This window comes from Phyllostomus hastatus, unplaced genomic scaffold (assembly GCF_019186645.2).
Source record: "Phyllostomus hastatus isolate PE091 unplaced genomic scaffold, TTU_PhHast_1.1 phas_contig_64, whole genome shotgun sequence".
In the NCBI taxonomy this organism is placed as follows: Eukaryota; Metazoa; Chordata; class Mammalia; order Chiroptera; family Phyllostomidae; genus Phyllostomus; species Phyllostomus hastatus.
In genome coordinates, this window is record NW_025333928.1 from 3447458 (window position 1) to 3519546 (window position 72089).

Sequence of the window (72089 nt, forward strand, 5' to 3'; positions counted from 1 at the left end):
TCTCGGAATCCTATGGCAGGCGCCAGGCCAAGGGGGCCAAAGGCCTAGGATACTGTACAGATCCCAGGGACCTTACTGTTCCAGCACAATTTCCTCACTGTCAGTTTTTCAATGTCCTCTGCAATTTTTGGCCTCCAAACTTCATATAAGCTGGGATTCCACTGGCTGTTCACTCTGTTCCTCAGAAGATCCGCTAAATGTTCCAGCTGGGCACAGGGAGAACTGGGCTCTGCTCCCGCCTACCTCAACATCTTCTCACAATCTCTATGTAAACCAAATTTGGTGTATTTGCTGAAGGATCTCCAACTTCCATCACAGGTTTGGCCTGCATCCAGCCAAAAGGGGAAGTGACTTCAAAGGGACAAACTGAAAGTAAGAGAGTTCAAACACAAAGGTATCTACAACCCCTACGGTGTTCTGAGAAAACTCTGCTCTGACTACCTTGCTCTTCTAGTCTTCATTTCCTCTGTAACAGTAGAGAAAAACTGTTTGTACTTCTTAATCCTCGCAGCTCTTCAGCCATTCCCTAACACCCCTCTCCTGTCTGGAAACCATCAAAATGCTCTTTGTATCCATGATTCTGATCTGGTCTTGTCTGCTTTGTTTTTCAAATTCAGTTGTTGATAGATATGTTTTATTGTCATTTCATTGTTTATAGTTTTGATCTGCTTTTTCTCAAATAAGAACCTTTAACATTACATGTAATGATGGTTTGGTAATGGTGAACTCTTTTAGCTTTTCCTTGTTTGGAAGCACTTTCTCTGCCCTTTGCATCTAAATGATAGTTTTTCTGGGTAGAATAATTTTGGCTGTATGTTCTCACTTTTCATGATTTTGGATATTTCTTGCCAGTCCCTTCTAGCATGTGCAGTTTCTATTGAGAAATCAGCTGACAGTCTTATGGGAATTCCCCTGTAGTTTGCTTTTCACTTGCTGCTCTTAAGATTCTCTTATCTTTAACCTTTGGCATTGTAATTATGATTTGTCTTAGAGAGGGCCTCTTTGTAGCCATCTTGTTTGGGATTCTGTGCTTGCTGGATTTGCATGTCTATTTCCTTCACCAAATTAGGGAAGTTTTCTTTCATTATTTTTTCAACTAGATTTCCAATTTATTGCTCTTTCTCTTCTCCTTCTGGCACCCCAGTGAGGTGAAGCCAAACTGTGAGCCTAGGCTAGTTGTTGCCAGTGCCAGGCTTGGGGCCACTCAGCAAGAAGAAGGGGTACTGGGGGCTAATTGATGCTGGCTGTTGCTTGTTTGAGAGGATTTAGAAAGTTATGAATCATGAGCCAAGGCCAGCCATTCTTAGGGAAAAACTACTGTTAATAGATTGGATAGGCCCATAAGTTGGATGTGATGGAGCCTCAAGGGGATCACCATCACAGGGCAAACAGTGTTAGGCAGGTTCAAGATATGGCACCAGCATGCCAGCTCTGTGGCTCTGTGGGGGGAAAGTCAGAAAAAGGACAATGACCTCTGCCCACTTTTTTGTCTGGGAGAATGCTATCCCCCAGCTCTCACCTTGATGTCAGACACTTCACTTCCTCACTCTATGTCACTGGTGCCTTTCAAGCTGCTACCCTAGTGCTGGATCTCAGAGGGAGTGAGTCTGAGGAAGTCTGTGTGGGGGTTATTTAAGAGCAACTGCTTGTAACTCCACAAGCTTCTTCCATTGACTCAATCCCTGTTGGTTTTTGCAGCTAGAAGTAATGGGGACTTACTTTCCTGGCACAGGAACCCTGGGCTGGTTGGCCTGGTATGGGGCTGAAACTCCTCACTCCTGAGTTATTACTCTCAATTTTTTTATCCACCACATGTGGATGTGGGACAAGCCTGTTCCGTATTTCTGCCCTTCCTCCCAGCCTAGATGGATGTGATTCCTTTAATTCCATGATTGTCAGACTTCCATTCAACTTGATTTCTGATAGCTCTGAGTGATGGTTGTTCTAGTTTAGTTGTAATTTTGATGTGGTTGTGCTAGGCAGTCTGTGTACCTATACCTCCATTTTGACTGGAAGTCTAAAACAATCTTTTTGAAATTTCTTTTATTAAAATTTTTAAATTTTTAATAGGGTTTATTTATTTTTAGAGAGAGAGAAATGGTTGAAGAGAGGGAAACATCAATGTGTGGTTGTCTCTCATGCACCCCCCACTGGGGACCTAGGTATGTGCCCTGACTGGGAATAAAACTGGCAACCCTTTGGTATGCCAGCCGGCACTCAATAAATCCACTGAGCCACAGCAGCAGGGTTAAATTTCTTTTTTTAAAAAAGATTGTATTTACTTATATTGAGAGAAAGGAGAAGGGAGAAAGGGAGGGAAACATTGACAGTAGCCTCTCTCCCATGTACCCTGACTGGAGACTGACCCACACCCTAGGCAGGTGCCCTGACCAGGAATGAAACCAGGGACCTTTTGCTTTGCAGAATGATGCCCAACCAACTGAGCTACTGTAGTCTGGTGAAAAACAATCTGGAAAAAGAAAAACAAAACTGGAGGACTCACATTCTTTTTTAAAAAACATATTACAAAGCTACAATAACAAAAACACTGATATTGGCATACAGACCAATGGAATAGTATAGGGAGGCCATATATAAGCCCTTACATATATTGCCAAATGATTTTTGACAAGGTTCCCAAGACCATTCAATGGGGGAAATAACAGTCTTTTCAACAAATGATGGTGGGAAAACTGGATATCCACATAGTAAAGAATGAAGTTGGACCCTTACTTAACATCATATAAAAAAACTAACTCAAAGTGGATCAAGGACCTCAATATAAGACCTAAAACAAGGAAACTCTTATAATTAAAAAAGTTTATTCATGAAAAAGACACTATCAACAGAGTAAAAAGGCAACCCACAGAATGGAGGAAAATATTTACCAATCATATTATCTGATAATGGATTAATATCCAGACTACATAGAGAACTAAAACTCAACAAGAAAACAACCTGATTCAAAAATGGGTAAAGGATTTGAACAGACATTTATCCAAAGACAACATACAAATTGCCAATAAGTACATGAAAATATGTTCAACAGCACTAATCATTAGGGAAATGAAAATCAAAACTACAATGAAATACCATCTCATACCCATTACAATGGCTACTATCAAAAAAACCCAGAAAATGTGTTGGCAAAGATGTGGTGAAATGAGAATCCTTGTGCACTGTTGGTGGGAATGTCAGGTGGTGCAGCCACTGTGGAAAACATCATGGAGATTTCTTTTTTTTTTTTTAAGATTTTATTTATTTATTTTTAGAGAGGGAAGGGAGGTAGATAGAGAGGGAGAGAGAAACATCAATGTGCAGTTGCTGGGGGTTATGGCCTGCAACCCAGGCATGTACCCTGGCTGGGAATCGAACCTGGGACACTTTGGTTCGCAGCCCACGCTCAATCCACTGAGCTACGCCAGCCAGGGCGAGATTTCTAAAAAAAATTAAAAATAGAACTACCATATAAACCCACAATTCCACTTCTGGGTATGTACTAAAAAATACTGATAGCAGGTTCTTGAAGAAATATTTGGACACATGTTAACAATAGCATCACAACAGCTAAAACATGGAAGCAACTCAAGTATCTGCCGATGGATGAATAAACAATACATAGTATATACATACAATGGAATATTATTCAGCCTTAAAAGAAAATTCTGCAACATGCTACAACATGGGTGAAACACAAGGTCATTATGCTAAGTGAAATAAAACAATCACAAAAAGACAAAAACTGTTTTATTCCACTTCTATGAGGTACTTAGAATAGCCAAATTTATAAAGACAGAAAGTACAATGGTGGTTGCCATGCAGTGGGTGAAGCGGAAAGTGGGAAGTTACTGTTTAATGGGGGAAGAATTTCAATTTTAAAGATGAAGAGAATTATGGGGATGGATGGTGGTAATGGTTGCACAAAAATGTGAATGTATTTACTACCAATGAACTGTACACTTAAAGATAATTAATTTGGCCTTGGCTGGTGTGGCTCAGTGGATTGAGTGACGACCTGTGAACCAAAGCATTGCCAGTTTGACTGCCAGTCAGGGCACATGCCTACATTGTGGGCCAGGTCCCCAGTAGGGGGCACGTGAGAGGCAACCACACACAGATGTTTCTTGCCCTCGCTTTCCCCTCTAAAAATAAATAAAATATTTAAAAAGATCATTAAGATTGTTATACTATGTATATTTTTACCATGAGAAATACAAGAAATGAATTCAGATGGATCAAAGAATTGTCAAGACAAAAAGGAACAAAGATTGTATTTTGTTAGATTCTTTTCATAGTAGCAAAGACTAGACACAATCAACCCACCAAGGAGTATGTGTGTGTGTGCATACTGGAATACTATCCAGCTATCATAAAGAATGTAGATGGTCAGATAAATACATATGATTTCAAAGATACACAGTTTAGTAAAAATGGCAGATGCAGCAGAGTGCTGATAGTATACTCTTCTTTGTTTAAACTATGGGTCATATAAACATACTTGTGTAGTAATGTATACATAGAATATTTGGGAATATATAAGAAACATAACTAGTTGATTTTGGGGAGGAGATGGGTTGGGAGGTCAGGGAAGATAACTAACTTTACAAACTCCTTGAAAAATACCTTAACCCACATTTTTAAAACTTAATCCAAAAGCAAACTAATTTCGATTCAATGGTCATTTAATGTTTGAATATTGAAAGGTTTCTTTCCTATAATAGAATGAGCAAGTGTTTTGAGAATCAACTAGTCAGATGCTATTAATTCAAAATCAAGTCTGATACTCCTAAAATAGTGAAAAATTAGAGTATATAAATTCAAAAATGTTTTAAAATCATATAGTAATGTTAACCAACACTTATCCACCTGAGAATTGGTGCTATTACACAATCCCAAGAACCTATTTAAACAAAATGGAAAAAAGAACCACTACCAAATCTTCCTAAAGATATTGTTGAGAGAAAAAAGAGTGGATAATTGGTTATAACAGTGAAATGGCTTAAGCTTAAATTAATAAGCAATAGATCCATTTGTTCATTTTCACAGGCAGCTTTATTTGGTTTTTAGAAAAATATATACAATTACTGGATCCTCAGCTCTCTTAAATAGTTTTAAATTAACATATGCAAGTATGCAAGTTCAAGGAAACTATTTCCACAGTTGGAATGCCAATACTGTTCAATGAAGCAGTAGACAGGAATTCTGGCAGTCAAGTCCAACCACTAATGGGAGCAGCAGGAACTGAGCAGGTCATTTGGGTCAGATAGCACAGGAGAGGTTGGTCCCCTTTGTTTGAATTTTAAGAAAAGAAAAGATGTGTGTATTTAGCTATCCTAACCACTGTACTTTGTGTGTAGATGTTTGGATGTAGGGTGGAGGCCGCTGGAGCCCACAGGCTAACTCTGTTCAAGCAGAGCTCACCTTTCAGGGGGGTATTCAGTGGGTTTAGATCTGTTAGGATTACCTGTCACAGTCAACTGGTAGCAATCAAAACTCAAAGTTGTGGAATGTTTGTTAATACTGTTTCTTTGGATCAGACCTTTACTGTCTCCTGAATGTTCTTGTTAATGAATTCAAAGTATCCAACACTGTTTGTGAAGACTGTTCAAGTGGCAGCTGACTTCCACAGTTTTAAGAAGTTAAACACAAAGGCAGCAGGGAGTGCCTCAGCTTAGTTTCAACCTCACTTTTTCCAGGATATACTATGCACTGCATATAAATAATTGCATCCTATGGAAACTCCAGGCCTACCTGTCTAGGAGCACAATTCGGCCCCCACTGCTTCTGGGGCTTCTCATGAAATGGCAGCATAATCAGCGCGCCAGCCAGAGGCCAGTTTGTCATACTACTTCCCGAGGGGCTTAAAGGGAACTGGGTTAGGGAACTGATACCAGGAGCCATCATCCTCTCCTTGCTGTACACACACACTTGCTAAGTAGGCAAAGTGAGCTGAGCAGCTTCAGCTTTGGGCTCTACAAACACATGTCTGATTGGGGGAGGGGTAATGGGAGCCAGGAAATGAGCAGGGGAGCTGGAAGCCCATTAAGAAGGAGAGGGGAGAGTGCGAAATTTCGTTCTCTGCTCCTGGATCTCCTGCTTAGTCTTTTGGATGCAGTTGAATATCTCCTTAAAAAGCGCTTTATATTCAGGAGGCGGTGTGCTGCTGGGGGAACAGGCAAGCTCAGGGGTGCCAGTGATGGTCAGATCCCTGGCAGCTGAGTCCCTGGCTGGAGCCCTGGCAGTCTGCACAGCTTTGTGGGACAGTGAGTCCCCCTCCTGCTGGCATTTCCGCAGCAGCTCCTCATACTTGGCCTTCAGGGCACTATACTGAGTGTCCACTTCATGCAGCAGGGACACACCCCTCTGCTTCACAGCCTTGGCCCTTCGGATGCAGGTCTCCTCATGGCCCTTCACAATATCACCACCTGCCAAGCTACTGAGCACCGTTTCACTGCTGCTGCGCTTGAGGGGCCTACGCTGGGTCTCCGGCACAGTCAGCAGCATCTCCTCCAGAAGGCTCTGGTCAGGTTCCTTGAAAGGGACCAACAGGGAGTCTGGCACCAGCTTCTCAACCCCATTCATGAAGGGACGCTCCGACTGCAGCACCCTCCGCATTTCAGCCACCTCAGCCTCCAGCTCCAGCGCCCGGGCCCGGTAATCGCTGGCAGCCCCCAGCTGCTGCTGCAGCTCATCATTCTCCTTCAGCACGAGCTCATACTCCTCCTCCAGGCCTCCCCGCCTCTGCCGCTCCAGGCTCAGCTGTGTTTGCAGTGTCCTCACTGCATTCTTCAAGTGCTTGTTTTCCTCTTCCTCGGGGCTTGGATGACTTGGGAAGGAAGTGATCTTTTCTGCAAACACGTGGTCATACACGAAGTGTCTACAAAAAAATATGGGAAGAACATATTACACAGGTGACAGAGAACGAAGAGCAGAGGAGTAGTGACTTTTTTTCAACTAAATGTTTTCAAGGAGCTGTAACAGGGACTGAATTTTTGCCTATTCCTCACTACAGCAGTGGCTAAAATTGTGTGAGGTGGGCAAATAAAACATGTTTGAAACAAAAATTTTAAGACTAATTTTTCTTAAACATTGAAAGTGCTCCAGAACACCCACTCCCAAGACCCAGCAAACAGAGATAGTCAACTGCTATCTCTCCAAGGAGTGGGAGTAGCCCAGAGGTCCCCAACCTTGGTTAGATTAGACTCTTCAGGGTAGTCCTAAAAATTATTGACTCCTGGGTCCCCCCGCCCTTCGGACCTAGCTGATTTGCCACCTGGATTTGGGGGTTTCCCAAGCTCTCCATGTGGTTTATAACATGCAGCCAAGGCTGAGAACCATCGCTGCAGTGATTTTCAACCAGGAAAGCACATCAGAATCAACTAGCAGCTTTTTACCCACACCCAGAGATTCTGATGTAGGCCTGAAGGAATCCCTTGTATTGCAGTTGAAAAACTGCACAGGTGAGCTGAAGAACCAATAAACCCAAGGGTGAGACCCAGCAAACACAGGCCTCTCTCCTGTTCAGGGTCCTGTGTGACAATGTGCTCACCTGCCTCTCACAGGATGGAGAACCCCATGAGGGAGAGCAGGAACTGTCTGTTCTCCTCCCTACTTTTCATGTCCAGCACAGCACCTGACACACAGCAGGTGCTCAATGAATAGTACTTAAATAGAAATTCAATCTCATAACTAAATTATAAAGGCATTTTTGTAGGCATAAAAACCATTCACCAGGATTTTTGTTTTACTGCAATTTCAATTTTTTCTTTATTCTAATGTGAAATACAACCCCCAAATTTGTGGTCTATCAGAAGTGCTGCATTTTATTTTAAACAAATTTAAACACATTAAGAGCATAGAAATAAATGCTCCTAAGACTTTAGAAAATGAGTTTTTCATGGAATTACTAATACCCAAGAACTGTATAATTTGCATGTTTAAGTGGTTTTGCTCAAACCACTGGTGCTCTAATAGCCAAGTGGCATTTCTTAAATGTACTTTGAAGCTACAGGAATGCAGATGGCATGTGTGTGGAGACACCTCCACCAGGACATGCTACAGAAGGTGGGCTCTTACTGGCGCAGGTCATAGAGCTCTTTCAGACACGAGAAGCTGGGTGCTGACTTCTGGTCACATTTCCCCTGGCTCCTCTTCTCTTGGCTAGATGACTTCAACTCCTCCACTTGGCTCTGGAGGTGATCGATGTTGGCTTGCAGGCACTCGATTGTTTCAGTCAGACTGTGAGGGATGATAGACAGAGGCTGATTGCTACTTGTCATATGAAATTGAGGGCATTGCAGTGAGGAGAGATTAGTTCTCAGCCACTCAAACTGGGCTTTCTTAATTGGAAAAGATTGCTACCTAATCTCTATTCTTCATAAAGAATTAAATTAAACCTTACCCCATACTGACCCAAACCCGCAACAGCCATGATCTATTCTACTTTATACTCAATGACTCCTGCCCAGGGCCTCCTTGATGGATTGTAGAAAGTTTACCTCAGAATCTTCTGCTGTGAGGCCTTGCTGTCAGCAACAAGCTTTTGGTTTGTTTCTTCCAGTTCTCTTGCTGTGACATCTAACTGCTCATAAACTTTCGCATGCTGCTCATTCATCTGCCGCAGAAGCTCCACCTGCTTGGTCAGGTACTGTAAGAGAAGGTGGTTATGTATGACCAGTTACACACTAAACAGATGAGACACCTGCAGCCTTTCAGCACCACTGGGTGTCATTCAACGCAATTCTGACATGAACTTCCTGGCATTAGTGACCCCACAGATCATGAGGGTTCAGTCCCACAAAAATGCTCGCACTTTGGATGCCAGTTGCAAGTCCCAGGGGCTGCCTGTGCTTTCAGCTAACTGGCTATACTTTGGGGGTTCCCATGACCTCCCCTCAGGTTCAATAATTTGCTACAAGAACTCACAGAACTCAGGAAATTGCTTTACTTACATTTACTGGTTTATTTATAAAGGAATCAAGCCCTGGCTGGCATAGCTCAGTGGATTGAGTGCGGGCTGTGAACCAAAGTGTCGCAGGTTCGATTCCCAGTCAGGCCACACACCTGGGTTGCAGGCCACGGTCCCCAGCAACCACACATTGATGTTTTTCTCTCATTCTCCCTCCCTTCCCTCTCTAAAAATAAATAAAGTAAAATAAAGAAATATTAAAAAAAAAAAGGAATCAACTTAGGAACAACCAACTGGAAGAGATGTACTGGGCAAGATGTGGGGCTGGATGTGTGCAGAGCTTCCATGCCCTCTCCAGACGTACTACCCTCCCACACATCAGTGTGTTCACCAACCCAGAAACTCCCTCAGCCTCGTTTCAGTTTTATTGAAGCCTCCGTATAAAGGTATGACTGATTAAATAATCACCAGTCTCTAGTCCCTGTTCCCTTCCCAGAGGCTGGAGCTCGGTTGAGAGTTCTAGCTTTCTTCTGGCAACCAGTCCACATCCTATCCTATTTCAGGGGTTTTATGAGCTATGTGTCAGGAACTGGAGACAAAGAATAAATATGTAATTTTTATTATACCCACAATAGCACGGGTTAATTTAGTGAAGAGAAGACTTTAAATCCTAACTGAACTGCCTGTCCTAATAGGAGGTGAGTACAAGTCATGCTTTATATGCTTAGTTTCCCCAGTGCTCACCAACACCCTGTGTGTCAGTGAGGTTGGGCAAACCCTACAAGGCACGTAACACACATAAAATTCATATCCAACAGGGAAAGCCACTGAGAGATGATGATCCCACAAGAGAAAAAGTAAGGAACATACAATCAATGTTTAAGCAAAAGTTTTATGTTTTACAGAAAGAAGAAAGCCTGAAGTAGAGGATTTCAGATGATTTTCACTTGAAAAATATTTTTTTCTCTAAGTGAGCCTTTGTGGAAAAAAAATGGGGGTGGGGGATAAGGCATAATATTGATTTAACCAGAAAGAGATATTTTAATTTATTATTCAAAGGCTCTTGTTATTTTTAATTCTGTGAGAATGTTATCACCATAATCCTTATTTATGAAAAATTTGCCAGATTATTTTGGTGCTGCTAATACTGCTTTCTAAATGGTCAAGGACAGAGAATTATCACAATAATGCCTCAGTGTTAAGTTACTTTGATTTCCCACTTGATTCTACCTGAAGACACTGAAATAGTATATATAACTTTAAAAACACTTTTCTTGAGGCTTTTAGAAAAAATCCTCACCTGAGGATATGTTTATTGATTTTAGAGAGAGAAAAACATTGATGTGAGAATCACTGATCAGTTGCCTCTTTGTATGAGCCCCAATCAGGGATTCAACCTGCAACCTAGACCTAGGTATGTGCCCTGGATCAAACCCAAAACTTTTGGTGTATGGGTTGATGCTTCAACCAATTGAACCACCCAGCCAGGGCTTCCTGAGGCTTTTTACACAACTATACAAGCATTTGCAAAACTAACCAACTCTTCAAATAGTGGGATAAACAATCCCAATGAACTCTTTAAACAGTAGTGTGGCAGAGCTGAAAAAACACACACAGCCTGTTCTTCAACTCTGGTCACATAACTTGGGAGCAATGTGTTGAGTAAACAGCTCTCATAACTTCATCTTTCTCATCTAAATTCTTAGAGTCAAAAGTGTTTCAGAAAATTCTTTAAACTTTAGAAAGACTACATGGCACAATCCACCCACACGCTTTATAACACCCCAGTGAGGTCTGGTAGCACCCTGTAATTAAGCATTACTATTTCTGCATCTAAAAGTATGAATAATATTGATTATAAACAGTCTCACATCAGTTTAGATCAGGGTTTGCTGCCCCCCCCCCAATTTTTGCTGTAAACTTAAGAAAAAAAAATCTTGTTTTATAAGCCTTGAGTTTGGAATTGAACAAAAGAGGCTGTAGATCAGTTTGCACCTAGTTTGTAGATGCTGATAAAATGAGATGAAATGAGGTAAGCAGCACAGCACATGGCCCCTGTGAAGTCTGTTCTTACTCTTCACTCCCTCAGCCCCACCAGCTCTCCTGGTCCCTGGGACACCAACCATTGAGTCTCCTGGGGGAAGCCTTTTTGGAACTGCAGGAGGGTGCCCTTAATCTTGTCCTCTGACTAGCAATGTCATAGCAGATTCCGGTATAGGAATGTGTTAATCTCTTAGGAATACTAGAAAAAAGGTTTAGAATCATAGGAAAATATATAATGGTTGCAGAAATTTTCCAAGCTACTTTATATCAAGTATTAGGTCTAAAGTACTCTTTGGGACCGATCCACAACAACATAAAAGGCTAATCCATGGCCATACACTAAATATTAATTTACAACAGGAGCTGTTCCTGCCCAGGAACTGAAATATTCCTGTCCTCTGTAGGACAGACCTACACACCTGCCCCATAGAGAGCAGGTGAGAGGCCAGTTCCCACAGAAGCCTTTGGGTGGGTGAAGGCTCAGAGAAAAGAGATGGCCTGATGGGAGGCAGTGACATAGTAGCTAAAAGCACAAGCTTTGGCATGAGAACTTGCTTTGAGGTCCCACCTTGCCATTTCTAACTGGCTGACATTTAGCAAGTAACTTTTTCTAAGGTGAGATTAATTTACCTACCTTATAAGAGTGCTGTGAGATTAACAGATGTAAAGGGTTCAGCATGGTATCTGGCATACGAAAAACTGCTCAATAAGACAATAAGAGGTAGCTATTGTTATCTTTATCTACAGTTCCATTTTTCAAACTTTACATGTGGTAAGATTCATCTGAGGATTTACTGAAGTACATATAGGAACCTGGGCTCTTTCCCTTAGAATTCTCATTCAGTGAGATTGGGGTAAAGCCAAGATTCTGCATTTTTAGCCAAAAATCAGGTGATGATAGTACAAATGGTCCATGGATCACACTTATCAGAGAAAGGCTGATCTTGGAAGTAGAGAACCCTGGAAGTCTCCCCTTCCTCAGTGTCTTTCTCCTGGGTCTGGGAGATAGAAGCTTTCACTTGGATAAACAATAATTCTTAAACTTAATCTTACCATTTCCCTTCATAGGACTTAGTTTAGTTGCAGCTATTCACTAAGATTGGGCTATACATTAACTGTATCACAGCAGCATTCCCACCATGTTATATTTTTATATGTTTTTAGAATCATAATCCCCTGAAATTACATACCAGTTACCTTAACCTCAAGTGCTTCTTCCTAAATTCTCAGTCCACCCAAATACAGACTCTCTACAGATGGCTAATCTTATCTATTACATTTTAAAACTCTTTTTTCAAAGTATTTTTATTGATTATGCTATTACAGTTTTCCCAATTTTTCCCCCTTTATCCTCCCTCCACCCTGCCCCCCCAACCCTCCAGCATCCACCCCCCTTAGTTCATGTCTATGGGTTGTACATATAAGTTCTTTGAGTCCTCTGTTTCCTATACCATTTTTTATCTCTCCCCATCTATTTTATGCCTACTAATTATGCTTCTTCTTCCCTATACCTTCCCCCCGCCCTTCCCCTTCTCCACTGAACTCCCTCTGTGTGATGTCCATTTCTCTGATTCTGTTCCTGTTCTGGTTGTTTGCTTAGTTTTTGTTTGCATTGTTTTTCTTTTCTTTTTAGGTTCATTTGTTGATAGTTATGAGTTTGTTGTCATTTTACTGTTCATATTTTTGATCTTCATTTTCTTAGATAAGTCCCTTTAATGTTTCATATAATAAGGGCTTGGTGGTGATGAACTCCTTTAACTTGACCTTATCTGGGAAGCACTTTAGCTGCCCTTCCATTCTAAATGATAGCTTTGCTCAATAGAGTAATCTTGGATGTAGTTCCTCGCCTTTCATGGCTTCGAATACTTCTTTCCAGCCCCTTCTTGCCTGTAAGGTCTCTCTTGAGAAATCAGCTGATAGCCTTATGGGAACTCTTTTGTAGGTAATTGTCTCCTTCTCTCCTGCTGCTTTTAGGATCTTCTTTTTGCCTTTAGTCTTGGGTAACTTAACGATGATGTGCCTTGGTGTGTTCCTCTTCGGGTCCAACTTCTTTGGGACTCTCTGGGCTTCCTGGAAGTCTATTTCCTTTGCTGGATCAGGGAACTTTTCCTTCATTATTTGTTCAAATGAGTTTTCAACTTCTTGCTCTTGCTCTTCTCCCTCTCGCACCCCTATGATTTGGACATTGGAATGTTTCAGGTTGTCTCAAAGAATCCTCAGCCTCTCTTAATTTTTTTTGGATTCCTGTTTCTTCTTTCTGATCCAGTTGGATGTTTATTTCTTCCTTTTGTTCCAAATCATTGCTTTGAACCCTGGTTTCTTTCTTGTCACTGTTGGTTCCCTGAAATATTTTGCTTTATTTCATTTTGGGTATCTTTCATTTTTTCGACCAAGTTCAATCAGTTCTGTGAGCATTTTGATTACCAGGGCTTTAAATTCTCCATCAGATAGGCTGGCAATCTCCTCATCACTTAGTCCTGAGGTTTTGCTTTGTTCTTTCATTTGGGCCATATTTCTTTGCCTTGGTGCAGCTGGTAGGTTGTAAGGGGGCGGGGCCTTAGGTATTCACTCAGGTAGGGCAACCCTCTTTGTTGCTTTGGGGGCTGCCTGGGGGGGAGGGGCCAGAGAGGGAACAATGCAGCTTGCCTGCTTCTCTCTAGCGCACTTTCCAACACGCTCTCCTGTCAGACTGGAAGTATCTTCCACTGCAGCAACCTCAGCCTTAGCCCAGAGTCAGCTCTGAGTTCCAGTTTTCCCCTTAAGTCAGTCCCTCCCCCCACAGCTCTGCTGAGCTAGGGCAGCCAGCCTCAGCCACCTTGTTGTGGTTTTTCTGAGTTGCCCAAAAGGTCCACCTTACCAGTATGGCTGATTTTTTCTTTAATTCCTTGGTTGTTGGAGTTCCATGCAGTTTGATTTTCTGGCACTTTTGGTTGTTTATTGGTTTTAGAATGGTTGTTGTCCTCCTTTTGGTTGTGCGAGGAAGCAAAGGGTTTCTACCTATGCCTCCATCTTAGCTGGAACTCCTTAAAATTTTCTATGGATAACTTCAAACATGTATAAATGCAGAGAAAATGGCTTAATAAACCCCCATGTGCATATCATCCAGTTTAAATAATTATCAATAGTCAACCTTGTTTCATCTCTCCCACATTCTGCATCTTCAATCATTTTTAAAGCAAGTCTATCTAATTCAAGCATACATATTTACATATTTCTAAAAAATACTTTTAATTTTTAACCACAATTCCAATTATACCTACAAAAAATCCCCAATAATTCTTTAATGTTATCTCTTTTGTTTCAGTGTTAATACTGCCCCAACTGTGTCTTAAATGGGTTTACCAGCTTCATCTGTTAGCTACTGTCTTTCTTATTTCATACTCCAGGGTATGTTCACCCTAAAATTTTAGAGATGCCTCACTCCCTGTCCCTCCTCCTTCAAGGCCTTTACCCTACTCTCCCCACTCCCACTGGCACCATTTAATCCAGCAGTTAACCTAGGATCCATGGATAGAATTGAGAGGCCCTTGCCAACTTGGGGAAAGTTACATCTTCATCTTCACTAATTTCTAATTGAAATTTAGCATATCCTTCAATTATGAATGGTGGCAACAAACCACCACAAGTAGGAAGGGTATTTAGGTGTTCATCACCAATAGAAATCATAGATATTTCCATATCTCACTATAGTGGTTGTAGCCATCACCATTTGAAATTACAGTAATTTTTTGGATTGCCATTAGAGCTTGGTATTTAATGCACCTCATAATGAAACACCTATATTACTAACCACACATTTATTTTTTCAATATTTTGATAGGCATTCAATAACAGATTCCCTGTGTAATTCTATGTATGCTAAGTGGAACATTACAAACCTCAGTACATATCCAAAGAGTTGTATGGCACAAAAATAGTCAATAGCCCTGATTACCCTTTAGGTCTCTGTTCAAACAACCTATTCCAAAGCCTTTTCAGACATCTTCTCCCAAGGCACCCGATTAATTTCCCTCAAAACACTTAACACAATAATAAACAACTGAGCTACTTACTTGTTAATGTCATAGTCTTTCTAACACTCTTCTCATATATTTGGTCAATTTAGCACAATTCTTGATGCATAGTAGGGACCTAAAAAATACTGCCTGAACGGCCATTTCTAGACCTCTGTTCACAACAGCTTGTGCTTTGCAAAACTCAGCTGCGACGTGTCCGGGGACTGGACTCAAAGGTTTTGAGAAGGGCTTTAGTTTTAGCCCTCATGGGAAAAGGCCCTATTAGCCACTAATTCTCTCTCCTCTCAACCCATTTACAGATTATTTCTCTGTATTTATTCCCCTGGCACTGATACTCCCCAGTAATCTGAAAGACAGTAATTTATAATTCCTACCAGCTATTATGTGGGTCTCAAGTTGCTGCCCCTTTTTCAAGAGATAATGCTCAAATTAGAGTTGTGGCCAATATATAGGAAACAAGTCAATATGCAACTAAGCACAAAGAGGCTATGTGAAAAACTATAGTAAGTCCCCCTCGTTTGATATATAAAAGCTTGTGATAACCCTGGCCAGGTAGCTCAGTTGTTAGAGCGTCATCCCAATACGCCAAGATTGTGGGTTTGATCCCAGGCTCAGGGCACCTACAAGAAGCAACAAATGAAAGCACAAATAAGTGGGACAACAAATTAATGTTTCTCTCTCTCTCTTTCCCTCCTTCTAAGTCAATCAATTAATAAAAAAACTAAAATAAGTAAATAAAGCAAGCAAGCCAGCCTGTGACAAAAACACAATAAAACCATTTAGGAAGCCTTTGTGATATTTTGGTCTCATAGCACTTGGCTTTAAGAGATAATCCACAGAATGGCAGGGAGCTTGTTTTCATATGGTAGGAGTTTAATCTTATTATTATTAAAACTAATTAGAAAACCTTTCACTTCTCCAAGAATTTGTGATAGGTTACCTAGCAGAGTAGTCCTAATTGGTCAGCAACTTAAAACAGAAATTATTAAATCTCTCAGCAAGTACTGATTTAAGTCTATAGAATCAGAACTCTATACAGGCTTGATTTTTGAAACTTCAATTAGCTTATTTCTACCCCTCATTTAAAAGTCATAGATATGCTTCAAATGTCCTGGTTTCCTCAATTCAGAATCTCTGATACACAGTCTCAAATGAATCTGACTGGACTGCCAAGTTCCTAAAATTCAAGTGCCAAAAAGACTTTATGTACAAAAGTATTTGCCATATTCAGCAAGGAAAAGGGAGAAACTTAAGCAGACAGTGAGAGGAGAACATGGGGTAGCAAAAATGTCAAGAGTATCAAAGTTTAAGTGCCTTGAGTTATCTCACACGTCTTGAAATTTGCACAGAAGGTCACTTCAACTATGAGCACAAGGTTTACGTTATGCACAAAAGCTATAAATAGGCCATCTTTACAACTGAGGCAAACTGTTTGAGAAAGAAAGGCCAATAGGATTAAGTTAAAACCTATTTGCAATTGCAGAACCCTGACCTGGAACCTGGGGAAAGATACACACAACCCAAACTAAAAATGCCTAAGGAATGGAATGGAAATTTGGCTTTTATGCAGTGTTGGGATTATCCTTATATTAAGGATTAAGCCCAAGTCCTCTCAATTTAGTATCAAAATGAACTCCCACAATACTGAAGAAACATTTTCTATTACCTTTGAAAAACCTCTTTACCCTGATTAAAATATTATTTACCCTGTAGGAAATTTAAGGGGAAAAAGCATGAATGTGAAAATAAAAACCACCTCTAATCTCACTATTAAAAACTTGGCTTGTTTTAACATCTGTTTTCCAGTAATAGAAAAGATTTTTTTTATGAATTAAGATTATTTTATTACTAAAATTCTTAACACACGAATAAACTGCAGCAATTTGTACTGTCATATATATGTGTGTGTGTGTACACACACACACACACACACACACACACACACAATCTCTTCCCCTCAGAACATCCCTATTCCAATGTCAGGCAAGCATGCTTATCACTGTTATACATGGAGTGAATGGGATCTGAGAGGTAATTCACATGACTAAAGTCTGTAGCTATCTGATATAGAATGAAGGGTTTAACCTTGAATCTTCTGAGCCCAGAGCTCCTTCCACAGAGGTGGAGACCCATGGTTTAGGAATTATTGAAAATGCATTGTAAACTAATTATCTCTGTTAAGATACTGATTTCAACAAGTATTTATTGATTATCTACTACGTGTGAAAGACAATGAGTAAAAACAGCAACAGTCTTCAATGTTGCCATGGGAAATGGAGTAGGTGGGGCAGAGAAGAATAAAACAAACAAATAAGTGTAAAATATAGTAGAATATTGATAAATATAGTAAAGGAAGCATAAAATGCTTTACAATTTCCAAAGATATGAGTTCTTAAAAGGAAACCTTAAAAGGCCAGATTATTTTGTTCTTTCAAAATTTTTAAAATTATTTTTCAATTACAGTTTACTTTCAATATTATTTTGTATTGGCTTCAGGTATACAGATCAGTAGTTAGACAATCATATACTCGACAAAGTGTTCCTACCGGATATTTCCAGTACACACCTGGCACCACACACAGTTATTACAATACTGTTGACTGTAATCCCTATGCTGTACTTTTCATCCCCATGACTATTTTGTAACTACCAATTGGTACTTCTTAATCCCTTCACCTATTTCACCCAGTCCTTCAACTTCTCTCTCCCATCTAGCAACCATCTATCTATGAGCCTGTTTCAATTTTGTTTGTTCATTTTTTCCTTTTGAAACCTCTTTATCATTTTTTATTGCTATTCTATTACAGTTGTCCCAACTTTTCCCCCTTTGCCCTCCTCCCTCAATCCCACTACCCACTCCCACAGTCAGTCCCCACACTGTTGTCCATGTCCATGGGTCATTTATACATGTTCTTTGTCTAGTCCCTTCTCCTTCTTTCCACCATCATCCCCCTTCACTCTCTCTTCTGGCTGCTGTCAGTCTGTTCCATGTTTCCATACCTATGGTTCTATTTTGTATATTAGTTTACTTTTTATTCTGTTCTTCAGATTCCACACGTAAGTGAAGTCAAATGGGATTTGTCTTTTCTCTGACTGACTTATTTCACTGAGCATAATATCCTCTAGGTGTATATATAGGTGCTGTCACAAAAGGTACAATTTCATTTGTTTTATAGGCCAGACTACTTTGAGTGGGAGGTTTAATTTCTGTGGGGATAACGAAGGTTCCAAGAAGAGAAGCAACACAAATACAAGACTGTATGTTGTTTCCATAATTATTGGCACTTTAAGAGAATCTGGTTTTTTTCTGAGAGTGTCAGATCTCATTACTCTCCAAAGCTTCTTTCTTCCCTCTCACCTAGAGAAAATTTTTGCTCTGGATTCTTGAAAAATTAGCTGCTCAGATTAACACTAAATAAAAGTGACAAAAGCTATAGGCATCTCTAAAGTCAATCATTACTTTTAATAGTTTAATTTTCTTACATTAAAAATGATGTCTAACATAAATAACACTGATCAATTTTTTAAAATATTTTATTTATTTATTTTTAGAGAAAGGGAAGGGAGGGAGAAAGAGAGGGAGAGAAACATCAATGTGTGGTTGCCTCTCATGCACCCCACACTAGGGACCTGGCCTGCAACCCAGGCATGTGCCTTGACTGGGAATCAAATCAGCAATGCTTTGGTTTGCAGGCCTGTGCTCAATCCACTAAGCCACACCAGCCAGGGCTGATCAATTTTTATGAGCACTACTTGAAAACTGACAGTCTTTGAAAGCATACTTGTAGTTCTATTTAGAAAATACCCTTTGACAACTAGTTTCCTAGTTGTCTATTTCCATAATGAGTCACAGGTTGGGGGATTTTATCCTAGTATTTTCACAAGTTCTGCACTATTTTTTCATTCTTCATGAGTAGTGTGTTCCAGGACCACTTTTCTGAAATATCTCATTTAAATTTCTGTGGGTTGGGGGGATATATGTTGACTTTGGTTTTCAGCTATATTTTTTTCTAAATTTTAAAAATAATCATATATTACATTTCTAGTCAGGAAAACTCCCAATAACCATTCTGAAAAGTTAGTTTAAAACTTGAATAAGTGATTACATACATGTAAAATTCAAAAACAGGCTAACCTAATCTAGGATGTTAGACTTCTGGTCAGAGGGAGTGGTGACTGGAACAGCTGATAAAATTCCCATTTCTTATCTGGGTGTTGGATGCATGTGTATGTTTATAAAAATTCATTGAACTATATACTAAGGATTTGTGCTTTTTCTCTGTATGTATATTTTAATAAAAAATGTAGGAAAAAATTGACATAAGGTTTGAATTAAGAAAAGAGTCCTTATAAAATTTAGGGGCTCCTAAATGTTGAAGTGATAAGAGGCACATGATACAAGGGTCATCTTTTTGTAGGGAATAATAGGCTTTGTCTGCCTGGGTACTTTTACATAAGAATCAGGCCTCTTTTTTTCAGACTATTAGTGAGAACTTAAAGTTCTATGTTGTGATTTTTAAGTCATCCCAGGCACAGATGTGAATCAAACAGGCAGTAAGGCTGGTCTCTGGGAGTCCTCTGGCTGCTACGTGGGCTTAGCAAGCACTGCCATTTTATCTCCTCATTTCATTCCATCTCTACTGACTTTCATGAAACAATTTATAAAAAGAAGGGAAGAAGAATGCCAACTATAATGGCAGAGAAGAAATCTAGAACAATGTTGTTTTTATCCAAAAAAAAAAAAAAAAACCCACCCAAAAAACCAGCTTTGGATAAATGGTAGACTGTTGAACACTTGGATCTATGATCCAGTGTACCACATGCTCTATTATAGTAAAGAGAGATTCAGAAAATACTGTGATCACTTTCTCCTATAGCCACATAAATTACAAGTAAGTTACAGAACAACCACCCTTGAGAACCATCTGAAGACTAGCTGAGGAGACTGCCTATAACTAAGGATATAAATAAGCCACATCAAGACTGGTAGGAGGGCCAGAAACTCAAAACAGACTGGTCACACACCCAGATGTGGCGGCTGAGAATCAAGACAAATATCTCACCTGTGGAGGTCCCTCCTAAGGAACAAGGGGTCCCAGCCCCATACCAGGCTCCTCAGTCTGGAGCACCAATACCAGGAGTCCCCACAATAGCTGGCTGTAAAAATAAGCAAGGCTTCCATCTAGGTAAAATGAAGGGCTCCTGGAAACCAACCTGTACTCTTAAAGGGCAGAGCACAGACTCACTCACTCATAAACACTTGCCCTTCAGCTCCAGAGAAGGGATAGCAGCTAAAAAAGCACCAGGACATATGAGCAGGAACTGAATGGTCTGGCTTCGGGGTGAAGATTTTGGAGGGGCAGCTTTTTCCAAGACAGAAATGCTGGCACAGGCTGTCGAGTCCTCCACCTACAGAGCCAGAGGCAGGCACAAAATCTGAGTCTTCAGTCTGGCTAACACCACTCACCCCACCCCAAATACAAATGAAGAATATAAATGGTGATTCCCTGAGAACCCACTCCACCCAACTTGTATGCCCAGCCTGAGCCTCTTTCAGCAGCGGTTCCTCACAAGCAACCAGCCTTGGACTGTGCTGTGGACTTTCCTAAAATCTCTCAAAGGTTCACAAAACCAAACAAGCAGTGGATGACCTTGGTGTGCCCTATACTTTTGGCTAAGCATCCCCATGCCTGGCACAAGTGGCAGCTGGCCTTGGTTTACAGATGAGCCTCTCTCAGGAGCCTCCAAAAACCAGCACAGGCAGCTAATTACTGCAGATCATTTTGTATCTCCTACCAGGTTGGTCCAGGCTAGACACAGGCAGTAGCTGACCTGGGCCTACAGTGAAAGTCCACCCAAGAGGCCCCAGAACCAGCACACCCAGTGGCTGGCTTCAGAACACAGAAGGGCACCAACCAATTTCTCCACAAATGATAGACCCAAAGGGTGGATTCAGCAGGCACCAGAGCCCAGATACAGCAAATCCCCCTCTGGCAGGGGTGGTCAGCCCCCACACAACAGCTCATCCATTGTACCCATAGTGAGTCCTCAGCCAATCAGCCTGAGGGTCAACCCCACCCACTGAAGTGCTAACAGCAGTTAAGGTTCAATTACAACACAACCTACACAAGGCACACCCTGGAGCACTAGACTCAGTTGACCAGGAAGACTGTGCCACTGGCCCCCACAAGACACTATGTAAGGTCACCCTGCCAAGATGGGAGATGTGGCAGATCAACCTATACATAGGAACAAACTTTGGGAGGCAGCCAAAATGGGGAGACAAAGAAGCATGTCTAAAATGAAAGAACAGGACAAAACTCCAGAAAAAGAACTAAACAAAATGGAAGCAAGCAATCTACAAGATACAGAGTTCAAAATGCTGGTTATAAAAATTTTCAGTGAACTTATGGGAAGAACAGATAAACTCAGTGATAGAAACCATAAAAAAGGATGAGTCAGAAATGAAGAATACAATATCTGAAATGAAGAACATACTAGCAGGAATCAATAATATATTAGATGAAGCAGGAGATCAAGTCAGCAATTTGGAAGACAAGGTAGTGGAAGACACAAAATTGGAACAGCAAAAAAAAAAATTTAAAAGATGAGGATAGGTTAGGGACCTCTGGGACAATATCAAACATAACAACATTCACATCATACTGGTACCAGAAAGAAAAGAGAGAGCAAGGGATTGAAAACCTATTTGAAGACATAGCAGTGAAAAACTTTCCTAACCTGGTGAAGAAAACATACATAAAAGCCCAGGAAGCACAAAGAAAACCAAACAAGATGAACCCAAAGAGGCCCACACCAACACACATCATAATCAAACTGGCAAAGGTTAAAGACAGAGAGAGAATCTTAAAAACAGCAAGAGAAAAGCAGTTAGATATGTACAAGGAACTCCCGTAAGACTGTTAGCTGATTTCTCAACAGAAACCTGCAGCTGATTTCTCAACAGAAACTTTTCCAGAAAGGACTGGCACAAAACAGGCAAACTGGAGAAAAGCAATGTCCTATAGCCAAGACTACTCCACCCAGAAAAGTTATACTTTAGAATTAAAGGAGAGACAATGAGCTTTCCAGAAAAGAAAAAGCTAAAGGAGTTTATCGCCACCAAAGGAATGTTACAAGAAATGTTAAAGGAACTTCTTCAAGATGAAGAAAAGATAAAAAATATGAACAATAAAATTGCAATAATGATGTACCTATGGACAATCCCTTTCAACATAAATGGATTAAGTGCTCCAATCAAAAGACATTGGGTGGTTGAATTGATAAGAAAACATGACACTTACATGTGTTACCTAGAAGAGAACAACTGCAGCTCAAAGGACACAGACTGCAAGTAAAGGAATGGAAAAATATATTTTGTGCAAATGGAAACAAACAAACAAACAAAAACCCCAGGGCAGCAATACTAATGTCAGACAAATAGACTTTAAAACAAAGGCTATAACAAGAGAATAAGAACAACATAATGATAAAGGGATCCATACAACAGGAGGATATAACCCTTGTAAACGTTTATGCACCCTAAGGAGAAGCAGCTAAATACATAAAGCAAATATTGATGGACATAAAGGGAGAGATGGACAGTAACAGTAAAACTAGGGGACTTTAACACCCCATTGACTTCAATGGATAGATCATCCAGACAGAAACTCAACAAGGTAACAACAGCCCTTAATGACATACTAAAGCAGATGAATTTAATTGATATTTTTAGAACATTTCACCTCAAAGCAGGAGAATATATATTCTTTTTAAGTGCACATGGAACATTTTCTAGCATAGAACACATTAGGTCACAAAGCAAGGCTCAATAAATTTTAAAAGACTGAAATAATATCAAGCATCTTCCATCACAATGGTATGAAACTGGAAATAAATTATAAGGAGAAAACTGAAAAAAAACATGAACACATGAAGGCAACATAACATACTACTTAACAATGAATGGGTTAACAATGAGATCAAGGGAGAAATCAAAAGATACCTTGAGACAAATGAAAAGGAAACCATAACCCCCAAAATCTATGGGACACAGCCAAAGCAGAGCAAAATTCATAGCAATACAGCCCTACCTCAAGAAACAAGACAAATCTCAAATAAGCACCATACACCTAAAAAAACTAGAAAAAGAACAAATAAAACAAACAAAGCCAAAGTGAATAGAAATTGGTAAACTTTTAAAAAAGAAAAAAAAAGACAAGGACCCAAATAAAGAAAACCAGAAATGAGAGAAAACTGACAATCCACACTGAAATACAAAAAAATTATTAAAAAATACTATGAATAATTATTGCCAATATAATGGACATCTTGGAAGAAATGAATATGTTTCTAGAAACATGCAATCTTCCAAGACTAAATCAAGAAGAAACAGAAAATCCAAACAAATTGATAACAACTAATGAAACCAAATCTCTAATCAAAACGTTACCATCAAACAAAAGTACTGAACCAGATGCCTTCACAGGTGAATTTTACCAAATATACAAAAATTTACCTATTCTCCTCAAACCATTTAAAAAAACTGAAGAGGAAGGAAGGCTCCCAAGCTTACTTCAGGAAGCCAGGATTGCTCTGATTGCAAAACCAGATGAAGACATTACAAAAAAAGAAAATTATAGGTCTATACCTTTGATGAATATACATGCAAAAATCCTTAACAAAAATATTAGTAAATGAGTTCAGTAATACACTAAAAAAAAAAAAAATCAAACACCAAAATCATGTGGGATTTATCCTGGGATGCAATGTTGGTATTGGGTTGGCCAAAAAGTTCATTTATATTTTTCTGTACAATGGCTCCAGTAGTGCTTACTTGGTTCTCTTTAACCTCATTTGAAACATTGTCAGATTGTATTGTGACAACTGTCACATCAGTGTGCACTTAAAACAGAATCTTATCAAAATTGGTGAATTTTTATGTAGCCACTTTACTATTTAAGATGGAAGAAGATACACAACACTTTCAGTGTATTATGCTTTATTATTGCAAGAAAGGTAAGGTGCAAAAAAAAAAGATTTGTGCAGTGTATGGAGAAGGTGCTGTGACTGATCAAATGTTTCAAAAGTGGTTTGTGAAGCTTCTTGGTACTCCTGACTTTTTGGCCAAGTAATTCTTTGCTGTGGGGCTGTCTTATGCATTAAAAGATATTTAGCAGCACCTTTGGCCTCTACCCATTAGAAGCCAATAGCGGGAGATAGATGACATACTCAAGATATCCAAATCAATCAAGTTATTGGTGAAAATGACAAATGTGTTTTTTATTTTACAGAAAAAAACATAATGGACTTTTTGGCCAACCCAATACAATATCTGCAAGTCAATTAACATTTACACCATATAAACAAACTGAAGAATAAAAAATTGTATTATAGTATCAATAGATGAAGAAATGGCATTTGACAAAATCCAGTGTCCATTTATGATAAAAACTCTCAGCCAGTGGGAATGGAGGTAACAAACCACAGCATAATTACATCACCCAAGATTAAAGAGAAGGAGAGTCTCTTAAAAGCAGCAAGAGAAAAGAAGAGAGTTACCTACAAAGGAGTTCCCATAAGACCATCAGCTTATTTCTCAAAAGAACCTTTGCAGGTAAGAAGGCGCTGGACGGAAGTATTCAGTCATGAAAGGCAAGGACCTACATCCAAGATTGCTCTATCCAGCAAAGCTTTCATTTAGAATGGAAGGGCAGATCAAGTGCTTCTCAGATAAGGTCAAGTTAAAGGAGTTCATCATCACCAAGCTTTTATTATATGAAATGTTAAAGGCACTTATCTAAGAAAAAGAAGACAAAAATATGAACAGTAAAATGGCAACAAACTCACAACTATCAACAGCTGAACCTCAAAAAACAAGAACAAAAACATGCCCTGGCTGGTGTGGCTCAGTGGATTGAGTGCTGGCCTGAGAACCAAAAGGTTGTAGGTTCGATTCCCAGTTAGGGACATGCCTGGGTTGTGCGCCAGGTCCCCAGCTGGGGTGTGAGAGAATCTGATGTTTCTCCCCTTCTCTTTCTCCTTTCCTTCCCCCCCGTCTAAAAATACATAAATAAAATCTTAAAAAACAAACACTAAACAAACAGCTAGAACAGGAACAGAATCAGAGAGATGGAGATAACAAGGAATGATATCAGTGGGGAGGGAATGGGGGGAGAATAGAGGAAAAAGTACAGGGAATAAGAAGCATAAATGGTAGGTACAAAATAGACAGGGGGAGGGTAAGAATCGTATAGGTAATGGAGAAGCCAAAGAACTTATATGTATGACCCATGGACATGAACTATGAACTAAGAGGGGAGGGAATGCTGGAGGGAATGGGGGTACCAGGTGGAGGGGCATAAAGAGGAGAAAGAAAAGAATGGGATAACTGTAATAGTATACTTAAAATATACTTAAAAATAATATTGTAATAACTATGTATGTTGTCCGGTGGGTAAAAGACTTATTGGTGATGTCTTCATTAAGTTATATAAATGACTAATCACTATGCTGCATACCTGAAACTAATACAATATTATATGTGAATTGCAATTGAAATATTTTTTTAAGAAAAAGAAAAGAGGTTCATGAATATGTTTTTGGAAGTACTATACACTAAATTTACTTGAACAGCTCATACATGTACTTAATTTTATGTTTATTTAATCATTAAGGTCTAAACTGGATATTTCATTTTCATTACACTTTGCAATATCTCATGGAAGACATGAGATGATGGAGCGTTATTTGCAGATTTGGAGAATCAAAAGACATTTGGAATTTTTCAGAATGTCAATCATGTTTTATCTGTTTAACTATCCTCAATGCCACAGAAAACAAAGGTAGAGAGACAAGTTACTTGGATCATAAAACTATTTGTGATCTCCTATAGGAATAAATAGGCATCATTCTATTAATTATGCAAATATTTGGACTATTTTCCATCTATACTTGGGAGATTTGCCAAAATACCAGTAATAGTATTCAGTTATAATGGTTTATAGGTACTTTCATAAAAAAAATCAATCCACCCTGCCTAATGTGGCTCAGTGGTTGGAGCATTGTCCTGTAAACTGAAAGGTTACAGGTTTGAGTCCTGGTCAGGGCACATGCCTAGGTTGCAGGTTCCATCCCTGGGGCACATGTGGCAGGCAACCTATCCATGTTTCTCTGTCACACTGATGTTTCTTTCTCTTTCCCTCTACCCACCCCCCACACTTCTCTCTCTCTCAAATCAAGAAGTATGTCCTTAGGTGAGGATAAAAAACCCATCAATCCAATGTATTGAGACTATGAAAATACAAATACAAATAAATATATATCACAGTATATAATGTATTCATGTTTATGCACTAGGTCCTCAGTGTGAAATCTTCCAATGATCTGAAAAACAGTCTATGAGCCAAAGTAGAAATGTTACTTAAACATGTGTGACATTTGGCTAGTTCATATTTCTAAAACATTTGCTTTTTTTTTCATTTTTCAATTTCTGTGAAACTGTGAAAGTAATTAAATTCATTTCATGTATGGCATGTCCTATGCTCTTTTGATGTTGAATGTATGCAATTATAAAAACAGTAGCTGATGATTTCAGTATCATTACAAGATGTACCTTCCTAGAACTATAAAACTGTATTTCAGTCACATCAGTGGCTATATTCATAAATCCTGATGAAGATTATTATATGTACTTTAATTATAGCTATGATATAAAATTAAGGATATCGAGATTATAAATTTATCTTACTTTTGATGATAGGTTTATTTGTATTGAAAAACTGAATTTGTGTAACTTTGATTACTTTGAAGTAAGGACTGTTTGAATTCTACTTGTTTGAATTTCCAGCACCAGATTCAGTATATTGATATAATCAGAGCTCGGTAAGTTCTTATTACTCTTCTAAGGTCTTTTACATTTTTTTGCACATGGACACAAGCTGGTTCTACTGTGTCATCTGGGGCAGGGATAGGAGTTAGGGCAGAAGAGAAGGGTAGATGCAAGCAAGAAGTTTCAACGGTATGAGTAGTTTTTTTTCTTAAGATGGATGGTGGATACACGGGTGTTCATTGTATTTATTTTCTTATACCTCTTTGCATAATTCACTTTTAAAAGAAAACAGTAAAAACTAAGTATAATATTCACAGCTTTATTTTGTTTCAAAGACTGGCAAATACTGGATCATTTACTTCAATATACCTCACCAAAAGTGCAGAGAGAAATGTGTTGAGAAAGCCTAACAAAAGTTGAAATCAACCTCTCTGCCCTCTCTGATGGTTTTTCTTCTCAATGAAGTCTGTGTTAGAAATTAAACATTATTTTAATTGCAAGTGTCATTGTAGCAGAATATGATTGGTATAACAGTAGCAACATGCCACACCTCCAAGTGTAACTCTTCCACTGAGTAAATTACCTCAATTTCCTGTAACTGCTCCTGATTGGTTGTATACATCTGCTGAAGAGAATCCTCCAACTCTGTGTTCCGATTCAGTAATGTCTTCCCAAGCTCAGCAGCAAGTTGGAGATCTAGAACAAGTGAAGAATGCAAATGATTTCACTCAAATATTTTATGTAACCCAGTCCTTATAAATGAACCAAGATCCAACCCAACATAGAAAGTTTAAGTCAGAGCCCTGAGGAAGATGGAATGGCCCTGTAGGAAACCTGAATCCTACTTAAGATCCAGTTGAACTAGGGCCCTCTACTTGAAATGTGCTCTCTTACGTACTCCTACTTGTGAGACATGAAGAAGACTGATGTACTTCATGGAGATGTACTCATTAGTCCAGGAGTGATTGTTCAGCATTGTGACTTCTAAGATCATAATTATTTGCTAATGAGCTGAATTTATTAATATCTTGATCATTTACTTTTTTTGGACGGAGCCTAGACCAATGCACAGGCAGATATTTAATAGTCTCTAAAGTTCCCAAGAAATCTGACTGCTGTAAATGTGTTAATGTATTATTGCAACTGTCAAAGCAAAATTTGTTTTTATAGGCCCTGGCCCCCAAAGGAGAATAAAACTTACTAGGTCAAAAAATACATCTGTCATATGAACATTGCTCTAGGTCTTTCATTTTTTTTCTACTTCTCTCATGCCCTTCTTCAAGATGAGCAAACCAGACAAGCAGCACAGCTATAGTTTTTGAGGTAATCACATGTCAGTAGCTCATACAATACTTTGATGTAGCACAGAATCATATTTCTATTTTAAACCTCAATTTTCATCTCTTAGGCATAAATGCACATAAGACAGGATCTGTCTGTACACAATCCCAGAAACAAAAATTTAATGATACTAAAAATTACACTAGTCCTAACAGTTAACTGAAATCACTATCTGCATAGTAAACTTCATAGAGATCCTTTAATATGGTAGGAAATGCACTCAACTGAGTACAATATAGGGCTTTCAAGCGTCCTACACTTAGTATTCTTGTTTAGGGACAATATGATTGTAAAATCAAATGAAATAATACAGAAGGAAATACTTTACAAACTAAGTTGCAATACAAAGGCAAAGAATGAATGTGTTTATTGCTGGGCACTCTGCTAAGCTTTGGCTACAGAAGGGTAAATATAATGGATGAAGTTCCTGCTTCTCTAGATTAATGGTGAAGCCAGACAGCAAGCACATAGATAAACTTGCAAACTGATAAACACTCTTCATACATATATGCATTCATACACTCAATAATACCAGTGAGGAACATAGTGAGGAAATAACATGGACTCACTACAGTCAAGCTGCTAAATTACTACAGTCAAGTAGGCTGAGGCCTGAGGAAAAAAGATTCTGTTCTTTTTAAACCAGCCTAGGAACTTAAACTTTTGACCTTTTCAGTCCTGAGTCAATGCCTGGATCTCACCAGCTGATTACCCTATGAAGGACTAAGGAAACAATGTTCACATATCCAGGCCACCTGACATCCATTATCCAGTCCACCAGTTATCCAGAGGATGACCATCTGGGACCAATCCAAAGGCTAAGAATGCAGGACTGATTTTTCTCAAGAACATATTTTTTTACTGTAAGAACTCTAAGAACTCTTAGCTTTTCTTTCATCTTCAGAACATTCTGGGTATTGCCTAGTTATGTTTTCCATTTGTGAACCCTAAGACATTTGAATAAATCTTTATCATTATTTCTAGCAATGGGTCTACACTTCTTTAGTTCATTCAGGTACCATCCTGAATACTGAGGCTGTAAGAACGAATTTAGCTAAAAAAATTCCCTGCCTACATGGAGCTTATATTCTATTGGGAGAAATAGCATGAGAAGATATATGACAGCAGGAAGTGCTAAAGAGAAAAAATAAAATAAAGAAGGGGAATAGGAAGAGTATGGGTGTGGAAGTTTGAGATTTAATAATGTAATGAGGATAATAGAATTAAGATATGAGGAAACAGAATAAATGACCATGTAGATCTACCTAGGCAACCAACATTCCAGGCAGAGGCAAAACAGGGTCTCCTAGGAGGAAGCATCACTAGAGCTAATAAGGACATCAATGAAGCTGAAACAAAGTGTGTGTGTGTGTGTGTGTGTGTGTGTAGGGAGGAGGGGGATGATGGGGGAAGTAGAAGACAAATCAGAGGGCTCCAAGATTGGCCAGCTTCTGTAGGACCCAACTAAGGAGGTCAAGGTTTTGCTGAGTGAAACGTAACTCAGTGACAGGATCATTCTGGCTGCTATATAAGCAGAGGGGAAGGGACAAAGGTGAAAGCAAGGTGACAAATGGATACTGAAATCAACTGGGTGAGAGATGATGGTGGCTTGGACTAGGGTGGCAGAGATGGAGATGGAGAGAAGGATAGGATTCTGGATATATTTTGAAAGTAGAGCTAAAAGGATGTGTTAACCCAACTGGATGTAGTGTGAGATAAAAACAAAAAAGGAAAAAAATGGATTTGGTGATAATAAACAAAGGAACTACTTTAGAAAGGGTAGTCACAAGGAAAATCACTCTGAGGAGACATTTAGCTAAAGCTTGGATCTCACCATGTAAAAGCCAGACAGAGATAATACAACAGGAGAGAACTTGGCATATCCTACAGCTCGACCAAAAGCTGGTGTGATAGAAGCATTGGGGAAGAGTATGGGATGGGGTGAAGTTGGAGAAGTAGGCAGTGATTGTATCATAATAAGATTTTATAGGCCATAGTAAAGAAAGCTTGACTTTTATTCTAAGTATATGGGAAGTAATTTTACTTAATGTAATACAAATATTTATCATAAAAAAAGTATTTGTTACAAAAACAGGGAACCCTCACTATATGACTTTTAAACTTAATTTTTAGAAATTGACAAATAAGGTTTACATCTATTCATTACCACCAATATTAAAACTCAACCTAAAATAAGTGGTAACAGAAAAGCAATACATATTGTCAGTGGTGCTATTCATTCCAGTATATAATTAGTATTCTACTTAGTTGGTTTTCCCTCATTTGGAAAAAAACACAGCAGCAAAATCGACCATAGACCACTCCAGCTCATATTAAACATTTTACTCCCATTTGAAATAAATCAGTGTAGTGTGGATAGACAGGTCTTAAAATACATTCCCTCATGATTTAAATATTAATAATGCCTATTAATGTACTAAAGACTCCAGATAACAAGTCTATGAAATAACATCTTGTATTCAAAAGACATAGAACCTTTACAAACAGCTCAAATCATGTGAGACATTTGTCTTTATATGTTTTCAAGGTATTTAGCCCAGTTTTTCAGATGAGACAACTTTAAGCACAAAGGTGCTAACTGACCTGATCAAGTCTACACAAGTCACAGGTAAAACAGAAACTCCTGCCACCAGGTTCTAACTCTCACTCTCACCACCACTCTCTATTTTATTATCCACATCTACACAGCTTTAAGACTATTGACAGGGGTGTCCACACATTTCTTTAAGGTAGAGAGTACTGATTTCCCTAGTTGAGGTACTTAATCTTTTTGCTTGTTTTCACAGACGGCAAAGAGAAACTAGAGTTGAACTACCTGGCTTTTACTACCTGCTCTGTCAAACAAAGTACATACAACCCTAGGCAAGTTAATACCTTGTTTGCACTAAGTGAAAATGGAACTATGTACAGCTAAAGATGTTCTAGAAGTAATTTTGTACTCATAATGTAAGTAATGTGTATACACAGTGCCACATAGAAGCCACTACACCGTATTAGAGACAAAGCCTACAAACATGACCTAGACATTACTTAAATCTTGCCTGGCTTGTTTTAAAGTTGAGTAATTCATCACTGGGAATGACCAGAGACTCACCAAAGATGGTTTTAACTAGCAGTCAAAACCTGAATCAAGACTAACTTCAGACCACCCTTACCTACTTCCATTCTCTTATGGAATCACCTGTGCTACTTCATACACAGCCAGGAACAGCTCTCCTGCTGCTTCAGAAAGAGAGACACCAAGTAAAGCATACTTCCAGTCAACAGCAACCAGAAAGAACTTGGGACTTGTCCTCTCTCAGCCCTTATTTCCAGTCAAACAAAGCCCAACCTTGCTCAGTAACCTCAAGCCTCAAGCCTCAGTCTCTTACATATTTCATAGGCTGTTTAGGATAGAATTCTAGCAAGACAAGTTTCAACTACAAGAAAGCGCCTGTGAAGTCACACTGTATAAAAGGATATTACTTCATCTGTTAGTTTAAGGACAAGGGTTCTTTTTTGGTCTTCAAAAAAAGTTCATTTCCTGTCATGTAGTATACGGCTTCCATAACCAAATAGAGCCAAATGCTGGCAGTAAGCCCAAAAGGTTTTCTAAATAATTAGTGGGGGGAATGGGAGAGTATTGAATGTTCTTTGTTATTGTTTTTAAGTAAGGCACAAAAGAAAAGGAAACAAAATAGTTTTGAAGCCCTATGTACCTATTCATCTACTTTCCAATAAGGATTTTCATTAAGAGGTTGTCTTTTCTAAACCCTATTGAATTGGCCTAGGCAGCACTAAAAATACTACAGATTTACTATGGGCTTGAGAACCATAACCTAGCAATACCTTCATGTTTAATATTCTTTCACTAATCAGCCTTTGCAAATGATAATCCATTTTAACACTGGACACTATTAGCTTTAAACAGACACTTCACTCAGCCCTATGCTTAGGCAGAAAAAAATTTGCTCCAGCAGCCAGAGTGAATTTTTAGAAGGGTCTGTCTTCCAGAATTTGGAAAACTTTAGATTTCACTGCTATTATAATTTTCTTATTGTCCTCACTTTTTTCAAAATCATGAGGAAAATATATTCCCATGTTAGCTGTGGTCTGTAGCCGTAATTCAATACTATTAAGGCTGAAAGCTTTTCCTCTTACAAAGTCAAGTGTGTGATTTGGTGATGCTTCTGTGTAATTCCTGTTGCCAATGTTACTATAATCGGGAAAGTAAAAAACTTGAATGTAAACAGCAAGAAAAATGATGATGTCAGTTTTAATGGCCCTCCAAACAGTGATTCAGCAAGTTAGTTACTCACCAGGAAAATATACTCATCTTGAAAAGAAGCAGGAATCTTAGAATTCCATTAAACTAAGCTTTCACTTGCTGACCCATGCAGTGGAAACCTGAATCCTTATTCTAAACTTGTACAACTCAGCAAATGACAATTATAATAGCAGCTGATCTAAAAGAAAATCCAGTCTCTGAAGTCTTTTCACCTTGCTCTCAGGGGCACATTTCAAAGCAAGCGCCGCCATTACCTATACAGAAGGCTCCTGCTGTCCCAGAAAGGATCATACCCACAGAGACCATCATCAGTATTCTTCCATGCCAACTCAGCCCTCTGACAAAAGACAATCTCTTCATCAAAGTGTTTTGTAAAAGCAAAGGGTTTTCTCTTGCCTTTATATGTTTCTAAGAAGGTATGAATAGGAGACCAGAGCCTTCTGAGGTTCAATATTTTTCAGCAGTTTTAATTTAAAAAAGAATGCCCCAGCAAACTTTGATACCAAAAAAAAAAAATCAATCTACCTAAATAATGCTTCTATTGATAAAGGAAAAAAGACCTTATAGTTCTAAGACTTAGAGAACAGGATATTAAAAAGTTGTTTTGGTAGCTCTCTCCAAACGAGGCTTGTTCAGTAACATTAATACAGGCAGATCTCAAAGATATTATGAGTTTGGTTCCAGACCTCTATAATAAAGCAAGTATCCCAATAAAGCGAGTCATAATCTTTTTGCTGGTGGAAAGCCTTGCCTTTTTTAAAAAAACAAAACAGCTGTGTAGTGCACTGAAGTGAAGTGCAATAAAACAAGGTCTGCCCAAAGTGAGGATATTAACAGATGAATAGACAGATGTCTGTACTTGATAAAATTCCACTACATTTGCTTATCAATGTGTTTAACAGGACAGGCATATTCATAAGTTACGATCATTGGAATTTCAATCTATTCCTACCCCACAAACTTGGTTACGACATATATGGTTATGTCAAAGTCCACTGTAATAACCAATGTAAAAGACCTTTGAGAAGCACAGAAGAAATTCCAAATGCAAACTAGCATTAAGGATGTTCAGATCTGTGTTCTTTAAGGTTTCATTAACTTGACCACCTGATGACTTCCTTCTGATCAGAGGTTAGAGAATTCTACGTGTAACCCCAACAAGTTGCATTTGCTTCTGAAGTAGACTGACATATTACAAATGGCTGCTCCTAGCAACCTCCCACAGGAGAAACTGCAGTGTGGACTAATGTACCTGAGAGAAGAGAGCTATGAAAACAGTAATCCTGGATGAGTGCCTCAGTTCAGTCCAACAAATACTAAAATTGAGCTTCTATTATGTGCTACGTATTATGCTAGATTGAAAACAAAACAAACCAAAAAACAAGCCTGTACAGATCTATGCTTCTTAAAGGCAGGGAAGAAAAATATTTAGCTTTTATTATACAAACTGCTTACTTTATTATAAGGAAATGTTGCAACTGCACAATGGTTGTCACATTAGTCCTGGAGAAAGTATCAAACTAGGCCATCAATCCTTATGGGGAATTCTGAAAACAGGCTTGTTAAAATGTAAGCCAAATTTGTCTTGTGGACATAGAGAACATAATGGCCAATACTGCACAGCAGCTGTTAAGTAGCTTCTACTACACAAGTATAATGGTGAACTACTTTGGTTTAAGTGACTGTCCTGTCCACAGTATATTGATTTAAGAAATCACCTTCCCTTTCCCCAAAGAGATGTTTGTTTTATTTTCCTTTACTAAGTGTGAGTCCTTCAACCCTACATTCCCTCCCCCACCAAGTTCAATGATTATCATGGTCATTTAATAAGTATGTAAATGAATGTTAATCTTTAGTGCAAGTTAAAGTTGAAAAAGCTGATTTATACAGAACTGCAGAAAAGGAAGACTGAAAAAAGTTTCTGAGGATTATTCAGGGCAGTGGTTAAGAAAGTTTGTTCTGTAGTTTGGAGTGGAATCCTAGCTCCCCCAATAGCACTATCTACTTCTACCTCCATAGCTGTTGGGAGGATTAAATGACACAGGTGTTAAGGGCCAGTCAGTGCCTGGCACACAAAAAGCGTCCCCCAATAGCAGGTTCCTACCATTAATATGCAAAATAAGGGGGACCTGTCTCCAAATTGAAGTCTGTCTAAGCTTCTTGGCTGGAGACACAGCATCAGCAAGTTTTTAACCGACAAGCCTGAGTGAGGGAAGAGGCAGAGGGAGAAACGCCCTCAAGTCATTTCAGGGCTGGTGACCTGTGCCTAAACAATTCTTCCCGCAACAGTCTAACATGTCACTGAAGAAGCTCTATGCCGGTGGCAACGAAGAGACAGGGTTGGGACAGCGACCGTGACTCCTCATTCTGAGCGTTCTCCCTCTCTTAACTCCAGGGAAGTCACTTGGTCGTTTTGCCCCCGCCTCCCCGCTTTGCTCACTTGGAAAATAGGGCTAACAATAACAACAACAACAACAACAACAACAACAGTTACCCTCCCGCCCCCACCATGTGTGCCCAGGGATTGGCACAGGTCCTGCACAGCGCACCGCCACCCATATCACCAGCGCAGATCCTACCCAGAGGAGCCTGGTGTTTAGAGCCTGGAAAAATGTGGGGACGACTGACCTGGGAAGTGCAGCAGAAGGTATCGGGCGCAGAGCTAGCGGTTCACACGCGCTATGGTGATGGTAACCACTGCACAGCTGCCCGGGCCAGCGCAGAGCCTCCCGCGGAGGGTTGGGCAGGTGCAGCCAGCCCCCACGCCAGGTGAGCCTGGCAATGCCCAGCACCTGGCGTCCTTGGGTCGCAAGCAAACGCAACCTGTCATTCACCGCCCTGAGCCTCACCGGCAGGCCGCCCACCCGCTGCCCACAGCCTCACCTTGCTGGAGGTCCTGGTGGTCGTACCATGACGAGTCGTCCTCTTTCATCTCGAACTCCTCCACCAGGTTTTCCGCCAGCATCTCGGCTGGTTCTCCCGGGGGCAGCGGCCCCCGCCGCCTCCGTCCCTCTTCAGCCACTGCCCCGGGCGCTCCGCTGGCCCCTCCGCCCTCCGCCAGACCCGCCCTCGGGCGGGACACTCCGCCGAGTCACCTGTCCAGAGCCTCCTGCCAGCTCGCCTCGTGCCTCCCAACAGCCCAACGGACAGCAATCAGGCCAGACAGCCCCAGCCGGCTCTCAGACTCGGTTCCTCGAGCCGCAGCAGGGCCCAACGTGGCACTTCTGCAGAGCCCTCCCCGACCGGGTCTGCTATTCAAACCCGGCGATCCCTTGGCCAATCGAGAGCGGGCCCCTGGTCGAGCGGCAGCTAGTTCGTCCAATCGCGTCTCAGTGCAGGGTCGCGTACCTTCCAGTCTAAGGGCAAGAAGCCAATGGAAACTCTGGAGAAAATAAAGAGGGCAGGGAAAAGCGTTGAGTGACCCAAGGCCCCTCCCCCTTCTCCGCGTTTAGCTGTAGTAGGATCAAGCTCAATAGAATGCGTTTGGAGTTGGCGCTTCTGCAGTGGTTGTCTGGCCTGGGGGACAGCCAACCAACTGTCAGGCTTTGTGGGCAGGAAGGCGGGATCCGGGGGATCCGGATCGTGGCTGTTGTCTTGGGTCGTCTGTCTTGCAGTCGGGAGTGCCGAGGGTGCCGGGAACCTGAGATCTTCGTGTCCGTAGGCCTTCTGGTCTTTTTGACTCCCAGATTCTCTCTTCTTGATGAGGGAAAGTTAAGGTGGTGGGTCGGGAGTTTAGGGCTGCCACACATTTTCTCCTTGACGTCTGGGAATTGTACTCGCTCCTAATGTTAAAACGGGGGGCCCCAGACCCACTTGAGAACCTGGGAGCGCAGGGGATGCAGTGGAAGCTATCTCCTTAGAAAAAAATTGTAAGCAACTTTGCATTAGACTTTTAAAAGGTTCAGAGGCCCCAAGTTAAGCCTCTGCAATCATGACATTGCACCTGGAGAGAAGAGAATGTAGAGCTCTCTTTTAGAGCAGAATGCCAACAAATACATGTGGAAAGAATAATGGTGTTAGAAGGTAATAATCATAATAAAAGAGGAATGGTAAACTCACAAATCCCTTTCTGCTGAATCCAGGTATCCTGAAAGGCAACTTATTACTGATCTACGTTTGCTAGGTTAAAAAAATAAGAAAGCTAGGTCCCATATAAAGTCGTTGCTGCTTTATTGTCAATATTCTTGTAGAGACATTAGTCCAGAGCCAAAAGAAAAGAAAACCATCTTAATTTCAGAGTTACTACAGCTAAAGCTCTTTGGAAAGAGAGATGGTTGGATGTAGGATTTGCTGGTGGTGATATGTGGAATCTGAAGGGCTAGAATCATGAATCTGATCTTCCCAAATTGAAAGTGCTAGCTTTTTTTCATCATGGCAAATAGCTCATTTTGACCCCAGATCAAAAGGGAAAGTGTATTGAAATATTCTTTTAACATTCTCTTTCAGAAAGAAGTATCTGGAGAATGAAAGTTATTGATAGCTTGAAATGACCAAAAAAAAAAAAAAAAAAAGTCACACTCCCTGGCAGGGTAGTTCAGTTGTTTAGAGTGTAGTTCAATGCGCCAAGGTTGCAGGTTACATCCTGGGTCAAGGCACAGAAGAAGCAACCAATAAATGCATAAATAAGTGAACAACAAATCGATCTCCTTCTCAAATCAATACATTTTTTAAAAATAAAGCCATGCTTTCTGCCTTTTGATATTAGTGAGTTCTTTTTAAAGAGCTCTATTGAGGGAAAGTTTTGTTTGCTTTTTCCTGGAAAAGCTTGGATAAAAACTGCATTAAAAAAAGATGTTAACTTTCGATGTTAAAAGCCCTGCCTTGGAGGGGTCACCAACATTCTTTTGGAGTCTACTTAGTTATAGCCTACAAGTAATCATGAGTAACCTCTTCAGCAACATAAATATTTGGTTTAGTAGTAGGTTAGTGAATAACAACCCTGATGGTATTTAGTGTCCCTGCCTAGCCTAATCATGGCACCATTTTGCTACTTTTAAACTCTTTTGTGTCCATGGCTTGGTGGCTCAGTTGGTTGGAACATCCTCTGATGCACCAAAATGTGGTGGGTTCAATATCTTGTTAGGGCACATAACTAGCCTGTGGGTTCAATCTCTGGTCAGGACATGTATGGGAGGCAATCCATTGATGTTTCTCTGTTGCTCCCTTCCCCTCTCTCTAAAATCAATAAGCATGTCCTTGGGTGAGGATAAAGTAATAATAATAATACAAAATTTTAAATGTGTTTTGGGTGAATAAATTAAGAAGTTCTACTCCAGGTTCCTACTGGAATAATTTGAGAATATTTTTATAAAGACTTATTTGTGTTTAAAACAAATTAGTAGTGGAGAGTATAGTAATTAGCTCAAAGGATTGGATCTCTGTCAAACTTCAAGACATTAGAACCCCCCATAGATAACAATTTTATAAGTCTATAATAGTGGTCCTGGATATCTCAAATTTAAAATGACACTTTTATAGTAATTTTTAGAATGAAAATATTTTGCTTTTTTAAAAACTTAAGCTATGTCCCATTGTCATTATCCTATCATAATTGAAACACTACCATTTACAGTTTTTAATTTATCCTTTTCTAAATATCCAGAGAAAATGTCATATGATATTTGCCTTTCTCTGACTGGCTTATTTCACTTAGCATAGTACTCTCTATGTCCATCTATGCTGTTGCAAAAGATAAGATTTCCTTCTTTTTTTTATGGCCATATGATCTCACTTATGTGGAATATAATAAATAAAGTAAACTGATGAACAAAATAGAAACAGAGGCATGGACACAAGACATAGACTAACAGCTGCCATAGGGAAAGAGGGAAGTGCATGAAAGAAGGTAAATGAATAAGCCGAAGAACATATGTGAGTAACCCATAGACAGAGACAAAAGTGTGGTGATAGCCAGAGGGAATGGGAGTGGGGACTGGGTGGAGGTGGGAAAAGGGGGGGAAAAAGGGACATCTGTAACTGTATCAAAAATAAAAATAGATGAAAACAGTTTCAGCCAGGATGGAGGCGTAGGTAAAAACCCTTTGCTTCCTCGCACAACCAAAAGGAGGACAACAACCATTCTAAAACCAATAAACAACCAAAAGTGCCAGAAAATCAAACTGCATGGAACTCCAACAACCAAGGAATTAAAGAAAAAATCAGCCATACTGGTAAGGTGGACCTTTTGGGCAACTCAGAAAAACCACAACAAGGTGGCTGAGGCTGGCTGCCTAGCTCAGCAGAGCTGTGGGGGAGGGACTGACTTAAGGGGAAAACTGGAACTCAGAGCTGACTCTGGGCTAAGGCTGAGGTTGCTGCAGTGGAAGATACTTCCAGTCTGACAGGAGAGCGTGTTGGAAAGTGCGCTAGAGAGAAGCAGGCAAGCTGCATTGTTCCCTCTCTGGCCCCTCCCCCCCAGGCAGCCCCCAAAGCAACAAAGAGGGTTGCCCTACCTGAGTGAATACCTAAGGCCCCGCCCCCTTACAACCTACCAGCTGCACCAAGGCAAAGAAATATGGCCCAAATGAAAGAACAAAGCAAAACCTCAGGACTAAGTGATGAGGAGATTGCCAGCCTATCTGATGGAGAATTTAAAGCCCTGGTAATCAAAATGCTCACAGAACTGATTGAACTTGGTCGAAAAATGAAAGATACCCAAAATGAAATAAAGCAAAATATTTCAGGGAACCAACAGTGACAAGAAAGAAACCAGGGTTCAAAGCAATGATTTGGAACAAAAGGAAGAAATAAACATCCAACTGGATCAGAAAGAAGAAACAGGAATCCAAAAAAAAATGAAGAGAGGATTCTTTGAGACAACCTGAAACATTCCAATATCCAAATCATAGGGGTGCGAGAGGGAGAAGAGCAAGAGCAAGAAGTTGAAAACTCATTTGAACAAATAATGAAGGAAAAGTTCCCTGATCTAGCAAAGGAAATAGACTTCCAGGAAGCCCAGAGAGTCCCAAAGAAGTTGGACCCGAAGAGGAATACACCAAGGCACATCATCGTTAAGTTACCCAAGACTAAAGGCAAAAAGAAGATCCTAAAAGCAGCAGGAGAGAAGGAGACAATTACCTACAAAAGAGTTCCCATAAGGCTATCAGCTGATTTCTCAAGAGAGACCTTACAGGCAAGAAGGGGCTGGAAAGAAGTATTCGAAGCCATGAAAGGCGAGGAACTACATCCAAGATTACTCTATTGAGCAAAGCTATCATTTAGAATGGAAGGGCAGCTAAAGTGCTTCCCAGATAAGGTCAAGTTAAAGGAGTTCATCACCACCAAGCCCTTATTATATGAAACATTAAAGGGACTTATCTAAGAAAATGAAGATCAAAAATATGAACAGTAAAATGACAACAAACTCACAACTATCAACAAATGAACCTAAAAGAAAAGAAAAACAATGCAAACAAAAACTAAGCAAACAACCAGAACAGGAACAGAATCAGAGAAATGGACATCACACAGAGGGAGTTCAGTGGAGAAGGGGAAGGGTGGGGGGAAGGTATAGGGAAGAGGAAGCATAATTAGTAGGCATAAAATAGACGGGGAGAGATAAAAAATGGTATAGGAAACAGAGGACTCAAAGAACCTGTATGTACAACCCATGGATATAAACTAACGGGGTGGTGGGGAATGCTGGAGGGTTGGGAGGGTAGGGTGGAGGAGGGATTAAAGGGGGTAAATTGGGAAAACTGTAATAACATAATGAATAAAAATACTTAGAAATAAATAAAAATAAAGTTAAAAAATAAAAAAATGTCATAAATTTCCCTGACATCTTTTGTTTTTTAAAATCTGTTCCTAATTTAAGCAGATTAAATAATTAGATAGTCATTTGGCAATGAGGACAAAGCATAAAATCCAGTTTTAAAATTCCAAGAAACACTACTTCATTTTAAAAAAAAATTACATATTAACTTCTAGTCAAGATAGTGGCGTAGGCAGACATGGCTTACCTCTTTGCACAGCCACATCGGTATTATAACTAAAACATAGAACATCCATCACTCAGAGCTGTCAAAAATTGAGTTGAATGGAAGTCTGGCAACTAAAGAATTAAAGAAACCACATCCATCCATCCAAACTGAGCCAGCAAGCTGGTACCATATTGGAAACTTCATCAACCTGGCTAACACTGTCAGCTTACCCAACTTATGGGTCCAACCAACCTCCTTTTCCATATGAATGATATGAATGGCTAGTCTTGGCTCATTTTTCAAAACTTCCTAAATCCTATCAAACAAGCAACAACCAGACTCAGTGAGCCCCAAGCCCAGCACTGGCAGCAGCCAACCTAGGTTCACAGCTTGGCTTTGCCTGGGATTCTCCAAACCCAGCACAAGTAGCAACCATCTCATATTGCTTTATACCTCAGGCAGGCTGGTCCTAGGCAAAACATAGGTGGGGTATGACCTTGGCCTGCACCTCTTGGGAAACTCCAGGGCCAGTGCACCCAGTGGACAGCTACAGACCATTTCAGAATGTTACAGAACAGACCCAGGGGGTGGGTGTGAATGATATACTATTACTCAATGGACCCACCCTTGTGCTCTGCTCCCCCGCCCCTTCCTAGGTTTGCCTTGCTTGCTGCCAGGGAAAGACATCTCTCAATGCCAGAGATTGGTGAAAAGGAAAGGGATTATTTATTTAAAAAGTTATACAGACTTAGAGCAATGACTTAATGCCTTCATTAAAATACCAAAGTCCTTTAGAATACCCTCAAACACACACAGTCCTTCCTTCTCCCTCTATACAGTCCTGGGTACCATATCCCAGGAAAAGTAGAAGTCTGTGGTTCAGGCAGCCACTCAGTTCCAGCACCATCAGCTGTGTCGCCACTGCGATCTCCATTAATCCAAAACCATGTGGCACCTTCTCAAAGCCCACCAGTAAGAGTCCTTTCATCCATTTTTCTTGCCAGCAAGGTTTCTCCTGCTTCCTAAGCCACGTGGCAAAAGGGAGCACCCCAAAGCTGCACAGTCCCAACTTTTGCCAAAGCCATGTGGTCCCAAAAACCTGCTTGGCTACTGCACCTGGGTTTAAATCCCAGCCCCAATTCTTCCTCTGCAGCCCCATTTGTGAATGTTCCCACAATCATTTATACCTGCCAGCATTCCCATATTCTTCCAGCTTTACTGGGCTGCCATGGGAAGTCTGGGCTGGTATGGCCCCATGGCACGGAGCCAATCATCTGCAAGCTTTTATGCAGGTGCTATACCCAGAAGGAGATACTTCTCAGTTACATCATGGGTTGAAGTCACTCCCATCCCGCTGGCTCAAAGCATGGCCATTGCTATGTAACATATCTATGAAACTAGTTAAAGGTTACAGATATGTTAAATGACCGTTGTAGAGGTTATCTGCAAAACTGTTGCTATTCAAAACAACTCTCAATGGCTCTGCTCCATGCATCCCATCCCCCAGCTCAGAGTTGCGGGGATGAGGACATCCTATGTACATATATTTTTTCTAATATTTCCTGGACACCCTGAGTTCTGGACCCCATTACAAATGCCCACTTGCCCACACCCCCTTGGCTGTACCCTGTTACAAGAGCACCACCACCATACCCCTGCACAGCTGATCCTCTAGGGAGGGTGGAGGTTGGTGGTAAGTGGTCACAGCCAATCCTTGCAGCTAACTGGCTTGGGTAAATCCCTCCCATTGGTCGGCCAACAGCAACCAAGGCTCAACTAAAAGAGGAGGGTGTACTCAGCCTACACGAAAGGTACATTTTAAGTACCCAGTCTGGGTGATAAGTGAAAGGATAAAGTCAGCTCCATTTGCTATTATGGCACCATTTGCCTAGCTGGCCTATGACCTTGTTAAACATGACTGCCATTTTACTCTTCTAAGCTTATGTCCCCAGGACTGGAAATTACTGGAAAGCAAGAACAGAACTAACTGTTCCCTACAACCACAGGCAGAATATACCATTGGAACAAATGGCAGCCTTCTGTTACAGTGCCCCAAGAGCCCAGGGGCCATACAACAGCAATCCCCCATCCTTTTTTAATCCTTTTATAATCCAATAAAAGCTCAAAGCTACCACCCCTCAGTGCTGGTGTATCTCTCCACACCATACTCCTCTCATGGTGCAGAATGAATAAAAACTTTATTCTCTACACTTTATTCTCTTTGTGAATTCTCTCACAGCCTCCATCATGGATCACCCTAACAATAGGGGAGGCTGTACCACTGGACCTCACAGGACACCTACTACATTAGGCCACGCTACCAAGACACAGAGTCAAAGCAGTCCTACCTAATACATAAACAAACACAGAAAGGCTGCCAAAATGAGGAGACAAAGAAACATGGCCCAAATGAAAGAATAGATCAAAACTCCACAAAAAGACTTAAATTAAATACAAATAAGCAATCTATCAGATGCAAAGTTCCAAACACTGGTCATAGGGATGCTCAAGCAGCTTAGTGAGGACCTCAGCAACATAAAAAAGATCCCATTAGAAATGAAGGATACACTAATTGAAATAAAGAAAAATTTACAGGGAAACAGTAGACTGGATGAAGCCAAGAATCAAATCAATGATTTGGAACATAATGAAGAAAAAAACAATCAATCAGAATAGAAAAAAAAAAAGAATCCAAAATAAATGAGGATTGTATAAGTAGCCTCTGGCACAAATTAATGTAGTACAACATTTACATTATAGGGTTCCAGAAGGTGAAGAGAAAGAGCAAGATAGTAGGAATCAACTGGAGGGTATTATGCTAAGTGAAGTAAGCCAGGCAGTGAAAGACAAATACCATATAATCTCACCTATAAGTGGAACCTAATTAAGAAAATGAACAAATGAGCAAAATAGAACCAAAGATGTGAAAATAAAGAACAACCTGACAATGTCCAGAGGGGAGGGGGCAAGGGGTATAACGAGGGAGAAAAGGGAAAGGGTCAAGTCAAGGAACATGTATAAGGGACCTATGGATGAGGACAATGGGGTGGGGATTGACTGTGGGAGTAGGGAGTGAGAAGAGCATGAAAGAGCAACAGTGGGAAAAATTGGGACCATGTGATTGAGCAACAATAAAAAAATTAATAAATAATGAAAGACAACTTCCCAATAGGTGAAGAAAATGAACATGGAAGTGCAAGGAGCACAGAGAGTCCCAAACAACATGGATGCAAACAGGTCCAGACCAGGACACATCATAATTAAAATGTCAAAGCTTAAAATAAAAAAAGAATCATTTAAAAAATATATTTTACTGATTATACTATTACAGTTGTCCAATTTTCCCCCTTTTATTCCCCTGCACCCTTCACACCCCCTCCCATCCACATTGCCCCCCTTTAATTCATGTCCATGGGTCATACATATAAGTTCTTTGGCATCTGAATTTCCCATACTATTCTTAACCTCCCCCTGTCTATTTTCTACCTACCATTTATGCTACTTATTCTCTGTACCTTTTCCCCCTCTTTCCTCACCCACTCCCCTACTGATAACCCTCCACGTGATCTCCATTTCTGTGATTCTGTTCCTGTTCTAGTTGTTTGCTTAGTTTTTTTGTTTTTGTTTTATGTGTGGTTGTTAATAACTGTGAGTTTGTGGTCATTTGACTGTTCATATTTTTAATCTTATTTTTCTTAGATAAATCCCTTTAACATTTCATATAATAAGGGCTTGGTGATGATCAACTCCCTTAACTTGACCTTATCTGAGAAGCATTTTATCTGCCCTTCCATGAAAGCTTTGCTCAATAGAGTACTCTTGGATGTAGTTCCTTCCCTTTCATGACTTGGAATACTTCTTTCCAGCCCCTTCTTGCCTGTAAGGTCTCTCTTGATAAATCAGCTGACAGTCTGATGTGAACTCCTTTGTAAGTAACTGCCTCCTTCTCTCTTGCTACTTCTAACATTCTCTCCTTCATTTTAATCTTGGCTAATGTAATTATGATGTGCCTTGGTGTGTTCCTCCTTGGGTCCAACTTCTTTGGGACTCTCTGAGCTTCCTGGACTTCCCGGAAGTCTATTTCCTTTGCCACATTGGGGAAGTTCTCCATTATTTGTTCAAATGAGTTTTCAATTTCTTGCTCTTCCTCTTCTCCTTCTGGTACCCCTATGATTTGGATGTTGGAACATTTAAAGATGTCCTGGAGGTTCCTAAGCCTCTCCTCATTTCTTTGAATTCTCATTTTTTCATTCTTTTCTGGTTGAATGTTTCCTTCTTCCTTCAGGTCCACATCATTGATTTGAGTCCCAGTTTCCTTCCCATCACTGGTGGTCCCCTGTACATTTTCCTTTATTTCACTTAGCATAGCCTTCATTTTTCATCTAATTTGAGACCAAATTCAACCAATTCTGTGAGCATCCTGATTATCAGTGTTTTGAACTGTGCTTCTCATAGGTTGTCTATCTCTTTGTTGCTTAGTTGCATTTGTTCTGGAGTTTTTATCTGTTCTTTTATTTGGGATATATATATATATATATATATATTTTGTCTCTAAAAGCCTGTTATGTGGTAAGGGGCAGAGCCTTAGGTTTTAACCAGGGTGGGGCAATCCACATTGCTGGGTTGTGATGCTGTATGTGGGGGAAGGGTCTAAGAGGGAACAATGGCACTTGCTTTGCTCTCTGATGGTTTCCAGTCACTTCCCCCACTACCCACAATCAAATTGGGCTCTTCTGGTGCTGATTCCTGGGTGGGTGGGTTTGTGTATGTTCTAGAACCCTGTGAGTCTCTTAATCCAGCTCTCCTGTGGTGCTGGGAGTTTCTCCCACTGCTGTCTCAACCCCCAGAAGTGTTTTCAATCAGAAGTTTGAGGCTTTATTTCCCCACACTGGAGCCCTGGGTTGCACGATCTGTCTCGCTCCCCAGTTGTTCCTCCTAGTTTATCTGCACATGAATGTTGGACTGCCTGCTCCACCAGCCACCACCTCACTTAATTTGCCAGCTGCCCCCCTTAAAGCCAGCTGCAGCCTTGCTTGCCCCACTGCACAATCCGCCGCCTCACTGGGTCCGCCAGCCACTGCCTTGCCGTCACCACTGGGCTGCCCATCTCTGCCCCACCTACTGGTCTGAATAAATGTTTCTTTTTTAACTCCTTGGTTGTCAGACTTCCATACAATTCAATTTTCTGTCAGTTCTGGTTGGTTTTTGTTTTTAAATTGTTGTTGTCCTTCTTTTGGTTGTGCGAGGAGGCCCAGTGTGTCTACCTACACCTCCATCTTGGCTGGAAGTCTCAGAATTTTTTTTATCGTTGTTCAAGTACACTTGTCTCCATCCCCCCCACTACTCCTCAACCCAGCCATCCCACCTCCCATCCCTGATCCCACCCAACCTAGGTTTTGTCCATGTATCCTTCATAGCTGTTCCTGAAAACCATTTCCCCCTTCCCCCCATTATCCCCTCCCACTTCCCCTCTGGTTACTGCCAGTTTGATCTCAGTTTCAATGTCTCTGGTTATGTTTTACTTGATTGTTTTGTTGATTAGTTTCCACTTATAGGTGAGATCATATGGTATTTGTCTTTCTCCACCTGGCTTATTTCACTTAGCAATGGTCAGAATGGCCATCATAAACAAATCAACAAACAACAAGCATTGGAGAGGATGTGGAAGAAAGGGAACCCCAGTGCACTGTTGGTGGGAATGTAGACTGGTGCAGCCACTGTGGAAAACAGTATGAAATTTCCTCAGAAAACTAAAAATAGAATTGCCTTTTGACCTGGCAATTCCACTGCTGGAATTATATCCTAAAGAGAGAATCTTGAAAGCAGCAAGAGAAAAGAAGTTATTTACCTACAGGGGAATCCCCATAAGACTGTTAGCTGATTTCTCAAAAGAAACTTTGCAGGCTAGAATGGGTTGGCAATAAATATTGAAAGTCATGAAAAAGCAGGGCCCTACAGCTAAGATTGCTCTATCCAGCAAAGCCATCATTTAAGTGACTCCCAGATAAAGTGCTTCCCAGACAAGCTAAAGGAGTTCATCATCACCAAACCATTATTATATGAAACGTTAAAGGGACTTATTTAAGAAAAAGAAGATCAAAACTATGAATAATAAAATGGCAATAAATACTAATCTACCAACAATTGAATCTAAAAATCAAACTAAGCAAACAACAATAGAGACAGGATCATGGATACAGAGAGTGTTTTGATGGTTGCCAGATGTGATGGTGGAGTAGGGGAATGGGTGAAGAGGTGAGGGGATTAAGAGTACAAACTGGTTGTTACAGAGTAGCTATGGGGATATAAAATACAGTATAGGAAATGGAGTAACCAAAGAATTTATACTCATGACACATGGACATGAACAGTGGTCCTGCCCAATGGGCCTGAGGGAATGGAGAAGTGCTGTGTCAAGGGGTGGCAAAGGGGGAAAATCAGGACACTTGTAATAGCATAATCAATAAAATATCACTTAAAAATATATTTTCATAGATATATAATATTTGGGTGGCATAGAAATGTGTGCCTAATATATCTTTATTTTATAGTTCTGTTCACTTTTTTTCCTTGCAAAGCCAGTGTTAACTTTCACTTGATGTTTGTGTTTTAAACAAAATCTGTGCTTCCTAGTTATAAAATTTTCATGTGTGTATTTTAAAATTGTTTCTAGGGTGATTAGGCAAGCTTCCTTTTACTTGTTTAACCTGCCACTAGCTGGTATGTTTGATGCAGATTTACTGAAGTTCAACCAACAGTGAGTAATTTATTCAAATATGAGCTACAAGAAATATTGCATGGAAGTAGGACCTATGAGAGTGTCTATATATCAGTTATATTGCCACTGCAAATCACACATCTGAGAGATGATCATAAGAGCATCATAGGGAATCAGAGAGCAGAACATAATAGGATATTCAGAATTGTCTCCCTGCTTGTGAAAGTACATGATTTTTTATCCCTCAGGTTCACACAGCCAGTGCTGCAACAGGGATAAATCTCAGAAACCAAAGTAATATTTCAGATAGTTTTGTCCTGTAACTGCAATATGCACTATTACACTGGATAAAACAAAATGACCTTTGCTTGTGACACTGTAAGAATTAAAATTAAAAATCAAGTTTCATTTTTTCTTTTTTACTTGAAAAAGTAGAAGCTGATAAGGAGGGGTTATGTTTTTGGTGGGTCTATAAGTGTTTTAGGTCAGCTATAACATTGATTCGACTGGCAAAAAATTTCTGATACTGTGCCTAATTTCATGGGAGAGGCATGTATTTTTAAGATGGGCACATTATTAGCTCTGTAGAAACATTTAGACTAAATGGCCTTTTTATTATTATATTTTACTGATTATGATATTACAGTTGTCCTGATTTTTCCTCTTTTGCTCTCCTCCACACAGCAACCACTACTCTCTCAGGCAATCCCCACAACATTGTTCATGACCACGGTCACTTGTATAAATTCTGTGGCTACTCCACTTTCTATGCTGCACTTATATCCCCATGGCTATTCTGTAACTATCTATTTGTACTTACCAACTCCTTCACTTCTTCAACCATTCCCCCACAACCCCCTCCCATCTAGCAACAATGAAAATGGTCTCTGTATCAATAATTCTGTCTTATGCTATTTGTCTTTACTTTGTATGTTTTTAAATTTAACTGTTGATAGATACATATTTATTGCCATTTTATTGTTCATAGTTTTGATCTCTTTTTCTTAAATAGTCCCTTTAACATTTCATGCAACAATGGTTTGGTGAAGATGAACTCCTCTAGTTTTCTTTTGTCTGGGAAGCTCTTTATCTGTTCTTCCATTCCAAATGATACCTTTGCTGGGTAGAGCAATCTTGGCTGTAGGTCCTTGCTTTTCATGACTTTGAATATTTCTTGCCAATCCCTTCTAGTCTGCAAAGTTTCTTTTGAGAAATCAGCTGACAGTCTTACGGGAATTCTCCTGTAGGTAACTGACTTCTTTTCTCTTGCTGCTTTTAACATTATTTCTTTATCTTTAAACTTTGGCATTTTAATTATGATGTGTCTTAGAGTGGGCCTCTATGCATCCATCTTGCTTGGGACACTCTGTGTTTCATAGACTTGCATATCTACTTCTTTCACTAAATTGGGAACGTTTTCTTTCATTACTGTATTTGTTTGTTTATTTAGTTGTTGTTCAATTACAGATGTCTCAGTTGTCCCCCAGTTGCTCTCCCCTGCCCCGCCCATGTCCCCTGCTCCAATAGTCAATCCACACCTCATTGTCTCTGTCCATGGATCCTTTATACATGTTCCTTGACTTGACCCTTCTCCTTCATTCCCCCATAATTCCCCTCTTCCTGCCCCTCTGGTCACTGCCAGTATGTTCTTTATTTCCATGTCTCTGGTTCTCTTTTGCTCCTTTATTTGTTTTGTTGATTAGGATCCACTTATAGGTGAGATCATATGGTATTTATCTTTCACTGCCTGGCATATTTCACTTAGCATAATACTGTCCAGTTAATTTCCACTTTCTTGCTCTTTCTTTTTGCATTCTGCCACCCCTATAATGTGAATGCTGGACTTCTTGAAGTTGTCCCAGATGCTGCCTAACTATCTTAATTTTTTTGGATTCTTTTTTCTTCTTGTCTTTCTGATTGGCTGTTTTTTGCTTCCTTGTGTTCCAAATCATTGATTTGATTCTTTGCTTCATCCCCTCTACTGTTGTTTCCCTGTAAACTGTTCTTTATTTCAATCACTGTAGTCTTCCTTTTTGACTAGATCTTTTTATGCTGCTGAGGTCCTCACTAAGCTCCTTGAACATCCATCCTTATAACCAGTGTTTTGAACTCTGCATCTGATAGATTATCTCATCTTCATTTTATTAGATCTTTTTGTGGAGTTTTGACCTGTTCTTTCATTTGGGCCATGTTTCTTTGTCTCCTTGTTTTAGAGCCTCCTTGTATTTATTTCTGTGTATGAGGTAGACCTGCTATGACTCTGTGACTTGGTAGTATGTCCTAATGTAGTAGGTGTCCTGCAGGGTCCAGTGGCACAGCCTCCCCTATCAGCCAAGCTGGATACCTGAAGTGCACCCTTTGTGTAGGCTTAGTACAGACCCTTCTTGTAGTTTAGCCTTGACAACTGTTGGCCAGTCAATGGGAGGGATTTATACTAGCCAGTCAGATCAACAATTGGCTGTGACCTATGGCCACCAACCTCTGCCCTCTGTGGAGAGTCAATTGTGTGGGGGCTGGGTAGTGGTGCTCTGAAATGGCCTGTAGGTATCCACTGGGCTTGCTGGCCCTGGAGTTTCCCAGGAGGTGCAGGCCAAGGTCATCCCCCACCTGTGTTTAGCCTGGGTCCACCCTGCCTGAGCTATAACGCAATCTGAGATGGCTGCCTCTTTTGCTGGGTTTGGAGATTCTCAGGTGAAACCAAACTGTGAATATGAATTGACTTTTGCTAGTGCCAGGCCTGGGGGCCCTTAGCAAGAGGTATGGGGGACTGGGGCTCACTGAAGCTGACTGTTGCTTGTTTGAGAGGATTCAGGAAGTTGTAAGACCTAAGCCAAGATGAACCATTTACATGGGAAAGAAGCTTGGGTGGGCTGTAAGTTGGGTGGGGCAGAGTCTAAGGGGATCTCCAGGGCAGGGCAAACAGTATAAGCCAGGTCAATGGAGTCTCAGAGGCTGAACCAGCCGGCCTGCTCTGTGACTCTGTAGGGGCGGGGGGTGGGGGGAAGGGTTCAGTAAAGGGGCAATGGTCTCTGCTTGCCTTGAAGACAGACTCATCAGTTTCTCCCTGTATGCCCCTGGTGCCTTTCAAGCTACTACCTTGGTGCTAGAGCTCATTAGGAGTGAATCTGAGTAAGTCCATGTGTGGGTTCTTTAAGAGGTACTGCTTGAGACTCCAGAAGTCTCTTTCTCTGACTCATTCCCCACTGGTTTTTACAGCCATAAGCTGTGGGGACTTATATTCCTGGGAGCATGGGGTAGGGGTGGGAGTACTTGTTCCCAAGATATCCCTCCTGAATTTTTATCCACCACACATGGATGTGGGCCCAGCCTGTTCTGCATCTCCACCCCTCCTACTAATCTGGACAGATATGGTTTCTTTAATTCAGTAGCTATCAGACCTCCATTTACTTGCTTTCTCCCAGCTTTGAGTGATGGCTGTATTACAACCCTTGTTGTAATTTTGATGTGGTTATGCCAGGAGGTGAGCCATGTCCACCTATGCCACTGTCTTGACCAAAATTTCCTTTTTCTGTATTAAAGATTTTATTTATTTATTTTTAGAGAGAGGGTGAAAGGAGGGAAAAGTAGAGGGAAAGAAACATTGAAGTGAGAGAGAAACATTGATCTGTTGCCTCTCACACACCCCCAACCAGGGACCCTGGCCCAAAATGCCAACATGTGCCCTGACTGGGAATTGAACTGGCAACTTTTCGGTTTGGAGGCTGGTGCTCAATCCACTGAGCCACACTAGCCAGGGCTCTTTTTTTTTGTTTGTCTGTTTAGATGCAACTTACATGGAGGAAAGATTTGCGAGTCCAGTTGCTTGATTTCCTCTTTATAAAATTTCTATAAAATTTCAGGGGGTTATTGCTAAGTCATATTTGCCATGATGAGCAGCAAGATGGTTCCTTATGGTTCAGAACCATGTCTGTGCCCCTAGTGCCCAGAAAAGTGACTGGCTGAAATCACTTTTAAAAAATGAATAAATTAACACACAGTAACTTTGGTAAACATAATATAACTCTCAAATGATTTTTTAATGTGTGTGGGTATAAATAAATAAAATGTCTCAAACAAAAAGGGAGGAGCATAATTTACCAAATGTACTGCTTATTCAAGGTTCATATCAGCCTTGTTGGTAAGTATTATTGACTCAACAATATTCTTTGATTGCCTACTATTTGTCTGACACTGTGATGAAAGTTGGGAATACAATACAGCAGGTCCTGTACAGAGTCTTCAGATCACCTGATGCTCTTCATTCCTCTAAATCACACTCTCTATGTGCAGACTCCTGACTCTCTGGCTACTCTTGAGGACCCATGATTTTCTGCTCCCATAAGTTGTACTCTTACCACAAATGAGCACTTTTTGTTTCAAATCTGTTTATGTCAGATGCCCTTGTTATTATAATTACAACATTTACTTACACTTACATTTTATAAAGTTAGGAAATATAAGTGTGGAATGAAAGTTATTTCTATATGACTTTTGGTCAAGGTGTTGGCATAGGTAAGCATGGCTCACCTCTCTTCACACAACCACATCAAAATTACAACTAAATTATAGAACAACCACCACTCAAAATGGGCAAAAATTGAATTTAATAGAAGTCTGACAACTAGGCAAGCCACATCCATCCAGACTGGTAGGAGGGGTAGAGATGTGGAACAGACTCATACAATACCCATGTTTGGTGGATTAAATTTGGGAGGAATATTTTGGGAATGAGGAGTCCCAGCCCCATACCAGGCCCCTTAGCCCAAGTCTCCAGTGTTAGGAAGATAAGTACCCATAAATTCTGGATCCAAAACCCAGCAGGGATTGAGTCGGTAGAAGAAACTTCTGGTGTCCCAAGCAGCTTATCTTAGAACTCACACATGGACTTATACAGACTCAAACCCTGTGAGCTCTAGCACCATGGCAGCAGCTTGAAAGGCACCAGGGGCATTCAGGGAGAAACTGAAGTGTCTGGCATCAACTCAAGAGCTGGGGGGCAGCTTTATCCCAGACAGAAAGGCAGGCAAAGGATATTGACCCTTTTCTAAACCCTCCCCTCAAAGAGCCACAGAGCCAGCAGTCTGGTGCCATATCTGAGACTCCATCACTCTGGTTAACACTGTTTTCCCCACCCTGGAGATCCCCTGAGACTGAGTCCCACCCAACTTACAGTCCCACACAAGCTGTTAACAGAAACTCTTCCATAAAAATGGCTCATCTTGGCTCATGCTTCACAACTTCCTAAATCCTCTCAAACAAACAATATCTGGCCTTAATTAGCCACCAGCTCCTGTACAACTTGCTAAGTGGCCCCTGGCCTGGCAATGGCAATATCCAGTTTAGAGTCACAGCTTGGCTTTGCCTGGGATTCTCCAAGTGCATCAGAATAGGCAGACATCTCAGATTGCTTTATAGCTCAGGCAGAGTGGCCCCAGACTAAATACAGGTGGGGGATGACCTTGGCGTGCACCTCCTGGGAAACCCCAGAGCCTACGTACACAGTAGACAGCTACAGACCTTTTCAGAGCACCACTACCCAGCCCCTGCACAACTGATTCTCCACAGAGGGCAGAGGTTGGTGGTCAGTGGTCACAACCTGGCCTTGTAGCTGACTGTCTGTGGTAAATCACTCCCATTGACATACCGACAGCACTCAAGGTTCAACTACAAAAGGAGGGTGTACTCTGCCCACAAAAATGACACATTTTGAGTACCAGCTTGGCTGATAGGGGAGGCTGTGCCACTGGACCCTGCAGGACACCTACTATATTAGGACATACTACCAAGTCACAGAGTCATAGCAGCTCTACTTAATACATAGAAACAAGCACAGGAAGGCTGCCAAAATGAGGAGACAAAGAAAAAAATGGTCCAAATAAAAGAACAGATCAAAACTCCACAAAAAGAACTAAACCAAATGGAGATAAGCAATCTATCAGATGCAGAGTTGAAAACATTGGTTATAAGGATAGATGCTCAAGGAGCTTAGTGAGGACCTTAGCAGCATAAAAGAAAGAAGACTACAGTAACTGAAATAAAGAACAGTTTACAGGGAAACGACAGTAGAGGGGATGAAGCAAAAATCAAATCAATAACTTGGAACATAGAGAGCAAAAAACAACCAAACAGAACAAAAAGAAGAAAGGGGATTGTTCTCAATTTTAATGTCTCTGGTTATATTTTGCTTGCTTATTTGTTTCATTGATTAGGTTCCACTTATAGTGGAGATCATATGATATTTGTTTTTCACTGCCTGGCTTATTTCACTTAGCATAATGCTCTCCAGATCCATCCATGCTGTCACAAAGGGTAGGTGTTCCTTCTTTCTTTCTGCTGCATAGTATTCTGTCATGTAAATGTACCACAGTTTTTTGATCTATTCACTTACTGATGGATAGTAAGTTAAACTTTTAAAAACTTTTCACATGTATAATTTTATATTTTTATATATTACCCAAATTCTAAACCCAGTGTGGGCATGGGGAAAGGGTCTACTATGGAAAATAATTATAGGGGTTTTTTATGTAAGAAATGATTATGATTTTAACTCAAAATCTAAAAAAAAGAAGAAGAAGAAAAGGGAATCCACAAAAACCAAGGATAATGTAGGCAGCCTCTAGGACAACTTTTAGTGTTCCAACATATGCATCCTAAGGGTGCCTGAAGGAGAAGAGAAAGAACAAGGAATTGAAAATCTATTTGAAAAAATAATGAAAGAAAACTTCCCTAATTTGGTGAAGAAAATAAACATGCAAGTCCAGGAAGCACAGAGATTGCCAAACAAGATGGATGCAAAGAGGCCCACACCAAGCCATGTCATAATTAAAATGCCAAAGGTTAAAGATAAAGAGAAAATCTTAAAAGCAGCAAGATAAAAGAAGTTAGTTACCTACAAGGGAATTCCCATAAGACTGTCAGCTGATTTCTCAGGAGAAACTTTTTATACTAGAAGGGACTGGCAAGAAATATCAAAGTCAAGAAAAGCTGGGACCTACAGCCAAGATTACTCTATCCAGCACAGCTATTCCTCAACAAGAAAAATCTAAAGAAATTCATCATCACCAAGCCATTAGTATATGAAATGTTAAAGGGACTTATTTAAGAAATAGTAGAACATCCAAATTATGAACAATAAATAAATACATTTTTAAATACGTATTTATCAAGAATTGAATCTAGGAACTTCCAGCCAAGATGGAGGAGTAGGTAGATACACTGTGCCTCCTCACACAACCAAAAGGAGGACAACAAATTTAAAAACAATAAACAACCAGAACTCACAGAAAATTGAACTGTATGGAGGTCTGACAACCAAGGAGTTAAAGAAGAAACATTCACCCATACTAGTAGGAGGGGTGGAGACAGGCAGCCAGGACAAAGAGGAATCATGGCAAGGCAGCCACTGGAGGACCAGGGTGGGCAAGGTGGCAGCTGGTGGACTGAGCAGTCCCACACTTGTGTGCAGGTAAACTGGAAGGAACAATTGGGGAGTGAGACAGACCATGCAACCCAGGGTTCCAGTATGGAGAAATAAAGCCTCAAAACCTCTGACTAGAAAAACCTGTGGGGGTTGAGGCAGTGGGGGAAATTCCCACCCTCCCAAGAGAGTTTGTTGGAGAGATCCATAAGGTCCTAAAATGTGCATAAACCCACCTACCTGGGAATCAGCACCAGAAGGGCTCAATTTACTCGTGGGTAGTGGAGAAATGACTGAAAGTCGGCAGAGAGCTGAACAAGCAGCAGTGGACCCCTCTTGGACCCCTCCCCCACATATAGCATCATGAGGCAGTAATGTGGGTTGCCTAGACCTGGCAAAGACCTAAGGCTCTGTCCTTTAGTACATAACAGGCACACTGAGACAAAAAAGAAAATGGACCAAATGAAAGAACAGTTCAAAAATTAAGGCTATGCCAAGTCAAATAAAGGAAAATGTACAGGGAACCAACAGTGATGGGAAGGAAACTGGGACTCAAATCAATAGTTTGGAGCAGAAGGAAGAAATAAACATTCAACCAGAAAAGAATGAAGAAATGAGAATTCAAAAAAACTAGGAGAGGCTTAAGAACCTATGGTACAACTTGAAACACTCCAGCATTCTGGTCACAGGGGTGCCAGAAGAAAAGGAAGAGCTAGAAACTGAAAACTTACTTGAACAAATAATGAAGGAGAACTTCCCTAATCTGGCAAAGGAAATAGACTTCCAGGAAGTCCAGGAAACTCAGAGGGTCCCAAAGAAGTTGGACCCAAGTAAGCACACACCAAGGCACATCATGATTACATTAGCCAAGATTAAAGATAAGGAGAGAATCGTATAAGCAGCAGGAGAAAAGGAGAGAGTCACCTACAAAGGAGTTCCCATCAACTGTCAGCTGATTTCTCAAGAGAGACCTTACAGGCAAGAAGGGGCTGGAAAGAAGTATTCCAAGTCATGAAAGGCAAGGACCTACATCCAAGATTGCTCTACCCAGCAAAGCTTTCATTTAGAATGGAAGGGCAGATAAAGTGCTTCCCAGATAAGGTCAAGTTAAAGGATTTCATCATCACCCAGCCCTTAGTATATGAAATGTTAAAGGGACTTATCTAAGAAAAAGAGGAAGATCAAAAATATGAGCAGTAAAATGACAACCAACTCACAACTATCAGCAACTGAACCTAAAACAAAAACAAAAACAAAAACAAAAACATAAATGAACTAAGCAAACAACTAGAACAGGAACAGAATCTCAGAAATGGAGATCACATGGAGATTTATCAGTGGGGAAGAGGAGGGGGGAATGGAGGAGAAGGTACAGGGAATAAGTAGCATAAATGGTAGGTAGAAAATAGACAGGGGGAGATTAAGAATAGTACAGAAAATATAGAAACCAAATCAGGTTGTACACCCTTGGACATGAATTAAGGTGTGGGGGAGAATGGGGGTGGGAGGGGTGTGCAGGGTGGAGGGGAATAAAGGAGGAAAAATGGAACAATTGTAATGGCATAATCAATAAAATATATAATAAAAACAATTGAATCTAAAAAATATGAAGCAAAGAAGAACAGAGTCAGAATTATGGATGCAGCGAGCATTTTGATGGTTGCCAGATGGGAGGAGGTTGTGGGGGAAAGGTGAAGAGGTGAAGAGATGAAGAAATACAAATAGATAGTTACAGAATAGCCATGTGGATGTAAAGTACAGTATAGGAAGTGGAGTAGTCACAGAACTTACACAAATGACCCATGGACACAAACAATGGTGTGGAGATTGCCTGAGGGAGTGGTGGGTGCTGGGTGGAGGGTGAGAAAGGGAAAAATTGGGACAATTGGAATAGCATAATCAATAAAATATAATTTAAAAAGGAAGTTATTTTGATGAAAACTAAGTGGAATGCTTTAGAAAGACTTGATAAAAATAAGTTGAAAAATGAACTAGCATCAAATCTGATGATGAGAACTTTAAATGTTAAATGGTAAAGGTTTTCTGTGCCCAGATTATCTTGTAAACAACTTTAGTTTCTCCAATAACTGATGGTAAAAATTGTAAATCATGTAATATGAACAGTATACACCCCAGAAAGGTAGTACGAGCTTTCATTAATGTACCTGTACTCAAGGATAAAAACCCAGAGAAAAGATTGATGAGTGATTTATTTGCTTTGGCCAACTGTCGTCCTGGTCATGTCAGGTAAGAACTTAATATAGTGAGGAAGAACAGACATAGCTCTTGTCCTTGTGGCATTGGCAATCTGGTGGGGAGAGAGACAGCAATTATATTATTGTATCATCATGTAATCATAATTATCCCCTATCACTAGGAAAATAAAACTCTTGGATTAACTTTCCCGAGGCAGTCTAACCAGCAGATTGAAGAATTGAGGATTATTCTCAAACTCTTACCTTCAAGTCAAACTTCTTCCTATTCTCTGGCCTCATCCTTTCTTTATTTTTTTCTTCCATTTATTCTTCTTTTTGCTTCTTAGTTGCAAGGTTTCTATCATTAGTTGAATTATGACAAGATTTCAGTTTATTTAGTCAGTACATTTGATTTATTTTATATGATATTACTTAATTATAAAAAATGATATGGCAGCATTTTTACTAGAACGCATTAAAGTAATCCTTGATGAAAGTAGGTCAAAAAGCCTTGAATATGAATCCAGTTTTGCTCCTGTCTAGCTGTGCGACCATGGGCACATTAATCTGTTTTCCCATCTTTAAAATAAGACTGATACTATCTTCCTAATGGGCTTGTTGTGGGGCATAATGAAGTATGGGGCTGCCCCAAAAGTCCATGTTTTTTTTTCCATATGATGGCTCTAGTAGTGCTTAGTTGTCTTTAACTTAATTCAAAACAATTTTGTTAGATTGTGTTGTGACATCTGTCATATCAGTGTGCATTTAAAAAAATCAGAATTGGTGAATTTTTGTGCAGCCACTTTAATATTGTAGATGGAAGAAGATATGCAATATTTTCAGCATATTATGCTTTATTATTTCAAGAAACGTAAAAACACAACTGAAACACACAAAAAAATATTTGTGCAGTGTGTGGAGAAGGTGTTGTGACTGATCAAATGTTTCAAAAGTGGTTTTCAAGGTTTCTTGGTACTATTGATATTTTGGCCAAATAATTCTTTGCTGTGGGGCTGTCTTCTGTATTGGAAGATGTTTGGCAGCACCTCTGGCCTCTATTCACTAGAAGCCAATAGCAGGAGATAGCCTGTGTACTCAAAATCTCCAAATCAATAAAGTTATTGGTAAAAATGAAAAAAAAATGTGGCTTATTTTACAGAAAGAACCTAATGGACTTTTTTTTCCTTTAAAAACGTAAAAAAAATTTATTGTTGCTCAAGTACAGTTGTCTCAAATGGACTTTTTGACCAATCCAGTAATACACATGGCACACTTACTGCAGTACAGGGTGCAGGTAGCTCTCAGTGAGCATTTAAGCGTTTAGCTATGTCTCCTGTTTAGATCTTAGTTTCTTCATTTAAACAGTTAGATTCTTCTAGTTCTATAACCTCTTATGACTAAGGGGTTAATAAATATATAATGAATAGATAATAAATATATAATTAAGTCTTCCTTGAGTCTAAGACAGTAATAGAAATAGTATAGGGTCAAGGTGTGCTTAATAGACAAAAAAGTGCTTGATACATGTATATGTTCATGCATACATGTCATTTGTGTATGATATAGACCCATGCTACTTTTTCTGTTCCAGGTCACTCCTTTCCTCAATGGTTTTTGGCATCAATGCTTTGTTTACCAAACCTGCTCAGTCTTTAGCTCCTGTGATGATACTCTCTTGGCCAAACCAGTATGAATATGGAAACCCAAACAAAAGGTAAAGAAACCTTTAAATAATGTACAAGAAATTTGTATGCAAACTCAGTCTTTTACATTGATTAATAGGCAATTGTCTTGGACTTTGGGTATCGGTAGTCATTAACACATAGATCTTGAGTAAGTTATAGTAAAAAGTATTAATGTCAAAGGAACTTTAATTAGAGTATCTTTAAGGGTATTCTTTAAATTATGTATACTATAAATGTTTATGTAATTCACACTAAACTACATATTGGTGGCTTTATTCAAGTCTCATTCATTTCTCATTTTATTCTGCAAATGTTTCTGAAGGGCTGCTATTATTGTTATTTGCCAGGTTCAAAGGTATAAGAGGTTCGAGATGAATAAGGAACCCCACAAATTACCAAACACTGTGACAAGAGCCCACCAGAAGCCCACCATAATAGGACATCATGGCAATCCAGAAAAGAGATCCTACTTTGACCTGCCCAGGCCCAGGGCCAGGGAGGGTTCTTGGGCTGAGTGTTGGAGGCTGAGTTGGATGCCCCTCCTGATCATGGAAGAATGTCATTCCAGTAGAGGAAACATTATGGTGAATATCTGGAGAGAACTCTCAATAAGCTATTCATTTATTCACTCGACAGATGTTATTCAGAGTCTCCCATGTCCTAGGCTCTGTGACAGGGCCATGAACAGCAGTGAAATCTTGGCCCTCACAGAGCTTATGTTCTAGTGAGAAGGAAACAGATAAGAAATTAAATAAGTACAATACATAGTATATTAAATGGTGATAAGTCCTCTGGTGAAAAATAAAACAAGAAGGAGAATAGGAAGGGTTGGCAAGAGTGTATTTATAAACAAGATGAGGGGGAAGGCCTGTTGAGGAGGTGACATTTGATTGAAGGATAGAAGGAAGATGGGAGGGATCCACAGCAGCTCCCTGGGTGAGGTAGGGGGGTGGTGATCAAGGTTCCTGGCAGAAAGCACAGCAAGTACAAAACCACTGAGATGCAGTGTGCCTGGCATTCTAGTCTGACAAGGATAGCCAATGTGGCTGGAACAGGGTGAAAAAGAGGGAGGCCAGATCTCATAGATCTTTGCAGCCCTGCTCTGTTATTGTTTTAGCTTCGTGGTGAGGTAAATAGCAATAGTGAGGCAGTGGATGGTTTGCTTATTAGTTTGTTTGATTTTATTTTTAGAGCAGTTTTAGGGTCACAGCAAAATTGAGCATCAGGTACACAGAGCTCCTATATATCCCCTGCCCTTCCAAATGCACAGCCTCCCCCATTATCAGCATCCCCCCACTGGAGCAGTGCATTTGTTATGACTGATGAGCCCACACTGACACATCACCATCACCAAAGTCCACAGTTTACATCTGAGTTCGCTCTAGGTGGTATATACTCTGTGGGTTTGGACAAATGTATAATGACATGTATCCCCATTGTAGTGTCACACAAGTATTTTCTGTCCTAAACATCCTCTGTGCATGGCTGTGTTATCCCTCCTTCCCCCAGCCCCTGGCAATCTCTGATCCTTTACTGTTTCCATAGCTTTGCTTCTTCCAGAACATCACATAGTTGGAATCACACAGTATGTATCCTTTTTAAATAGGTTTCCTTCACTTAGTCATATTAATTTCAGGTTCCTTTTATGTCTTTTCATAAAAGGAACCTGAAATGCCTTTTTTATGCCTTGATAGCTGCTTTCTTTTTTGAATAATATTCCATTATCTGGATGTACCACAGTATTTATCTACGCACCTACTGAAGGGCATCTTGTTTTCTTTGTGGTTTTGGCAACTATGAATGAAGCTGGTATAAACATCCCTGTGCAAGTTTTTGTGTGGACATAAGTTTTCAGCTCCTTCGGGTAAACACCAAAAGGTGCAATTGACATATCATATGAAAAGTATTATTTTAATTTTGCATAAAGCTACCAATCTATCATCATAATTGACTATAGCATTTTGAATTCCCACCAGCAAAGAAATGGGAATTCTTCTTGCTCCATATACTCACCAGCATTTGGTGTTTTCAGTGTTCTGGATTTTGGCCATTCTGATAGGTATGCAGTGGTATCTCATTTTAATTTGCAGTTGCCAAATGACACGTGATATGGAACATCTTTTCATATGCCTATTCCATCTATATGTATGTCTTTGATCAGGTGTCTGTTATGTCTTTTCCCATAGTTAAATTAGGTGATTCATTTTCTTATTGTTGAGTTTTAAGATTTCTTTTTACATTTTGAATTATGGTCCTTTGTTAGATATGTCTTTTGCAAATATTTTCTCCTGATCCATGGCCTATCTTTTTATTCTCTTGACGGTCTTTAGCAGAGCAGAAGTTTTTAATTTTAATGAAGTCTAACTTATCAATTATTTCTTTCATGAATTGTGACTTTGGTGTTGTATCTGAAAAGTCACTGCAATACCCAAGGTTATGTTGATTTTCTTCTATGTTATCTTCTGTGAGTTTTATAGTTTGTGTTTAACATTTAGTTCTGTGATCCATTCTGAGTTAATTTTTGTAAAGGGTATAAGGTCTGAGACTAGATTCATTTTCTGACATGTAACTGTCCAATCATTCCAACACTGTTTGTTGAAAAGACTATCTTTTCTCTGTTGCATTCGCTTTGATCCTTTGTCAAATATCAGTTGACTATATTTATGTGACACTGTTTCTGGCCTCTCCATTCTGTTCCATTGATCTATTTGTCTACTTGTTTGCCAATACCACACTGTCTTGATTACTGTGGCTTTGTAGTAAGTCTTGATATTAGGTAATGTCAGTCCACTGACTTTGTTCATTTTCAATAGTGTGTTGGTTATTTTTGATATTTGCCTCTACCCTTTAGAATCAATTTGTTGATATCCACAAAATAACCTGCTCAGATTTTGATTGGGATTTCACTGAATCTATATATCAAGTTAGGAAGAACTAAAATTGTGACAATATTGAGTCTTCCTATGCATGAACATGGAACATCTCTCCATTTATTTAGTTCATTTTTTATTTCTTTCACCAGAGTTTTATAGTAGATTTTGTACATATTTTGTTAGATTTATGCCTAAGTATTTCATTTTGGAGTGCTGATATGAATGGTATTATATGGTAATGTAAATTAAAATGTTTTTAATTTCGAGTTCTACTTGTTCCTTTTAGGAAAGCAATTGACTTTTGTGTATTAACCTTGTATCCTTCAACCTTACTATAATTGTTTATTAGTTCCAGGAAGTTTTTTGGTTGTTGATTCTGTTGGATTGTCTACATTGACAGGGGTTTATTTTTTAATGTTCTGCTTACAACTACACCCATTTTATTATGAATATTTTCAAATATACAAAAAATCAAAAAAGTTGTACAGTAAAGACCCATATACTTACCACCTAGATTCAACTATTTATATCTTATTATATTGGTTTTGGCACACATTGGTCAATATCTTCATCCTGCTATCTATACATCAAGCCATCTTATATTTCCTCACAAATTTATTCTATTTTTCCATTGCCATTTAGGCCCCTTATACTCCTCTACTCATCCCCTGCCCCCGCCTGCAATCATCACACTGTTGTCCATATCCATGAGTCCTTTTACCTTTTTGCTTGATCCCTATACCCCCTAAACCACACCCCCTCCATTGCGTGTTATCTGCCCTCCATCTATGAGTCTGTCTCTCTTCTGCTTATTAGCTAAGTTTGTTCATTGGATACACATACGAGTGAAATGGTGTGGTATTTGTCTTTCTCTGACTGGCTTATTTCACTTAGCATAATGTTCTCCAGGTTCATCCATGCTGTCACAAAGGGTAAAATTTTTCTTTTTTATGGCTGAGTATTATTCCATTGTGTAAATGTCCCATAGTTGTTTTAATCCACTCATCTATTGATGGACACTTGGGCTGCTTCCATGTGTTGGTGATTGTAAATAATGCCGCAGTGAACATAGGAGTACTTACATTCTCTTGAATTAGTGTTTTGGGTTTCTTCAGATAAATTCCCAGAAGTGGGATCACTGGGTCAAGAGGCAGATCTGTTTTTAATTGTTTGAGGTATCTCCATACTGCTTTCCACAGTGGCTGCACTAATTGGCATTCCTACCAACAGTACAAAAGGGTTGCCCTTTCTCCACAGCCTCAACAGCACTTGTTGTTTATTTATTGATGATAGCCATTCTGACAGGTGTGAGGTGTTAGCTCATTGTGGTTTTAATTTGCATTTCTCTGATGATTAGTGACATTGAACATCTTTTCATATGTCTATTAGCCATCTGTATGTCCTTTTTGGAGAAGTGTCTATTCAGGTCCTTTGCCCATTTTTTAATTGGATTATTTGGTTTTTGGTGTTGACTCATAAGTTTTTTATAAATTTTGGATACTAACCCCTTATCAGATGTATTGGCAAATATGTTTTCCCATTCAGTGGGTTGTCTTCTTATTTTGTTGATGGTTTCCTTTGCTGTGAAAAAGGTATTTAATTTGATGTAGTCCAGTTGTTTATTTTTTGTTTCCCATGCCTTAGGAGATATATTAGAAAAAATATTGTTGTGAGCAATGTTCAAGATTTTGCTGCCTTTGTTTTCTTCTAGGATTTTTATGGTTTTGGGTCTAATATTTAAGTCTTTAATCCATTTTGAATTTATTTCTGTGTGTGGTGTAAGAAGGTGGTCTGGTTTCATTTTTCTGCAGGTATCTGTCCAATTTTCTCAGTACCATTTATTGAATAAACTCTCTTTAGCCCATTGTATGTACTTGCTTCCTCTCCTCATAACTTTTTGTTATGAAAATTTTCAAACACAAAAAAAGTTGGAAGAAAAATACACAGAAAATTCATAATTACTCCTTAGATTCAATAATTGTTAACTTGTGCCATGTTGGCTGTACGTATATTCATGTGTATTTTATTCTCTGAATCATTTAAAGGTTAAGTTGCAAAACAAATAATGAGAAAAAGAAAAAGTTTAAGTTGCAGATATAGTGGCACATCATAGACCTTATGGTCTATATACACTTATAGTTTAGTTTACATCTCCTAGAAATAAAACACTTTTTGATTGGAGAGCTTTGAGCAGAGTAATGACCTGATTTAATTTGCCATTTAAAAATGTATGTATGTATGTATGTATTTTAGAGAAAGGGGAAGGGAGGGAGAAAGAGAGGGCAAGAAACATCTCATATGTGCCCTGACTGGGGACCAAACCCACAACCTAGGCATGTGATCTGACTGGGAATAGAACCAGCAAACCTTTGCTTTGTGGAACAATGCCCAACCAACTGAGCCACCTAGTCAGGGCTAACTTACATTTTAATAGCATCCTTCTGGCTGCTATGAGAGAATTGATTCAACAAAGGGAGTAAGACAGGGGAAACCTATCATTTAGGTTTATTGTGCTTGTTGACAGCCAGAGGGAGGTGAGGCTAGAAAAGTAATCAGGGGCCAATGAAAAGACCTTTATGTTACATTCTGATTTTTTCTTTTTTAAAGATTTTATTTATTTATTTTTTGAGAGATGGGGAGGGAGGGAGAAAGAGAGGGAGAGAAACAGCAATGTTTGAGAGATACATCAACCAGTTGCCTCTCACATGCACCCCCAACCAGGGATCTAGTCCACAAGCCAGGCACGTACTCTGACTGGGAGTCAAACCAGTGACCCTTTGGTTCACAGGCTAGTGTTCAATCCACTGAGCCACACCAGTCAGAGCACATTTCAATTTTCTTAATCCTATGTATCAAGATTTCCCAAGTATGAATATTTTCTGTGCTATTTTTATTTATTTTTTTAAAATTTATTTTAAATCACTAACTTAAAAAAACCTAAGTGTCATAAGCGAAAGTATATGTGAAATCATTCATTTGGTGGGTTTCATTTTTTCTAACACAATTAAAGTACCTAACCATTAACAAAAAGAAATATTGTGCATCATCTGAAAATCATCATATGTACTACCAAAAGTACAGATGCTATACTTTGGGAAAGAGCTCTGTAGGTAAAGGAAGTCATTGAAGATTTTTAAGCCTGGGGAAGACATAATCTGAATTTTGTTTATAACATTCTGGCAGTGGTATGAAACAGGGATTGGAGGGGAGAAAATGAAAGCTTACTCACCACCTCTTATGCAACAAGTGCTCAGAATAGAGATAAATGAAATAGGTTGCTACCACCAAGGAACTTACAGTCTAGTAAGGGAGACAGACATGAGGACAGAAAATTGCAGCATGAAGTAGAAGGTACTATTATTAGGATTATCTTATATGGCCCAAAGTCAGGCATGATCAACACTGCCTCAGAAACTGAGTCCAGGAGACTTTACCCAGGAAAAGATGCTTCAGCCAGGTTTCAGTGAAGGTGTTAATCTTGTGAATGCAGATCAGAGGTACTCAAGGAAGAGGAACAGTATGAGTAAAGCATGGAAACATGAAATGATGGGCATTCATTCAACAAACATTGACTGAACACTTACTATAAACCAGGTCCTGTGCTGAGCCCAGAGAACAAAGGGACTAAAGATGCAGTCCTAATTCTGAATAAACTCACAGTTAATTACAGTGAACATCATAGTGCTGTGTGGTCAGTGTTATTAATACAAATGAGTGTGGGATGCTGTGGGAGTGCATACTGCTTAGCCTGTAATTCACACTGGATGGTAAAGAGATGATCTATCAGATGAATTGTGAAAATTTGGCCAAGCCTGTGCAGGTACAGGCTGCATGACATGAGGTGACATGCCTGTAAGAACTGCAAATGGTTTAGTGGAGTTTGAGATGTGTGGATTTGGTCCTAAAAGGAATGGAATATTAATTACTAAACCAAGGACTAATAATATCAGAATTGCCTTTGAAAAGATCTGCTTGTAGAGTGGAAAGTGGTTTGAAGGGAGGCTACGTGAATTGCAGTGAAAGAGCAGTTTTCACAGCTGAGTTGATTTCATATGAGAAATGCTAGGGTGGGCCTGAGCTAGAGCAGTATAACATGGAAGGCAGGGAGGAGACTGATAACAAGAGGGAGTAAGGAATCAGAACCAATAGAACTTGCTGATACTTGGTTATGGAGACATGGCTCACAACTGGGTAACTGTGTGTTAAGAAATAATGTGAGTGTATGAAGGAAGTGACTTTGGACTATTTTGGACAGCATTTTTTTTTTCTGTAGAATTTGAAGGAACTCTTTCTCCATTTACTAAGTGAGTGTTTTCCTCCTGCACTGGGGAAGTTTCTTGAAATTCAAGTGACATGAAAAACCTTAAGCTGTGCTGTGGAAGCAAACCCTAGTGCCTAAAAGGGGAGAGGAACACATTCTGGGGTGGGAAGGAATCAAAGCTCACTTACTAATTGATGTGAGGGCAATGGAGGAAGCAAGGGTGCACCTGTGCTTCTGAAAATTTTCTTTGAGAACAGAGGCCTTTAAGGAATGGTACTCAACCTTGTTGCACATTAAAATTTCTTGGAGCTTGAAAAAGTCTTGATGCCCAGGCCACATTCTGGACCAATTTGATCACTCTCTGGGGGTGAGATCCAGGAGTCAGTATTTTTAAAGCTCCCTAGCTTATTCTATTGTTCAGCTAGTGTGGAGAATATCAAGATTTACTTCCTTGGAAACAAAGGTCTAGAGAGTAATTCTTGTTGACTTCAGCACAGATACATGGACAACCACACACATTGGCAATCTAGTCTCATAAAACTGTAAGCATTTTTAGAGGTATAAACTTAATCAGGGCATGCAAGTATCATTTCTCTTTGATACTTTGATGTCTGGCATCTGGTGGCCTCACATAACTAATACTAATCTTAAGTGTCTGTCTGAAGTCCAGAGGCCAACTGTACACTCAGCAGGTTATGGTCAGATTATCAGAGAGTGCTTTGAGGTTTACCAGCATGACGAATTTAGCACAAATGTCTATTTGATATAGATTTCATACTCATCAGTGAGTTTTCTAATAACTTATTAACTTATTAGATTACAACATAGAAGATTGTATAGGTCAGGGATATTGTCCTTCCTCCTGCCACTTTGGAAAGATGGTTTGTTATTACTTGATACAGTTCAGATATGTTGTTCTGACAGTGTGAATCATTTTACTAAATTTAATAGACCTATATTTTTAATTGACCCAAGGAAATACTACTCACTAGCCTGTAAATGTAATGGTTAAATTAAGTTTCTTGTTAGTGGAGGTTCACAACTGAAGTGCTTGGTCAACAAAATCAATGTGTACTCTTCTAATTATAAGTAATAAGGTTCTTTGTGTAGTAATATTACAAACTGATTACCTTAGTTGTTTATACAGGTAGCTCCTATTTAAAAATTGCAACAGAATTGACTTCCAGACAAGATGGAGGTGTAGGTAGATACACTTTGCCTTCCCACACAACCAAAAGAAGGACAACAAACTAAAAAACAAAAAATAACCAGAACTGCCAGAAAGTTGAATTGTATGGAATGCTGACAACCAAGGAGTCAAACAAAAAACATTCATCCAGACTGATAGGAGGGACAGAGATGGACAGCTAGGGTGGAGAGGCCTTGCAGCAAGGCAGCGGCTGTGAGAGTGGGTAGTCCCACATTTGCATGCAGATAAACCTGGAGGAACAACTGGGGAGTGAGACAGACAGCACAACCTAGGCTTCCAGAGAGGGAAAATAAAGCCTCAAAGCCTCTGACTGAAAAAACCTATGGGGGTTGAGGCAGGAGGAGAAACTTCCAGCCTCACACGAGACTTTGTTGGAAAGACGCACAGGGTCCTAGAATGTACAAAAAACCCTGGGAATCAGCACCAGAGGGCCCAATTTGCTTGTGGGTAGAGGAGGAAGTGACTGAAAGCCAATGGAAAGCTGAGTAAGTGGCATTGTTCCCTCTCAGACCCCTCTGCCACATATAGTGCCACAATGCAGTGACATGGGTTGCCTAGCGCTGGCGAATACCTAGGGCTCTGTCCCTTACTGCATAACAGGCATGCCAAGACAAAAAAAAAAAAAATGGCCCAAATGAAAAAACAAATTAAAGCTCCAGAAAAAATACAACTAAGTGATGAAGAGATAGCCAACCTATCAGATGCAGAATTTGAAACACTGGTAATCAGGATGCTCATAGGAATGGTTGAGTATGGTTGCAAAACAAAGGAAAAAGTGAAGGCTATGAAAAGTCAAATAAAGGAGAATGTACAAGTGTTGGGAACTGCCCTGCCTGGTTTCAGAAACTGTAACCTCCTGGCCTCCCCCCCACCCCCCCACTCCCCCCCCCCCAGGCCAACCATGGCTAAAGCTGAGTAGAGAGACCTTGGGACCATAAGTCACTGAGGAGACAAAGCTTATCATCCTGGCAGGGGCGCTGTCTCTGCCTCCTTTAATTCTCCCTGCTTGGCTCTAGGCAGATGACTGGTTAGCCAATGATGGGTAAGATTCCTCAAAGGAGAGATGACCTGAGACAGGCACAATTGCAAAGAGGTCCTCAGGGAAGGACTTGGGAGGGCTATAGAAAAAGGGGGTATGGACCCTAGCCCCTCGGCTTTGACATAGCCTGAGTCCTCATTCTGTCTGCAAGAAGTCTCCTAATCTCTTGGCTGCCTTACTTCCCCTGCCTGACTTAAGCCTGAAACAATGCCAGAGGTGGGTGTGGCCCTATGCAGTTCCCTGGGGGTGATCAGGCCTAAGAAAGAATGCATAAAATCCTGTGAAACCTGCTTTGCTAATACCCTCAATTTAAATGATAACAGTCCAAGTATAGATTGAGTTTGTTTTTCCAAAGTTTTATGGCCCTTTAGCTATCTGACCCTCAGAATAAGCCCTCATAGTTCTTTGACTGTTATCTATTGTTTGATTATTACTGCCTGACAATGAGTGATGAGCTTTACCTGTATTCCTGTGCAAATTGAACTCAATAAAAGCCCATTGAAGAACAGGCTCCTGGCTCTTCTCCTTTGAGAAATCAGCCACCTTTCCTCCCTAAGCAGATCATGTCTTGGTAGACTTATTCTCATCCATGGTGGCAGGGCAGGGTGTCCTGCGGGTGGAGTTCCGCCATATACAGGGAACCAACAGTGAAGGGAAGGAACCCAGAACTCAAATCAATGGTTTGGAACAAAAGGAAGAAATAAACGTCCAATGGTAACAGAATGAAGAAACAAGAATTTGAAACAATGAAGAGAGGCTTAGGAACCTCTGGGACAACTTTAAATGTTCCAACCTCTGAATCATAGGGGTGCCAGAAGGAGAGAGGAAGAGCAAGAAATTGAAAACTTATTAAAAAATGTAATGAAGGAGAACTTCCTTAATATGGCAAAGGAAATAGACTTCCAGGAAGCCCACGAAGCTCAGAGTCCCAAAAAAGTTGGACCCAAGGAAGAACACACCAAAGTACATCATAATTACATTACCCAAGATTAAAGATAAGGAGAGAATCTTAAAAGCAGCAAGAGAAAAGGATTTACCAACAAAAGGAGTCCCCAGAAGTCTATCAGCTGATTTCTCAAAAGAAACCTTGCAGGCAAAAAGGGGCCAGGAAGAAGTATTTGAAGTCATGAAAGGCAAGGACCTACCCCCAAGATTACTCTATGCAGCAAAAGTATCATTTAGAATGGAAGGGCAGATAAAGTGCTTCCCAGATGAGGTCAAGTTAAAGGATTTCATCATCACCAAGCTCTTATTATATGAAATGTTAAAGGGACTTATCTAAGAAAAATAGGAAGATCAAAAATACAAACAGTAAAATGGCAACAAACTCACAACTATCAACAACTGAACCTAAAAATAACAAAAACAAAAACAAAAGGAAACTAAGCAAACAACTAGAACAAGGACAGACTCACAGAAATGGAGATTACATGGAAGAATATCAACAGGGAATGGGAAGGGGAGAATAGGGGAAAAGGTACAGGGAATAAGAAGCATAAATGGTACGTACAAAATAGACAGAGGGAGGTTAAGAATAGTGCAGGAAATGGAGAAGCCAAAAGAACTTATATGTGTGACCCACAAACATGAACTAATGTGGGGGAATGATGGTGGGAAGGGGAGGGTACAGGGCACAGGGGAATAAAGGGGAGAAAAAATGGGACAAATGTAATAGCATAATCAATAAAATATATTAAAAATAACTAAAAAATAAATAAAAATTGCAACAAAATGTATACTTTTCACAAAAGAAAGAAATAGTGACAATGGAATTGTAGTATACTATAGAAAAGGAGCTACCCCTCCTATTTGGCCAACAAAGCATGCTTGCCTTTTTTTTTTTTTTTTGTCAGCACTCATTTATAGAGTACCTGCTAGGTGTTAGCACCTAGCTGGGAATGGATATGCAAAGTCATATGCCAAGATGCCCTGGGAGCTTACCTGGCATTCATGGGTGGAGCAGCTGGAAAGTCCTGTACAATGAGCTAAGTCCAGGGTAGAAATAAGTACACAGAGCAAGAGGACTGCCAGCTACTTGCTAAGCTGCTTGTTATGGATGTAGGGCACTGCACTGACCCCATGTGGCAGCACTGCCTTGCAGTCCTGGCCAAATTCCTGCTTCTACACTTTTCCCAGGGGTTAAAATATTTATTTGTTGGGTTACAGCATCACATGTGGATACTTTTCAGGAAACATAAATAAAATCCATTACTTAAAAATATTCTTCTACACTCAATCTGCTATAAATACAAGTGTGTTTTTAAAATTTATGCATGCAGCTTTCCTTTTGCTTGTCTTTTGTCTGAAACCCTCACAATAGATACTTTCAAAATTATATTTGCAACAAAAGTTTAGAAAGTGACTTTTCTCTTAATGACATAGTAAGCAATACTGTATTGAATTCCAGTAAAGAAGCATATCCAAAATAAATTGTTTAAGGGTGAACAATTGACAAAATATAACCTTAAGGCTATTTAAGTAATGAAAATATTCTTGGTGTTTAATTATATGTAGTTAATCATTAATCATTGAAGATAAGTATTTTCCATAGAGATTTACTACAGTAAGAGCTTGGCAATTCTCAGGCAAGCATCTCTTCTGCTTGTTTAATGACTTCTGGTTCATATCAGGACTAATTTGGAGGTTTTATTCAGTGTTAAAGAGTAGATTACCTAGACTAGAAATGAGCTAGTCTTATGTATTATATTTGGTGCTGGTGGGTTTGTTCTTTCTAAGTAACAATTCTATATCATCTTATAGATTTTGCTGAAATGCTTATTGTGAATTTGTTTATTAATGGTTTTACATATTTTTGACCACTGGAGGCCATGGAAACAAAGAGCTGAAAGATCTAGAAATAGTTACCAGTTAGAACTTTGCATGTGTTCAGAACCTGACTTTTACCCTCCCCATCATCATGTACTGCAGAAGATAGAATTGCAAAAGTATACAACTCCTGGTCAAGATGGAGGCATAGGTAGACATGCTTCATCTCCTTGTACAACCATAAGAAGGATAACAACTAACCTCAAAAGAAAAAACACCCAAACTGCCAGAAATTCAAACTGTATGGAAGTCCAACAACCAAGGATTTCAAGAAGCCATGTCCATCCAGATGGGTAGGAGGGGTGGAGACTGGGAGCCAGGGCAGAGCGGTAGCAGTATGGCACTGGAGAAGTGGCAGTGATGAGGTGGTAGTGGTGGTGGCAGCTGGTGGAACATATGGTCCTACATTCATGTGTGCAGGATAAAAATTGGGAGAGATACCTTGGGAGGCAGCAAGTCTAGCCCCAGGCCAGACCATGTAGTCCAGGGTTTCAGATCCAAGGAAATAAAGCCTTGTAACTTCTGGCTGTAAAAAACAGTAGAGGTTAGGGTGGCAGAAGAAACTGCTGGTCTCTCATGAGAGTCCATTTAAAGGGTCTGCACAGTCCTGGAACACATGCAAACCCACCCACTCTGGGAACCACCACCAGGGCAACAGCTCGAAGGGTGCCCATCGCATATGGGGAGTGGGTGAAGTGACTGAAAATGAGGCAAATTCTGGGCAAACCTCCAGAAGCCACACAGCAGCACTGTCCCCTCTCTGACTCCCCTGCCATACATACACACAAGTGGTGAAGTGGGTTGCCCTGCCCTGGAAAATACCTAAGACTCTGCCCCAGACAACTTAACAGGTACACCAACACAAGGAGTCAAGGCAGCTCTACCTAATGCACAGAAACAAACACAGGGAGGCTGCTAAATTGAGGAGACAAAGAATATGGCCCAAATGAAAGAACAGAACAAAACCCCAGAAATAGAACTAAATGAAATGGAGACAGCCAATCCATCAGGTGCAGAGTTCAAAACACTGGTGAGAAGAATGCTCAGAGAACTCACTGAGTATGGCAAAAGCATAAGGCAAGAAATGAAGGCTACTATGTTGCTACCATTCAAGGCCGGACAGGTTCACACGGAATTTGGGCAGAAGGAAGAAAATTCGTGGAGCCGTGGAGGTGCCTGACATGTCTTTATTCATGGGTGGAGTGATCCATGCATACTGCAACCCGTGTGTTGTGCCAGCAGGTAGTCCCAATTCCTTTATATACTAAGTGCACACAAAGCTGGCAGGATGCCAAGATATTATATAACAAAGCATAATTCTGTGTATATGGGCCCATTCTCAAGGTATGTGAGTACTGCTTATCAGGCCTGGTGAGGGAGCCTGACTGACTGCATTTCCCCTGCAATCCACCCCTTCGGGGTTCCTCACCATACAGTCTATGTGAGGGTGTCTTCCATGAGGGTCCCTTGAAAGGACAGCAGAGCCCTGCACTCAATTGCTGCAACAGCAGTACAAA

At 40.0% G+C, this 72089-nt stretch overlaps 1 protein-coding gene across 1 annotated transcript; it reads right to left on the reverse strand.

Annotated features, from left to right (window-relative positions):
- Positions 1-4096: 4096 nt before the first annotated feature.
- CDR2 (cerebellar degeneration related protein 2) lies at positions 4097-35659 on the reverse strand. Its single transcript, XM_045849350.1, has 5 exons — positions 35310-35659; positions 27381-27493; positions 8499-8647; positions 8077-8238; positions 4097-6877 (listed from the first exon to the last, which is right to left on the reverse strand). Exons 1-5 carry the CDS (start codon positions 35389-35391, stop codon positions 6043-6045), a joined length of 1341 nt encoding a protein of 446 aa, XP_045705306.1. The 5' UTR covers positions 35392-35659; the 3' UTR covers positions 4097-6042.
- Positions 35660-72089: the final 36430 nt, after the last annotated feature.

Bases quoted from the DNA above. Each gene is read 5' to 3' on its own strand.
- CDR2 (XM_045849350.1), bottom strand. From the start codon at position 35,391: ATGCTGGCGGAAAACCTGGTGGAGGAGTTCGAGATGAAAGAGGACGAC. The intron at 8,648-27,380 runs GTAATTTACTCA...CTTCTCTTACAG, and splicing joins AGCAGTTACAGGAAATTGAG to TACCTGACCAAGCAGGTGGA. The intron at 6,878-8,076 runs GTAAGAGCCCAC...ATTTTTTTGTAG, and splicing joins GAGCTCTATGACCTGCGCCA to ACACTTCGTGTATGACCACG.